Below are 60,948 nucleotides of genomic sequence, written 5' to 3'. Positions count from 1 at the left end.
CAAGCACCTTGATGACATCTACGACGATGGCAGTTGAACGCCAAAGACAATACGGTTCATCGGCGACCGACGTGGCTCGAAGAGAAAAAAAAAAATGTTAATGAGACAGACGCCTTTTTCGAGACTTGCGGACATGAGCGAGGATCGCGGCTCGGTCCGCTTGTTTTCAGGTACAGGCTGCCCGAGCTTCGTCCGCAACCCAACGCGTATAGTGCACGCCTGCCGCAAACCTTCTTATCGTCCCGGCCCGCAGCAGTAAGGCAACTTCTCAAGCAGTCGCTCGCGTTGGCGATGATTATCCACTGGCCAAGACTGCTGGCCTCTGCTGCTGCTGCCGCTGCCCCGAGCAGCACTCTCTCTCTCTCTCTTTTCGCACCGCGACCTGCCCCCGAGGTCGGTGCGATCTGTTTTCTTTGTCATTTTTCTTTTCACTCGCCCGCCGTCCGTCCTCCGCACCCAGCGTTTCTGCAAGGCCCAGCGACGCGCGATGCTTAGCCAGCGCTGGCTGGGCACTCCCGGGGCCGCGCCCAATATAAGGGCCGGGGACCCGCTGCCACGGCAGGACAGTCGGGCTCCGCTCTTCGGCAGGCCCACACACCGAGCACGGGAAGTTTGTGCGCCACCGGACTCGCCACCATGAGGGTCCTCGCTGCCCTCGGTTTGCTCGTCGCAGCTGTCGGTGAGTGCTGGCCGGGGATCGGGAGTGCGAGGCACGCGCGAAACGTCGTCCAGGACTTACCGACGGAACCGGGATTGCGTTTTGACTCGGCCCAGTGTGGATGGCAGCTTAGTCGCCGGGCCGATCCGTGCAGTACTTGGCACCCGTTGGTTCGAAGTGCCCCAACGGGTACCAAGTACTGAACGGATCTCCTTGCGAGTATTGAAGTGTAGAGGCAGTGCTGAAGGATAACGCAAATGTGATTAGCCGAGAGAAAAGAAAAAGAAAAGACCTAGGCTAGGTGCATCGAGAAGCTAGAGACTGTCAGAGAAGCGACTGAGTTTGCCGGAAGGAAGAGGTCGCGAGTAGGTCCACACTATATAGCAAATGCAGTTCCAGATTTGTAATTGGCACCGAATGCTGCAAATTCAATTGCCGTGCAAAAAACGCGATGCCTTTGTTGAGGCCCGAGTGGGATGCTCTTCTAAAATATCTGTTGAGTAAGAATTTGAGAAAAGGAAAACATGTTGGCTCAGAATACAAACTGTGCAGGAATTGAGCAGTATCGCTGTCAGAACTAAGCGCATAAGCTCGAAGTTATGGCGGGGAGTTAACCTTTTTAGGTTGCTGATTGCTTCCCAGACCGGGTTATTAAATAAACATGTCTCTTACTTAGACGATAAATATCGTGTCCAGGCACTTCATTTTCAGTTAGGCTTCTCAGGTTTCCAAAGCAGTGACTCAATCAACACTTTATCGTACCGATCAAATATTAACGAAGTGTTCCTAGCCAAATATATTTCCGCAGTGCGAATTAAAACGTGCACAAGTAGTGGAGGGCTCCCGTGGCACGACAACAGCAAAGAACCTGTCACCTCTTTAAGACGATGCGGTGAAAAATGCCAAGTCAGCTGCGGCAGGCGTCAGCGGATACTACAATGTGAAGAGGTTGGAAAGCCAGCAGCGAGTTCTAGCCACGTGATCTTCATATCTTACCGTCGAAAATGCAGCGTGTTTTTCACTGTTTTCTTTAGTTTGCGTCAGATCGGGAGCACAAAAGCTTGTCACATTTGGCACGCACATTTTTTCAGTGCAATAATGAAGTAACCTATCACCCTAACACGCGTATTCCCATAAAGTTGGTTCCATGATCGGTGTTACGTATAGACAAAACGGTGACTTATGAGCCAGGCAGCAGGCGTGGGGTAGCTGATGACATTAAGGGGTGTAGTTATGCAATTTTTGTAACCTGAAGGACAGATATCCAGTGGTCTGTTAGATTAACAAATTGGGTGCCAAGAGAAGAAAATGCAGGCGAAGTTTGCAGACATTAGGAGATTTGCATCCATGGGATGGAGTCAAATGATAAAGAGTCAGGAGTAACTGTTCGTCACTGGGAAGGAATGATCTTGGACCTTGTAGACTTAAACAGAATGATGACGATGCTGGAAGAGAAGAATTCATGGGATGCATATTTTGAGGCCTTTGCTTCTCAAAGTAACATGGCTGGGCGGATAAACGGAGGTTATTTAAAGAATTGCGTATGTTTAATGCCTAATTGAAAATGCATAACATGAGCTTAGGTACACCCGGAAATTGCGCGATAAAGGTTTAGTGCTTTCTTTTATATTTCCGGAGTTCCTCAGCTGCTCACGGTAAAGGTTAAAGGCGGTACACGTGCATAAAATTATCCAGAAGCAGAGGCTATGAAACTGATGGAGGATAGGTCTGTAGTTTGTAAGCTCTGAGAAGCACGTATACATTGTTGGTTATCTTGTAGTGAAGCATTATTGTGAATGAGCAAGAAAAAAATCTATACGAAGAGGTGTAGCCTTTCATAAGTGTGAAGTTGCGACTGCCCTCGCGTATCTTATAGGTTTGTACATTTTATACTCGCAGATATTTCAACATCGATTGTAATGTTGTACCTTGTCTCTTGTTGCAGCTGCCTTGGATGTCCCCTACTCCGTGCCGAAGCTCGGTGAGTATTTTTTCTCTTTGTCTATGATCGCAAGCGGTAAAGTTAAAACGACTCATTTCTGCAATTTACCAAACGATAAGTGTGCAAGTTAACTTCCATGAAAATTAAGAGAGGCTACGAGGAAGCGTTTCTTTTTCGCTAAGTAAGATGAGTTGCAAATGGATCGACATTAACGGAGGTAACAGTACCACAATGCAGCCAATAAAATCATGTTCACCTGTAGGAGCAAGCGGCCAATAAAAAAAGTAATTACCAGGCGCAAGTGGAGTATGGTCCACTGTTAAGGGAAACACTTTACCACTTATAATGTCACTATGACGGAAACAATTGAATATAATTGGAAATAAATTACTGATATACCCAACAAGACACGCGTTAGTTTATTCACAATAAGCCTGTGGACCTTTGTACCTTATCTCCGGGAGAATCGATGACAGAATACTCAGTGTGTGCTTTTTAGAGCGCAGCGAAGGATGAAAGCGAACGCGGAGAGCAGCGGCAGATGAAAGACGCCGATAACGAAGAGAGCGCGAGGAGGAGGGTGCAGCGGAACTTGAGGCGGAAAGCGGAGGAGGAGGATGGGGCGAAAGCATGAGAAGAAAAGCGTAGTACCGTGCAAGACGGGCTCTGCGGCGCCTCTTCCTCTTCACAATCGCTCTCTCTTTCTCTTTCTGCGGCGACGATGGCTACGAGATGGCGCCAGAGTGGCGCGCGTCGTCTGGTAGGTCCGTCGGCGGCGGCGGCTGCTGTGAATCACGCCCGCGCGAAACCCACGGGCTGCCTCTCGCGATCTCCAGATTAGCGAGGCAGTCGCGCCTCACTTGGCTCCGTTTGCAACGTGCTGCACGAGATCGATTGCTCACGCCAGCCAATAGGTCGCGAAATAAAAACGTGTATAGAGCTGCGTCCAAGTTTCGTATTAGGAAGAATCGTAATCGTCGGTGAACTTTTTTCAACAGTGGACCCTGCTGTACGAAAGCCGAACCACCGGAGTCTGTACGTGCTAACCGGTGCCGCAGACGACGTAGCACATAATTTCCAAATGTTCTCGTTCAAAGCGGTTTATTTAAGTACAGCGCGGAAAATGTCACGACTACCGCATTATCTAAACATACTCGCGGAGGAAGAGTGTTTTGCTTAGACGGGACCCCCGTTCGTCTCGTTGCAGTGTTCGAGCCCAGGCAGGAGTACCTGTACAAGTACCGCACGACCGTCGCCCTGAGTGTGCCGCAGAAGGCGACGCACGCTACTGGCGAGGAAGTCTATGCATACCTGAAGGTCAGCGTCACGGCTGCCGACCCCGTCGCCAAGACGGCCAGGCTGTTCGTGCAGGTGAGGGCGATGCGCGCGAACTCGCTCACTCGTGCGAACAAGGCGAGCTGATAAGTGAAACAAAACACCTTTCGATGAGAGTCATCTAAAACAAAGATCGTGCAGTTACTCGATACGACATCGAAGCTACGAAGCTGAACGTTTCAGCGCCCGTACTACATACGGTGTCCCTTCCCCCAGTGTAGGGTAGCAAACCGGACGAACCGGACGCTCGTCTGGTTGACCTCCCTGCCTTTCCTCTCTTTGCTCTCTCTCTCTTTCAGCTTCTCTGTACGTCGGGGTTAGCATTGGTTGATACCGAATACAGGCACAACTGTCAGGCGCAACATCCGAAAGAACACTTCTTTTGGGCCCCTAAATAAGTGCGTTTAGAGCGCACTTCTCGCACAAGCTGTAACGTAATCTGAGAAACATAATTGTTTAAATTGCGGCTATGGCCACGAGTGCGAAGGTTAATTTTTGTGACTCTTGTCAGTTCAAAGTAGAAATCGGCACGTTTTTTTGCTCTAATATTATTGCTGTTTGTGAAGCAAAATCAAGATTAAATGTATTTTCGTAAAGCGTAACTGCACAGATCAGGCCAGCATAAACGGCGCTATCTTCAAATACAGAAAACGTAAGACGTCTATCTTTAAATTTCTTGCATCTTCCGAAGTGCACATTCGTAGGGCCCTGTTGGTTATCGAACACGCTGAATGTAATTTGCCTAACTACGGCAACGTTTATAAGATGCATTTTAAGATAAGAACGCGATGCTTTCACAAAGGTAAAAGACGGCTACGAAGGGGATCTACTTGGGAAGAAGTAGCTAGGAAATATTCTACTATGCATTTCTTGAAAAATAACGCAAATTGAGAAAAGGAAAAGCTGAGCAGTGTGTGAAAACATTGAGTGCACGTGCGTAAAAAGAAACTTTCCCGGAGAACAAGAACGTGCCACGTTATCGCGGAAGTTGCAACGGAAGAAATAACGACAGTAAGAAAACGAAGGCTGCAGGAATAAAAAGAAAACTTGCTAATAATTTCAGAAATACGCTCTAATGACTCACAGACAAACGCAACGAAAGCGCTATTTGTAAAAATCTTGTCACTGACTTTTACCTGTTGCTTAATCACGATATTGTAATCACGCTTAGTCACGCTTTTGTAACCGGGAGACGAACACGTTTTTCCATCCTCATTTCACTTTCGGCCTTGAGGCGTCCGTCTTCCAAGGCCTGCGATTTGAGGCGGCGAAGAAGGCTAAGATGAGAGAACCCCACAGCTGCTACACTCAAATTGAGTCAGACCATAATTAATTGACGATTACTTTGACGTGCGAGACGCACCTTGGATATTTAAGTCTTCGGAGAGTGACCCGGTGTAAGCTTCGCGTATTTGTCAGAGCACGACGCTGGCCACAAACACCGCGTCTTCGTATGGTGCACCTAGCAGAACGGCATCCCTGACTAGCATCTCGCTTGCGTGTGCAGCTCCTGAACGTCACCACTTCGGTGTTCGACAAGGAAGTGCACGATCACACCGAGGCTGTGCCGGGCCTGTACCACACGCCCCTGGAACAGTACCTGCACCTCTTCGAGAAGCCGGTCGTCTTCACGGTCGAGCAGCTCAAGGTAAGCGACGCCTGTGCTCGATGAGTTCGCTCGATGAGTGTGCGGCAAGTAATGGAATACGAGCGGCGATAATTAATGATTTAAAGTTTGAATAACAGCGCAAGGAGAGCGGAGGGGACAGAAGCGAGAACAGAGTGCTATGCTCTGTTCTCTGTTCTGTCGCCTCTGCTGTCCTTGCGCAGTTATTCAGACTTTAAAGCATGTTTTACCAACAGGCCCAATCCTACACCCTTCTTTATAAATAATTAAGCGTTCAGGTTTTAAAACATATGCTAAAAATCAGTACGAGAGTGTGGTGCTATAACTGGCGCATGCGCAAATACTATTTTGTGGAAGTATTCGATTTTTACACCTAGGTTAACGGATACAGCATTTTCGACCTACATGGAGTTTCAATTCGTATAACAGATTTCAAAGAACGTAGGTTAAAATTTAGCTGGAGAGCCTGTACATAAAGCTCGCAATCGGCAATTGAACACAATGTGCTCCCGTAGAAAGCTTTGCAATGGGAGAGCTCAGAGTTCAGAGCTGAGCTAAATTGTGTTAAATACGATTGCTTAAGTTATATCGCATGTGCGTCTCCTGAAGGGTTGCACTTGTACCCTGCAGGAAGTCTAATGAATAACGTTAGATTAACGAGGTACGATTCAAGGAGGCATTGTGAACACGATACGTTGCTTTTTTTTTGTAAGGGGCACAGTGCCGACCGTGTAGGCAGAGAAGGCTGCCAGCGGTTGCACAGAAACCATTTTGGATTGAAGGCAAATATACAAAGCAACAATTTGAACAACTCCTGCAGGTGACCACCATTGAGGCTCCCGAGGATCTTCCCGAGCCCGTGGTGAACCTGTACCGTGGACTCGCCTCTGTGCTGACCTTCAGCGAGCCGCTCACCCACGCTGTTCCCTTCAGCAAGGTGACGCCCGTCAGTCCCGACGACGAAGTGGTCGTGTACAAGGTCTTCGAGGTGAGTCACGTGGGCATTTTGGCTGCAAAATTGCGTCATCCAGTGTAGCCCAGCGCGTGCATGGGAAGAAAGCATGTTCCTTAACGACTCGACTAAACATTTATTCACCATCACAGTGCTATATTTGATGCCACATCTGTTGGAACATTACAGTATTCAATGGAAGGCACTTCTGGATGCAGAAGTCAGATTAGACTGGTGTCAGATGAAGTTGACGCAAGCGTTGCCTCACGCACGTTAATGCCAGTGCAGTGTTGCTGGCCATGTCGTAAAAGCAGAAGTGACGCATCTGTCTATTATTTGATGCCAGCGATTCGACGTGCTGAGTAATTCAGGGTACGCTAAAAACTGCCCTTCGCAAATGAGAGTCATTGCCGAGTTTCTCTTACGAATAGCTTTTCATAGACAATCCCGAGAAAAGGGGAAGGTCAGTGTATGTCTAAATGAGAAAACCGCCAAACTATGCTCGACAGTTTCGCGAGTGTCGTTCGCGCTTTCCATTCGCAGCACGACCTTGTGGGTCACTGCGAGACGACCTACCACGTGCTGTCCGACGTGCACGACTACTCCGTGCTGAACCTGACCAAGACCAAGAACTACCACAAGTGCCTGGGTCGCACGAGCGTGTTCCACTACGCCGACTACGAGTACCAGGGATGCCCGCAGACGTGCCAGGTCCACAAGCCGGTGACTGTCTTCGAGAACGTCGAGCCCGAATTCACCAAGTACAACGACCGCTTCGGTTCCGGATGCGTCAAGGAGTACTACCAGGTGAGCTTCAGCGTTGCTACGGGAAGGAATCGCGACAGATCACGATACCGAGTAAAACGCGATGGCGAAAAGGCTTGAGCCGAATGGCTCGGCTGGCTACCTATAGCTGTCTCTTAGCACTGGAAGTTGAGTCTACGTTTGGCGCTACCAGCAGGCCCTAACGTTTACCCGATTAACCGCAGTTGCGGAAAAAAAAGCATGACTTTCCGTTAGTCAAAAGTGAAAGTTTGAACCACGAAATATTGCAGGCCAGTAGCTACTGCTCAATGCGCCAGTGTAGCGCCTAGCGTACAAGACAGGTAAACCTTCGATTGCTCCGCGGCTCGTGATGCGTGATGACGGTACAAATACAACAACAATTAGGGATATATATGAGCGGCCTTGGCGCATTGCACAATTGCTGACGCTGTCACAATCTTGTCGAGGGCCCAGGAAACGACACAGAGGTTTGCCGTATGTCGAGCTTTCGCCGAGCACCGCAGCCACGATCTGGATCGGACATACCGAAACGCGTGCTCAAAGGATCGGGAACTTAACGTGAGACTGCGAAACGACATTTGAAGCATCAAAAGCACTGGAGAGACCCCTTCGTTAAAGATTTAAAAGTTCGTTTTTTTCCGGGTAATGAAGTGCTGTATGAATTTCGCTGAATTCTGTTTTGTCCACTTCACGTAATTTCTTTATAGAGACGCTTGTTTTACGTTTTTTTCACAATAAATAAACGAGGGAAACTCGTGAAAAAAAAACACATAACAGCACGTTCAAAGTAGATTTCTTTTTAGAAGGGGCCCTTCGTGACAAAAGTATGCTGTAGTTACCAGATTTATCGAGCTCATAACACTCTCTCTCACTTTTGTGTCCTGTAGAAGAACGACCTTGGTGACTCCTTCCTGACCGTCAAGTACAACGTCAGCGTTCTGGGAGAGTACGGTCTCCTGGAGACTGTCAAGGCCGTCGACAAGAAGGTTCTCGTCACCGGAAAGCAGCAGCTGGTTGCCACCTCCGTGTGAGTGCAAGAGCATTGGCCAGCGGCATTTTTTTTACCCCAAAAATAATTCGCGCGTGTTAGTCAGTCACTCCATCCGTGAGAGATGTGCAGCTTGAACGAGCATTTCTTCTAAACCATTGACTCACTGGCCACAGTCATGCGAAGCAAAATATGGAAATTTCATGTTTTAAACAGCGTACGTGAGCAGACGAAAATTCACTCTCAAAGAATGCGAGGACACTGGCGTAATGTTTAACTGAAACAGTGCAACCTAGAAGTCACATACTAGCAATGGGAGCAAAAATAAAATCAATTCATGAAATGAAGGCAGCTGTCGAACGCGCGATGACATGAACGCCGAAATTAAACGGCATGTTGCATCGCAGGCAAACATACAAGGACTTGAAGCTTGCATCGACAGATAGCAGAGCATGTTGGCAAGGAAACGATTCGGACTTTTTTTCCAACTACGAATACAAAGGCCCAACATTGATATTGGCCGGAGTCCTCACCAATCTTGTCAAAACGCACACCATTCTCATACACAATGGGGCGTATTCACTCGACCGCATCGCCGCGCGTTCGACGTCGCCGACGAAGGCGCGCTAATGAATGTGCGCGTTCTGTCCCACTCTTTACGCGCGCGAACAGGCTGGCCCTCGAGCTCCTGTACAAGAAGTCTCTCGTCAGCGCCTTCGATGACACTACGGCACGCGCCAAGACCTACAGCAACCTGACCTACGCCTACCCCGAGCAGCACTACTTGGTCCACGGACCCGCTCTCGAGCTGGAGCACCTCAGCCTGTGGGGACCGGTCGACCGCAAGGAGGCCATGGTGGCCGCCCGCGCCCTCGTCGCCAGGCTGGCCGAGCTGGTCGCTCTCGACGACCTCGAGGTCAAGGACGACTACGCCGATCTGATCGTGCAGCTGCTGACCGTGGTCAACGCCCTGCCCCAGGAAGACCTCGAGCTCCTCCTGAAGACCGTTGTCTCGCTCGAGAAGGTCAACGAAGTCAGCGAGAAGGAATACATCGAAAGGTAAGCTGCCGGTCTGTTATTGCTAGACACTTACACGCAGCTAATGCAGTGTGTAATACGGGTGTCACAGGGCGCACTTTTGATCGCAATCGAGCCCGATCCGGATCGAATTTCTCGGTTGCGATTGGTTCCTTTGCACAAAGTGCGCGAGGGAGCCAATCGCGATCTAGAATTTCGATCCGGATCGGGCATGATCGCGACTGAAAGTGGTCGTGTGACACCGGTATAAGTGTCTAGCCAGATTTGTATGCCGGGAGGTGGTTGCATCGTTGGGATGGGAGAAACTAGCGTTGCTCGCGTCATGTTAAGCCTACTGCGAGAGTTTCCTTTTAAGCGTATTGCATATGGTGGTTTTGTTCTAAAGCGACCACGTTCTGCTCGCAGATTTGACAGAGCCACGTGATCTATTTGATTCTACTTTAATCAAAGTACGTAATTGTGCTAGAAGATGCAAAGAAATATGGCGGCTAGGGAAAAGAACAGATATGACTTTATGGGAGAGACGTACCTAATAGCCGTACCAATAAAAGATTTTCTTCGGAGGTCTGGTGTGAACAAAGGCGAGTACTCGATCATCCTTGAAATCTCGGAGCAGAATTTTTAGGTGTACGCCCTAGAAGGCTGTCCGCAAATATCGCATTCTTTCTATGCGTGCAGAGCGGCAAACAAAATTCAAGGTCCGTCGAAACTGAACATGAGGTTTACCGGTTAACACTGTGCATCCAGAAAAGCTAGAGGTGGCGCTCAGTAGATCGTAAGCTAAGCAACAGTCATGAAGAAGGAACACTTCTCCATAGTGTACAATAACGCATGCAGATCTCCGATGCACAATCCATAAGCTAGTCCCATAGGTCTCCCTATTAACTCTTTCTTTTGTCTGCAGGAAGCTCCTTCTCGACGCTCTGAGCCTTGGTGGCACCGATGCTACTGCAAAGACTGTCCTCACGCTGCTCAAGGAGGAGAAGCTGACCCTCGTGGAATCCGTCCACGTGCTGACCACCCTGCAGACCTCCCTGGCCAAGCCCTCTACCGAAGTCCTTGACGAGCTTCTCGTGAGTTAGCTTCGCTTACCAGATTGCTTTGAAGCGTTTTTGAGTTAAAAAAAAAGGTATAAGGGCTACTTTTCGGGACACTTAGAAGACGATATCGCATACTGATGAACACTATAGCAGACGCTATACGTATAACGTTGCTTATTCAGTCCAAGAAGCTTTCTTGCATGCTAAGTGTGAAAGCGAAAAAGTCCCCAAGAGTTGAGTGGTATTATCTTGTATGCTAATTTCGAAACGAAGAGCCGCCAGTTCTAGGACAAGAGAAGAAAAGATTGTACACAACCTTCTGTGTTTTCCGCGCAAAGACAGTTTCTAGAACTGAACTGGAGTTTTAAAAGCTGACCATATTCTATCCGCACACTAGCCTGTAAAGTCTGCTCAAGCGCACTTGTTAAAACACGAGACAGAAAAGCTGGGCTTAATATTATTGATATTGTACGTACCTGAACAAAACTAGATGCCATCGCATCGTGGCTATGGGACGAACGGAAAATTTCCTTCAGAGCAAAATAAGGCGTGGACCGCATAACCTGAGAAATAGTTTTACGGCGGATGAGTTATTAGCCCGGGATCGGCCGTGCGTTTTGGGCGCAATAAGAAAGTTTGATACTATCTCGCTTCGAGTATTCAGCGAAAATTTCAAGTATGCAGATAACACATTGTTCGCGCATAAAGGTTCATTATGTAAACAATAACATCTGCAATGCGAAAGATCGAGCGCGTGTCCTTTCTTTTGCACGCATCGAAGCTGCAATTGTTTTCCTGAGAGGTAATCAGAGACCTCCACTTCGCATCTCTCTCTCTCCTCCCCCTCCCCTGTGCAATGCAGAGAGCGGAATGCAAAAAAGACTTACAGGGGGAAATTTTGCTGCACTCTAAGAACTCTCAAGCCAGTGATACATTTGATGCCCTTTGCTTGTGACGACACCCCCCGCCCCGACCCCTACCCTCACAATGTGCTTCTCTGGAGCAAACACACACACACACAAATCAGCTCGTGATACACTAGGAGGCGCAGGCACAAGGTGCGAGAGGGATCCGCTGCAACATTTTGTCTCCCTCTCCGGTCTGACGTATCTTCGAGTTCACACGCATCATGGCGTACGGGTAATTTTCGCAGGACCTGTGTGTCGGCGGCAAGTTCACCGAGGAGCGCCTGCTTTTCTCGACCTCCTGCCTGGCCCTCGCCAAGGCCGTGAGGAAGCACTGCACGCACCACGACCTGCCGCTGCCGACCAACCTCAAGCAGAAGGCCATGATGAGGAACGTGATGAAGATCCGCTCCAAGCACCACGGCTCCTCGGAGGAGTTCGACGACGAGGTGACCCCCGAGTACAAGGAGCTGCCCCAGTACGACACCAGCGTGTCCTGCTCTCTGCAAGACTACGAGAAGTACGTCCAGGTAAGAACGTCGCTTCGACTTTGAGTTACGGCTGAGTCTAGGTCACGTTCGGCAGGGTATTGATTTACAGAGCTTTTCGTATCTGGGGTGAATGCACGGCATTGGCCAGTGATATGGCTAGAATACAGTTGACTAGCATTTTTGGCCGTCTGTTGCTCTTCGCAGAGGAACGGCTTTGTGAACCAGTGTGTAAAGACATCCGCAACTATCGATTAAAAAAGCGATAAGTTAGCTTTTCGCGTAAAAGGAGCTAAGGCGCCGACATCCTGTTTTGTAAATTATCCTGGCGCCCTTTCCCGCTTAGGGTAGGAAGAAACAAGCGTCTGCCTGCTTTACCTCGCGATCTTTCAGCTCACTGATATTTGGTTTAAATGGTCCTAACGCGTAAAATGTTCGACACGTAAAACAATATTAAGTTGCCAGCTACTGTGACTCCAATTCTTTCATCTCACCTTGGAGCTACACCGTCCGAACCCCTTTTTTTCGCTGTACTCTAAGAAGAAACAGTACTGAGGAAAGGGCTTCGATATGGTGTTTCGCACGGAAATTTTGATCAAACACAGCTGCACTTTGATCGGCTCTTGTTCACGTCTGCAGGACCGCCCTTTCACTTGCACATCGTCTTTGTCCTTTTGGCTAACGTCGGTTCCCAAGAGAACTAGTTCAGTCACAAAGCCCTTAATGCCAAGGGCACAAAGTAACCCTTTCAATACTTCTTTTTGCTGCGGACCACAAAAATACTTACGTGTTGTAACTCCTTTCATACAAATCTCTACCACTTGCACCATACTCCAGTGCTGCTACCCCTTATATGCAGGCTCTTTCCCTCTCGCTGTTTTTCGTCTGCTCACTCTCAGCTTTCCCAGAGAGCGCAACCGAAAATAAACGGGTTTAGTTCACAACGCGGCTGTACACGGCATAGGTACGCCGCTGGGACGCTCAACGGTCCTTGCACCGCTGCCGTGCCCGCTCACGACACACCCTTCACACTGCCCCGTCCCGTGTTTTTCAGGCCGTCGTCAGCAAGCTGGAGCAGTCCAAGGAGTTCCACGTGGTCGCCGTTCTGCTGCACACGCTCGCCAAGCTGGAGCACCCACTCGCCCTCAAGGCCGTCGTTCCGTTCGTGCTGGGTAAGCACCCGCTCTGCAAGCTGACCCTCGGCACCGAGGACGAATCCGAGGCCTGCCAGTACCTGCGTCTGGTCACTCTCCACTCGCTCAAGCACAGCACCGTCGCCCAAGCCGCCGCCGTGAGTGTTTTCCGCTCCCCTTCGTCGCGCTATAAACACTTGGAGCACGTGACGAACTGGAGCAAAGAGAGAGAGAAAAAAAGAATCAGGATCTAAAGACAGGATACACTGTAGCGGCCTTCTTCCTGTCCTTGGTTCTCGTCCCATTTTCCTCCGCGCTGTTCTCGGAAAGTACGTTCACGGCGTAACTAAAAACGGTTTCGTGCTGCTTTAGATAGCTCGCTCGTATGTCGAGACGAAAGGAAAGCAAGGTACGAACGAGTCATGGGAAATAACGGAGGAAGCAAACGTGCTTGCTGTTTCATTACCGTGCATCAGCACAAAAGACAAACACAACGGGGTCAGAAAAGGAAGAAGCAGAACAGCTATGTGGCGTTTTGTTGTAGTGGGGCTTCTTTCTTTATTTTTTTGCGTTTTGCAAGCTTCGCTCACAAGCATTACATCGATTATTCGTACGATAGCGCGTTCAGCGCATGCGAATTGGCCCAGCGGACTGAAGTGGTCTTTATAAAAGAAAGGAACAAGCCACCAGGCACAGCCGTAGCCTGCCTGTACCGCAAATACACCCCGTTGCGGCCGTCCGCAGCGAAGGGTCACTCAACAATACGGTTGTTGTACTTGCCATGCTGAGTCGCACATTTCGTGCTGTGGCTTAGGCGCGTGAGGTGAAATATCGCTTTAGATGAAAAAAAACAAAAAAAGAATTGTCAATATTAGCGCTTGCAAGGAATCTGAGTAAGTTCACCGAATAAAACGCTCTGCTCGTGCCCGAAAAGATGACAAGTACTCTAAAGGTGGCAGGACAAAATTCTCGGAATTGGAAGTCACCCTTCAGATACTCAGGTCACCAGAACACCAATAGAGTAGACAAGTGGGCTAGTCGTCACAAATTCACTGTAAATGAGCGAATGCAAAAACGGACACGGTTCGCCTGGACGACACCGCGACACCCTTTCGTTCATGCGGTGCACGTACCCGAAGTGTTAGGGCGCCTGTAGGAACGGGCGTCGCTTTTGGAAGAGGCTGTGGACATGCCTTCAACGCTCGCCGACGACGACCCCGCCTTTCCTCTTGCCGACAGGTGCAGCCCCTGCTCCAGACCGTCTACTTCGACAAGGACGAGGACTACGAGCTTCGTGCCGTGGCGCTGTCGCTGCTGCTGCTCACGACGCCCCCGGAGCCCGTGCTGGCCCGCGTGGTGCTCGAGCTGCCCCGCGAGAAGAGCCTACAGGTCGCCTCCTACACCTACCACACCCTCCTGGCCTTCTCCAACCACACCCTGCCGTGCTACCAGCCGACGTGAGTATACAGCGCGTGTACGAGCAAACTGTGCTCAGCCACTGAACGCGTCGAGAACGGGGAACTTGAGATATGAAGAAATGATGAAGGCGTTGGTTCTCAAAAAAAAAAAAAAAGAGAAACACAAATTCACCTTTCTACACTCGCCTCCCGCCGTAAGATCGCGCGACTTCGCGTTTAACGCGGATTTTCGTTATGCCCCTCTCCAGTGTGGAACAAACCAGCCTGTCCCATTCAGGCTAAGCAACGTTTAACCGTATCAAAAGGTATAGATACTAAATGATCTCGCTGACTACTTTTTCTGCATACGACTTCTAGAGGACGGCTGGTCCTATCTGATAAACGTTACCGGCAGAGCGAAGTTGCCAACCCAGACTTCTTTCGCACAAATTCTAAAGGTCCACAGTAACGGCGTGATATCAAAAGGTGCGACAGAATCCAAAGCAAAATATAAGAGGTGCTATAACAAGCTTTCCCGATGTAATTCGCAACACCCATGCTCGGGAGGGTCCCTCTGCAGCGGTTAAATCAGAAACATTTCTCAGGGTTAAGATCAATCTAAACGTAAAAAAAAGAGAGAAATACATTCGAGGTATTTCGAACCCTACGAAAGCGGCTACGTGATATCCAAAAAAGATTGTTAAAGAAGGCATGGTTTTGATATACAGTGCGCCGTTTTTCACAGAGAGTGCCGCGGTTTCGAACAGGACCCGACGTCGCGTCTGCCACGCGATTGTTTTGGGGCACGATTGGTGGGTGCGAAACAGCGTTAAGTTTGCTTTACACGCGATGTGTTGCATCTCACGCCGTGCGACACTCCTTGCAGGGTGCACCACCTCAAGAAGCTTCTTCCCGCTCTTGCCCACTACAAGTATGGAACCCAGTACTCTACGCTCCACTTCGCCACCGACTACTCCGGTAAGCTTAGTTTTTCGCTAATAAACTTAAAAAATTGGTGACTGATTTCGCGGGCTCTTGACAATGGCTTCCGAAAGTGTTAATTGAGCCTGTAAAAGTGGTACACGGTACCGTAAAATTTGTCGATAATTTCTTTGATGACAAATGTTCTGTGGAAATGTTCTGCCGGCATTTATTCAATGTTCTGCGTAGACATGTAAAAAAAAAAAAACGCAACGCCACACATATGTAACACGTTAAACCAATGGCTTTTTAAAAGTTGACTATATTGATCTGTCGAAATTACACTGGGGTGTCAGATCTCAAGCTGAAGATCGCGTGTGGCAAGGTGACAGTAGAACGCAACGATCAATTACGTAGAGTCAGTGTCTTCCGACAAATACCTGCAGCGTAATATCTTCGCTAGTGCGCGTGCTGGACTGCTTACGTGCAAATTTATAAAACCGTATTTTTTACGCGATTTGAGTAAGTACGAGCACATCTATAAAACGGGAAGATTTTTTGTGCGATTTTGAGTAACCACGGGTATCTACCACACAGGGCGGAACTATAAGTATCCCTTTTTCGAAAAATTGATTGCCCAAGTCTGCTTGCCGCGTATGCTGGGGAGTAAGGTACTTGCCCGACTTTCTGCACATTTCCTTGTTTCATAAAATTTGGCTTCATGCTGTATGCGTAGTTTAACTCCGTGTGGCCTATTTTTTATGAAATAGAAAATAAAAGCTTGGAAATGCTCATTCTCTTGGGCAGCGAAGTGCTTCGACGATCCCGCTTTTATTGCGTTCGCCCTTGAATCGAGGCGCCCGGTAACTTGTCTCGTGACGTCACTTCGCATGGTACCCCGCGCACATGGTTTGCAAGTTGCCGAATCTGAACGTGCGTCTTTTTTTAACGTTTTGCAGTCGAAACCGGCGTCGGTCTTCAAGGCTACGTTGGAGTCATCAAGAGCAACGTCTCCTTCGTGCCCCGTAGCTTCTTCTACACTCTGGACTTCACCAAGGGCCCGTACACCTCTTCTCTTCTGGACGTACGTGCGCCAGGCTTTTACATCGACGCGGAGATTTATCGCACTGCCCAGAATATAGCCCTGTTGCAAGTACTTCGCGGGAAGACACCAAGGCTAAAGTGCATTGCCCATGGCCTTTGTCGATCAGAGAGTGCCCATAGAAGACAAGGCCACAGTTGTCGATCGACAGACGTTTTCGGTTAGCAGGTTCTAAGGAAGACAAAACACACGTAGTCAATTAAGATAAAAGACAGGAACAGTAGACGACAGCTACTCAAAAACGAAGAAAAGGAAAGACTAATCGAACCAAAGGATGAAAAACTGCCGCCGAAGCTGACGACTGGGAAGTATTTTGGCGCTCGCTGTAGGCATCCGTATAATTTGAAGGCGTTCAAAGAACAGTCCCTTTAAGTACATCAAAACGCGCACCACGCGCACTCACGGTTAGCTGCATCTTTTGTCAAGTTGCCGGCACCGGTGCATTGACTCTCAACTTGGATTCCGTGGCGAATACGTCGAAATTAGTGGTTAAAATCGCGGATGTCATCAGCTCTCAGTAGCTACCTGTTGATGGACGTTCACTGCACACATCCGAGTATTTACCCATCGGTTATGACCCATTAGTCTTTAACGCGAAGAATACTCGCGTTGCGATAATCTCCGCCTTTCGTGCCTCATTCAACAGGTCATGGTTGTGAGCAAGGGTCTCCAGAACGTGCACAAGCTGCTGCTCAGCGAGGACGGTCCGCTGTCTCTGCTTTCCAGCGCCTTCAACAGGGTCCGCCGTGGCATCCGCATGAACCTTGGCGACACCTACACACCCCTGACTGTGCTTCTCGACGTCCTCGACCAGCACGTGAGTAGTGACTGGACACACTGAGCTGGCAACACAAGCTACGCGAAAAACGATTTGGCCGGATGAAGCGAGCGGTTTTGAGAATTATCGAGGCTGGAAATACGTAAATGATCACGCAGACAACTCAAAGCAAATCTCAGCATTCGACCTCACACTATCACGAATGAACGAAATGTATCGTGGGTTGACATGGTCGGCCAACTGTAGTTGCATGTCGGCAAGCCGGCGAAGATTAACAATGTGATAAGAATGGAGCGGAACAAAGAACGCGTCTCGATACAGTAGGATATCAAGCGTGGAGAAAGAAAGAAAACATAAAGGAGTGCAGTACAGCTGAAAGCCGAGCAAACTTCTCGATTCGGCTCTATAAAGACAATAACAACAAAATTAAATGACTCGTCAAGCCTTGTCATGCAGAAAGGCAACGTCGTGCTGCAATGCAGCAATTAACAACACGAAGTAATTCGTGCCCAAGAACGTATTATTGCCAACAAATGCTTCGACATACACTTCCGACTTTACTGAACTACCTTGCCTTACGAAAAATAGATCTGTCCTTATGGAGCTTGCAAATAGACTTCCAGTTAAACTAATTCTTGTTATTGTTTATTACGTGTGTGCATGTGCATATGCTGTACATTACTATTTTTTCAGTTTGTGCTGTACTTAATATAGTGCTATGTCGCGGTTTATTTTCTTTTTCCGTGGTTCTCTCATAACAATGCATTAAATAATCTATAATGCTCATGTATAATTTTACCATTTCCTTGTGCACACGCAGTGTTTTTTTCCCTAATTATTACAATTTATTGCTTCCCGTTTGTATACATACATTTGAGAAAATTGACGCCTACCCACCTGTGTACTCACACGTGAGCGCCCGCTGCTTTCTGTTGCCTTTCGTGGGTTTTTCTTTTGGGCTAGTCGGAGTTGTCCGCGCGCAACATTTTACCCAGAACCCGACCATAGAATTATTTTTGTGGGAAATAAAGCCGTTCATTCATTCATTCAAGCTGATGAAAAGGATAGTGGAAACAGGGTGGCACAAATACTAGAGAGATTGGAGAACATGCACCGCCAAACTAGAGAGAGAGAGAGAAAAAAAAAGGTAGGAAGGAAAGGCAAGGAGGTTACCTAGTACACCAAATGAAACAACTAGTATTGACCTTACCTGCTGAACGAATGCCACTTTGACCGAGAGAAATTGGTGCCAAGACGAGAGCGAAGCAGTAAGCAAGTAAGCGCAAGCTAATGGTCGAGCAGTACAAGCGCGAATGAGCTCCTCAGCAAGCTGACACTCAATGCAGACGTCATGTTCACGGATATGTCTATTATTGCGAACCTACCGTAGCACAACATTTTCTCATTGCTTGCAGCGAAACTATAGAAGTGCCTTAATGGGATGTGTAGAGGGAGGGGGGGGGGCAACTCGAATAGATCTAGAAGTGTTTCGTAAGTATCGGCTCAAGATTTACTCTCGGCGCCGTCTGCTTTTCCCGCAGTTCGACTTCGACACAAAGACCGTTGTCGAGGAGCCCAAGCTTGTGTTGGACACCAAGTTCCTGGGAACCGACCTGTTCCTGCCCCTCGACAAGTACTTCGTCAAGGAGCTTCTCACGAAGGGTAAGAAGGCTCGCGAAGTTTACTCGGAAGCAAGTTACGATCTCGACGTTTCGTCGTAAGAACTTTTGTACAGTCCCCTGCGGCTCGCCACGAGCAAGAACGAAATCTGTGACGCAATCTCGCGGAGTCGCGGAGCAATACGTAAAACCTATTTCCCTAAGATACGTAAATTTAAAGCCACCTGCAAATCACTAGCTGCCACTTCAGCCTGAAGAAGTCATGGCGGTCAGAGTAATATCCGTTATCACTAACAATGCTTTAGAACTGTCTCTCCGTAACACACACGCATACACACACAAAAGCAGCGGAAAATATAAAGCAACGTGCAATGCTAAACTGTGCGTGACATAAGCATTCTGGTGGACCAACCGTGATTGGCCGTGTGGAAAACAATTTGATTTTGAAACACTTTCCGCGAAGAATCGCTCTGTTAGAGACCAACCGAAGAACTGAGCTCGTTCGGTAACTGACCACGTGCATTGTGCAGGCGCCGAGTACGTCAAGGACAAGTGGGTGCACCCGGTCAACTTCCGCTACGTGCAACTGCGCGTGCCCTACACCTACCGCAAGGTTGTCCCCACCGTGGTGGGATACCCGGTCGCCATGACCACCCGCTACCCCACCGTGGTGTCCCTGTCCTACAAGGACTTGAAGGTCCGCTACCAGCCGAACCCGAAGAGCCTGGTGCCTTCCGTCTTCGCCGTGTCTGCTCTGGTTCAGCCCACGTGAGTAGCCTGTAAATCAGACACGGGAAAGGGTCCTCGTCCGTCGCTCCTCAGTAGAGCGCAATACGGTGCCAAGAAAAGCGCCAGGACATATATTGAGATTGACATTGAGATTGCTTTGTTTCACCATATTGGCGGATCAGACATAACAATAATATACCTAAGCGGTGACGACAGCGGGAGAAAAAGCTGCATTTTAGCAACTTGACTAACCTCGCCACCCCCTGATTACGTATACATATATGTATTCCGCAGAAAGAGTAGCAGTGGTGGGTATTCAATCAATGCTCCTTGTTAAATGAAGCCTCCCAGGAAGCCATTACTATAAAATGGCGGAAAAGGAGCTTGCTAAAAATATTTGCGCGCTTTATCCTGTTTGTCATTTACATGAAGGCCACATCTACTTTGGCAGGGGGTAGCTCTGAAATGTATAGCGGGGCTTGTATTACTTTACGGTAGCCAAAAGTGTTTGAGAAGTGAAAAAAAAGCTTCTATTTTTAGCACTTAGATTTGCCTAGAAGTGTTAGAAAAGCCACCAGAGACAGCCAAGTAACTCCTGTGGTCAAAACTGCAGGCGCCACTAAATTTTGACGAAGGAGGCTTAAGGTATTCGAAGTAGCTGTTCAAGGTAGAAAATAAATTGCTGTGAAGCAGCCACCAAGAAAATGACAAGATAACGAACTTGGGAGACGTTGGCGCCTTGTATGAGTCACGCGCCAACATTTTCTTTAGTTGGTAGAAATACTTGAGAGGCGAAGGTAAAAACAGATGTGGGCTTGTTCAAGCAATGAGATGGGTACACAAGCTAAAGTCAGAAAGGCAGACATAAGTCACTTGACCATGATCCTTCACACTGTGCTGGTGAAGGAGGATGAGACCAGAACAACTCTTATTTGCTTGGTCCGTGTCCACATAATACACTCCAAACGAGTAACGCTGTGCTTGTTTGGCGAGCAGGAAGGATAGTCGATCAAGCACTTGTTGAACTGCGCAGGTTGACGTAGTCTCTGAATAGGAAACGCTGTAAAAACTGGCCAAGGATGCCGTCTGCTCCTTGCTGCCCGCAAACATGCCAGGAAAATTGCGACAAGTACAAGCTTTAGCCCTTTCCGAGCATGTGCGCTGCGTTTTATTCGATCTAGGTCTTGTTCAATTTCCTTTCTGTGCCGCGCCAACTTTGTCTCCGCTGGCGTAATTGCCGCCCCCTGGTGTCCGCAGCGTGTACACCACCGCCGTGACGTCAACCCTGACCGTGACTCCATTCACCAAGCTGGTGGCCGCTGTCCGCGTCATCGAGAAGACCCGCCTCACGCACCCGCACGACCTCGCCCTGCAGTTCTCCAGCGTAAACCACACCCTGGCCTTCACCTTCAGGCCACGCTTCACCAAGGTGTTCACCCACGAGACCAAGACCATGACCTACACGACCCCGGCGTTCTTCTTCACCGCCCCGCAGCGATCGGTGCTCGCCACCATGACCGTGCTGGCCACCCAGTCCAAGCCGTTCGAGTACAAGAAGGTCCTGGGCCACAAGTACGTCGGTGTCGGCCTCGAGGTCACCGGCCTCACCGCCGAGCCCAAGAAGACCCCGCTGGTCCTGCTCGCCAAGCGCAAGGAGCTCGTGAAGTCCCTGCTCGAGGTCGTCCTCAACCCGTGGGCCGTCTCCAGGAAGTGGGAGGCTCGCCTCGTCCGCAACCCCCTGACACCCGTTGACGAGGTGAGGACCCGAAAAAAGCTAAGCACCACTGCGGTGTGTTGGTTCTAGTCGCTATTCTCAAGCGGCCTGTTTTGAGAATGAAACAGTTTGCTTTGCGGCAGCGTTTCTTCCGAGAATGTGGTTGCAACTCGGGCATGCTAGTTTTCCGTGTAATGAAAACCCCACTTATACGTGTAGGTGGGGGAGCTTCCTTGCGACTACGCTTTTAGTTCATCGTGAGTGGTAATGAATCCATTCGGTTCCTTTTCTTCCAGACTAAAGGAGGCATGCAGAGAATAGGGCGTAGTAGCATTAAGGTGAAAAAAAAAAAAAACCTGAAGTGATTACAAAAAACAATTACATGAGGAGTTATAATGCAGAGGTAAAAAGAAAACATGACGCTAAAATAGTTAAACATAGTTTTCTTGGACAAGAGCAGCGGTAAAAAAGCGATGTAAAAGAATATTGAAAACCTAATTGCGTAGTCGGCAGTGGGTGAGCAGAACTATGGTACGGAAAAAAAAAATTTTGTTTATCGAGAAACTGACAAGATGCCATTCTTTCCCTACAGTAGCGATGCAAAGAACTTGATGTCGATTTGCAACGCAGAATAACGTGCTTTCTTTTAATAACGATTACACAAAGCCAAAGGCTTCGTTGTCTGTTAGCGTTATACGATTGCTAATATGGTTTCCCTTCTTCTCTCGTTGCGGTATTTTTACAATGCATAATCGGGACTATTTTCCACGGTGTAAACTCTTGGATTAAAGCACTTAAGATTTATTCATTTTGTAGGCGCAATAGCGCATGGCACTAGAATACGTGGGTATCACTCGCGTCCCAAGAGCTGCCAATAAAACAAGCACTGTTTCTTTAGCAGTACAGTGCGGGACACCGACTAAAACCCTTCTTTTTCCACACGCACACCCGCAGTACAAGGTCGTCCTTCGCCTGAGCAACACGCTGAACGGCACCGACCCCGCCGACTACGTCAAGGAAGTCCAGCCGCTGTACCGCACCCAGGCGCACTACCCCACCGTTCGTCACAGCTACCCCGAAGACCTGAAGACCCCCGTCTACGAGGAGCTCTTCGAGAAGGCCACCGGATTCCTGCCGTCCGAGCTGGACCACTACGAGGTCCTGCACAAGGTCGTGGAGGCCTCGAAGGTCACCTCGTACCCCAAGGCCGACAACGTGGCGCCCCTGCTCCAGAACGTGACCAACGCCACCTACGCTTACGGACTCGAGTTCGTCGTCTCTGCCCTCGGACCCCTGGTGCCCAAGGCCGTGTACGGTCACTTCGTGTACGGAACCAGCTTCGACAAGACCCTCAAGCTGTACCAGCTGTACGCCAACAAGGTCGACAGCGAGTACGAGGTAAGGCCGCCTTCGTCGCGAAGCAATCGCTCGCTGTTTGCCCAAAATCGAAAGAATAAGAGGCCCTGCAGAAAGCGAAGGGAACAAATGGTAAATGACTAGGCAACAGGTCGATCCACCGTCGGGTCCAGGAGTTCGGTTCACGGGTCTGTTCACTAGCAAGGGTAGTCGCTTTGTGCGACCAATGCTTTCTTTAACATTGCGTTAACACTAACGACTCTGCGGGCTGGTTCCTGCGCACAGCTTTTTGATCACAAACTGCTTTGAGAATCCACACGCTAGCCTAAACTATATTGAAGTGCACTATACTGCATCGCTGCTGCATAGTGTATTTCTCGGTATGCTGCGGCCCACTGTGACCTCGTCTGCTTACTACACTGAACAGTGACCGAAGAAGGAGAGTGAGTGCACTGCAAATAATAACGACATAAATAAAGGGCCAGGGTAGCTGCTGATGCGAAGTGAGCGGAAACATAAATTCAAGTAGTAAAGTACTATACGGAGCGCAAACGAGAGTCAAAGATGTTTACACACTAACAATGCAATAAGTCCTGCGGGAAACTTTCTTTCTAAACGTTGGGTAACTTGTTTTGGGGTCCTCGTAGCAACAGTTAACAACGACTCGTGACAACAGTGTACTAAGCTGACAAACCCTAGTTTATAGGTTCTCATGGAAATTCAGCCACCATAGGGTGGTAGAAAGAGAAAGAGATGGCAAGCTTTAATGATATGCTGGAGACGTTAGCCTGGCTGTTCGCCTGACATGCTACTTCAGATGCTGGGCGATGCTTATGATATATAAAGTGATAAACACTTAACAGGCGCATACAGTCACACGCAGATATATACACTATAGAGATATTTACAAAGCTCCGTCGAGGCTCGTGACCCGCAAGGACGTCGGCAGCGCTTTTGTGACACGCAACGCGCGGATGGTGCTTTGCCGTGGGCCACGAATGCGGCGCAGTTGCAAGGTCCTGTTCCGTCACAGTTGTAATACCGCCTCCAAATACTCTCTGTCGCATAGCGGCAGCAGGCACACAGTACATGTTGCAGGTCTTCAGGGGCGCTACATTAGACAACGAATCGTGTTTATAGCAAAAAAAAAAACAAACAACAACAACAAAAACAGCGGTGAAGTGTTAGGCATTTTTATTTACCCAGAAATTGAACGAAGCAAAGTTATAACAATGTGTATTCTGCATGTACGTCTTCTTCCCGCGTAGGCTGTGGTGAACTCGGCCCTTGTGAAGTCGCCCAAGCCCAGCCCATTCAAGACTTACGCTACGAAGAAGGAGTCCCATTACCTGTACGCTACCAGCACCGCCGAGGTCTCCACTTCGCACTACGGACCCCTCAAGTACAGCGTGGAGGTACGGCAGCATGTTGAAGACCCTCCGATTTAAGGCGTTGTCTCGCTCAGTACCTACGGGGATGCTGGGGCTCAAGTGATTTCACTGGGGGAACAAGTCCTGCATGTCGTATTATGCTGGGGCCGGCTCACTCAGTGGCTTCAGGCGTCACAAAACGTGACGATTGAAAACGAACACCTAGCTTTTATTGGATCGGAACTACTAGGAGAGTGCGTGTAGTAATTTTTTGAGGCGTAATCGAGTACGAATCGAATAGTGCCAGCAGCGAATCTATGGAGTGCTTTTCGAATAGCTTTCGAGTGATGAACAGCCGTTTTCACAATTGACCTAAAACGGCGTTCACGTCCTTGTATTCGTACCTTTAGTAACATTCTGTTGTTACATCGCACGTTATGATGCGCCGACTGCAAAAAAAAAAAAAAAAAAAAAAAAATGTAACATTCGAGAAATGTTCGGGTTAAAGAAGAGTGATTGATTCGATTCGAAGGCTGAGTCGCATAGATTGGTTATTAGAAAGTTTCGAATATTGAAACACCCGTAAAGAACTACACATGTGAAATTTGACGCTCGAGCTTTTACAGCTTCAAATCGTTTATTAAATTGTGCAACTCTTCCCAAAAGCCTTGAAACGCCCCGAAAGAATGCAGGCCAAGAGAATTCACAATGATAATTCCAGTTTCTTTGTTTCTTTCTGTGACAACGACCTATCATAGGCAGTAGACATTTTTCAGAAGGTGTTGCCGTTGTCCTAAACAGATATCAGTATTTATGAGGGCGGCGTCGCCTGATATGTATTACAATACGTATAAAGCTTAAAAGCAATGACAAAACGCGAGAGACATATAAAGAATCCGACCCGATTCTAAATTTACATCGTCAGGGATTAGTACCCTCAAGTTATCTTCTAGGACAGACTGACCATAGGCTAACGTTAGAACAAGCCTAGAATTATGCCACAGTTATGGCGGTTTTAGCTCTTAAGCTTGCCTACATTTATTGACCACACGAAATAAATAGTGCCGTCAACTGTGTTTCTTATCATCTTGCAGCTCGAAGCCTCCCCAAGTGTCGAGCAACTCGAGTACTCTCCGCTTACGGTTGTTGTAAGTACATCATGCTTAAATAGACTCTTGCTTTTTTTTATTTTTTTTGAATCCATGCGCTAGGTGGTAAATAAGAGTGTGCCACGGAAATGACACGTGACTGGAACCAGGCTGCGCGATATATAGTCCCGGGCGTGTCTCGAATATCATCCCGGCGTGTGTCTTTCTCATTCTCACCACGTGACGCGGCTAGTGTATCAAGGGTGACCAAATTGTATTCCGTTTAGATCGATACCCGTGGCACACAGGTAACAATGTCAGAATGTAATATATTTATAAAAAGCGCCAAACAATCAGTTGTAGTATAAGAGAAGTGTAGACGAGTTGGTCAGCCTTGTTGTGCGGCTACGTTTGGCATGTCCACTCTTGTAAGTAATAATGACAAATTAGGTATCATAAATAATTAACATTCAGCTAACAAGAGCGTAGACTTTGGTAGAAGTGAAGCGCCAACGAAATTTGTGTTTTTTTTTTGCGATTTACGCTTTAGGGGAGGCGCGAAATGTACCCCACGCACCGCTGTAGCCCACTGGCTATGGCATTGTGCTGCTTGAGCACGAGGTCGCGGGCTTCGATTCCCAGCCGCGCGCCCGCATTTCGATGAGAGCTAAATGAAAAAGAAAGCATGACGCTCGCGTATTAACGGGACGTTAAGCCCCATCAATCAAATGAAAAGTACTCCCGTACTTCAGCCATGGCTCACAAATGGCTGGGTACAAACTGTGAAGTCATGTAGAGTAACAGTCATCTAGAGTAACTAACAGGACGACCACTGCAGTATCAGCGCAAATAAGAACTGCTTTATCGTAAATGTAATATCGGGCGAAACTAATGGTGAAAAAAAATATCTCCAGGTGTTGCGAAGGGCACGAAAACTTCCGGGACACGCGTCGTTGGCGAAAGATACGCGTTTGAGCGCTTTCGAACTGAAAACTGGAAACGCGGGGGTAACATAACTGATCGCTACAATTTTTTTTCGACACAGAATAGCGCCACAAAGAAGTTCATGACCAAGCGTCCCAGCGCGATTCAGAGCAGCCTCTGGAGGCACGAAGAGCCCCAAAAGAAATACGAGCTGCCGTACGAATCTTCCGCGATGAGGATGGAGAACATCGGCGCATACAGCGTGCCCGTGACCGAGCTGCCGTGGTACTACGCCAAGTGCCAGGAGGACGTCGAGGTCGGCAAGGAACTTGTCAGCTACGCGTGCAAGAAGGTCCACTGGCACGAGCACCGCCTGGACAAGCTCGTCCTTAAGGTCACCCTGCCAACCCAGGTGAGCACCGGTCCGTTTCACTCACCGGCCGCGTTTGCGCGAATGTTTTTTTCTTAAATGGTAGCGCGTCGACATCACAATTCTGTCGCATTGCGTTTGTGCAAGCCAGGAAGACGCGCTACGAAAAAAATATATATAAAAAAGTGGAGGACCTTTACGCGCCGCCGCCTGCCAGCGTAGATCACAAGGCAGGGGTAACTTCGGGCAAATTCGCTTCAATTGACGCTGGCGGATCGCGTAAAAGCGGTGCACTTGGAGGCGCGATGCGCTATTGGCTAGTCCGTGCAACTGCGCCCACTGCTTCATTCGCTCGCTTCTCTGGCTCCTTTTCTCTCTCACTACCCCAATCAATCAATCAATCAATCAATCAATCAATCAATCAATCAATCAATCAATCAATCAATCAATCAATCAATCAATCAATCAATCAATCAATCAATCAACATTCTCTTGCCTAATGACTTTCTGTTACAGAAGACTTTTTCCGCGCATAACCGGTATTCAGTGATTGTTTATCATAGTGCGATGTCTTGCGACGACATTTCTCTCTCATTGCGACAGCGGCTAATAGCAGGCTCAGTCTGCCAAAAAAGATTGTGCGGGAAGTAAGGTGACCTTGAGTGAGAAAAGACAGCTTCGTTTTAATTTTCCCACAGTTTAAGCGTCTCACTTAAGTAAAGCTTTAAGAAAGCATGCGTTCTTGGAAAGCCAAATTTACGTGGAGCTACAAAAACATACCGAAACAACAAACATAGACAAAACTAAAGTCTTGATATTACCAGTACAGAATCATCAGAACTGCGAGTTACACGGGAGCAAGTGTTTCAAGACCGAGATCACTATCACGGCTGCTTGAACGCTATAGCGGAACCTAACGGGACTTGGGACAATTCATGTTTGAAGAGCTTCACTTTTTGGATCGGCCCAAAGCAGGCTAGAAAAAAAAGGTGCTTTGTTGAGTCTTGACGAGCGCAACTTTGTTGTCCTATTGGGTGCCTTGACACGTGGTCGTTCTGCTCGCTTGCCATCGCAGTACCCGAGCCTGCTGCTGAACGCCACCCACAAGCTGTTCCAGACGGCCAAGGTTCTGTTGTACGACAAGTCCACGACCGAGTACGTCGAGAGCCCCGTCGTGACCGAAGGCCAGTTCCTCGTGGAAGCCGTGCTTGAGGACCTCTACACCGGAGTGACCACGGCCAACGTGACCGTGCACACCCCCCACTTCGAGAAGGTCACCTTCAAGCGCCTGCCTTGGCTCAAGCCCCTCAGGCCCACCGTCGCCTACGACTTCACCACGCAGTTGGTGTCCGTCGCCAGGAAGGGATACCCCTTCCGTGAGTGCCTCGCAAGACCATCAACAACGCCTTCGTTGCAGCGCACTGATCCTTGTCGCGCATGATCATTTGCTATAGCAACAAACATTGTAGGTGGGGGCGGGGGCATACCATCACTTGAAGCAGATTGTAGCAAAGTGCACTTGTACCTAAAATGCATCGTACCTTACAGAGTGTGCTTGCAAACAAGTCACCGGCAGTGCTTCACCGGCTAGTGCTGGGCGAAGCATTCAGATTTCAAGGAACTGTTTTAACGAACAAATGAAATGCGATTGCCGACACCTGCTAGTCATATCCGCGGATCGCTTCCACGCAGTGTCCTAAGGTGTTAAGCATATCGATTTGCACCTCTTAGCTCCCTAAGTGTGCGAACAGCTGTAACCGAAAATAGTCAAAGCGAACATTGAAATCCAACATGCCTTGTTTTCTTTTCTTTTCGTCTAGCGACTTGTGTGGTCAGCCCCTACTACCTGAAGACCTTCGACAACGTCACCCTTCCCCTGGAGACCCTGAAGAAGCAGGTTACTCACGTGCTGGTTCGCCACGCGGTCGACGACCCTGAGTTCCTCGTCCTCCTGGAACAGAAGAGCGAGAATGCTACGGTGAGGAGCCGCGAGGAAGCGAGCCAGTGATGGTGGCGCGTGAAGGGACACTAAAGACAGGCACTAAATCCGGTTATGCTGATAAAGCGTTCTTTCAGAACAATATTTGGGTTTAATTCGCGGCAATACATCGAGTATTATACAAGAGAACACGAAGGCAAACAGTTTCATACTTGAATTTCACTCCGAAACTCTAGCACGGCTACGTCATTGCGACGCCACGGATTTCAAAGCACCTTCACGTATTTGAGCCTCGGTGGGCGACTAAGTATTCTTTAACTTCGCTACGTTCCGTCTCTGTATATTTTAGGAGACGATGTATTCCATCTGGTAGTGTCCTGGCTCGCCTTTGGCTTGTGCAACTTCTCTGGCTTGCCTATCCTCTGATCATGGCAAGGGTGGCGTTAATTACGGTTTACTGATAAATTACTGGTAAATCACGTTGATTACTGGTAAATTACTGATTCAGCTCAAATAATTTTTTTCTCTTTAGTGTACTTCTAATGACTTAAGGAAATCCTCGCTAAGGGGTGATTAAGTTTCACAAGCGACAAAGTCAGGTTGCCGTAAAGACGTTGCTTATCGTTTCGGAGGGACAGTTAAAAGACAGAAAAGTCTGTATAAAGGTCAAAGCCTACGAAGACAATGTGCTAAAATTCAAAAAGCCAATTATGCTCGTTACCTTGCACATGTCCTCCGCGAATTTTATGACTAAGTCCATAGAAACCGACAAAGGGTAAACACGAACGGCGTACCACGAAAAAGCAGGGCTTCTTCTACACTTACGAAGTATCCCCGCAGAGCTCAGCACACCCGTCGGGCGGTACGACGAAGCGCTTTTTGCTAAGCACCGTGTACTTTCTCTCGAACTCCCAAGGTGCGCGCATAAGAAAATGCAGTGCTTACAGAACAGTCGAAATATGATCACGCGAGCAAACGACACAAAAGGCCGGGGATTGCGCAGCGCTGCCTCATCAATGCCCGACTGCCGCGTTCTCACGAATGGCACCGCCGATGCGCAGGCCCTGCAAGTCGTGCTCAAGAACCAGACACTGGTCAAGCTGACGCCGCCCAAGGACCAGAGCACGTACGAGGTCGAGGTCAACGGCACCCTGCTCACCGTGGACCCGCTCAAGTCGCACGTTCTGCAGTACTACCACAACTACAGCTCGCAAGTGCTGCTCTACGTCACCGTCCACCCCGAGACGGCCCCGACCCTGTGGCTGAAGGTCCGCGACTCTGACCTCCTGCTGGCTTACAACGGAAGCAGCGTGCTCGTCACGGTGAGTGCAGCGATGAAAAAAAAATTATTGGTCGATTTTACTTGGGCTTAAGTGGGCTCAAACTTAGGATCAGTCAGGCTTTACAAGAACATACGAAGCTGTTTCTCCGCTCCAGGGTCACTGCTGCAGGGCCTTTTACACAAACGCTCGGACATCACACGAACTCTTGGCCATAAACACATTCGGCACATCTACATTTGAGCCTGGCGCGTGTAAATATAGCTGTTTCGCTATTTGAATATTCGTTTATATTATTCGATGTGTCTAATTTAGGTGAGGAAAAAAGAAAGAAAGAAAGAAGACTACGCGGAGCCTATGGAGCCGCCCAGAAGTGATGAAAATTGAGTCTAGTCACTAGGATACAATCGCTCTGAGGACGAGGAGATTTTGAGTGACCGAGAACATGGGGAAACAAGGGGCTCCATCGTTGTTAATCACAACCACATTAATGACGCCAACAGACAACGAGGCTAAGGATAAATAGGGGAAAATTGACTGCGATTTTTAATGCAATGTATAAATAATAAAGAAGAAAAAAAAAGGAACACGAAAGTGAACGAAGAAACAAGCTGCCGCCGGCGGGCACCGAACCCACATCTTCCGTCCCATACGTGCGATGCTACACCTGATGAGGAAAGGTGGCGCTTATGTGCGGGCCTGTTCCTGGTTCCCTGGGAACTTTAGCCAGCAAAGCGCTCGGGCTCAGCACACACAAGCGGGACGACGACAGTCATATTGCCAATTAAACAAAAGATAAGATCAGGGTAAACGTCAACTAAACTGTAAATTCACTAAAGTTCTGCAATGTGTCTCTGTATATGTGCAAAAGTGGCCCACGTCCACTTTTTCTCCCTTGAATTACCGCGTACGCCGGATATTTCGGTGTACTTCTTTTCGCTGCTTTGTCTCACGCTTTCGGGGGGCGGGTGCCACTTGGTCTCTTCGCCACAGGTGAGGTCACCCAAGTACACGGGCACCTTCGCCGGTCTCTGCGGCGACAACAACAAGGAGTCCCAGTACGAGTACGTCACCCCCGAGAAGTGCGTCGTCACCGACGTCGAAGACTTCCTGAACGCCTACTCCCTGGAGCCCGAGACGCTGCTCAAGGGTCACGTGTTCTGCCCGTACGGCGTTACTCTCAAGGTCGGCACTACCAGGTACAACAGCACCACGTATAACAGCACCAGGTATAACAGCACCAGGTACAACAGCACCAGCTACAACCACACCACCTACAACCACACCAAGTACAACAACACCAAGAGCGTGAGGACCAGCAAGATCGGCAAGATCATCAGCAAGATCACCAAGATCCGCGGACACTGGGTGGACGAGGGTATGTGTGCGAACGCCGACGTGCATGTCGGTCTGGTTGGAGTGCGCTTGTGGGGCACCAGTACACGGCCGAGCTCGAGAATTGCGCTGGTAATGCGCATACAACTCAAAGATCAAGCCTCAGGGAGTCGCAGATGGACGAACTCTAGAAGTCTAGTGCCATTCGCTTACAACGAAATGCTCGAAGGGTCGTTTGCGTCCCTTGCAATTGATTCATTGAAAACAAGCACCTTGCAACTAGGACACTGAAAGCAAGCACTAGTCGGGCTTGACGCATCAGCGCAAAGTCGCTGCGCATAAACTCCGGGGCAGGAAATAGTTATCAGAATAATGCGGGGAGGTTGAAGAAAAGCACCTTTGTTAATGTTCCAACGAAACCATTGCGAGCAGCTGCTATGTTTCAACCAGGACTTCAGTGTTATAGAAGCATTTCATTATTGCAAGGCTATTTTCCGTCAGGCAGTTTGCGAAACTAATGACGAACTGCGTCATTTCCGTAAGGTTCATTTGTGCAATGGAGGTGTAAGTGCGCAGCTTGCTCGTGTTATGGCACTGAGAAGGTAGACCCTCGTGATGGAATCATGCGCGAGAGACAAGCCACGGCATGTGCAACAGGGAGTTCCTCTTCATTGAAAGCATGATCGGTGCCGCCGATAGCGCGGCCAATGTGCAATGCGGAGACTCGCACTCGCCAGTTAGGGAAAAGGTTTTAATACAACCCAGGAATTACAAGGTTATGCGTACGCTGTTAAAGTCGAAGGCTAACTTCCACAGATGCATCAGCCAATTAGGTTCGCTTATTTGCCTGACGTCAAGCGGTTTCGCGTGCTTAAAATGTTTTCACCGCACGAATCGGTCTGTGTGTCACTGGTCTTCGGATGAAATCTGAACGTCCATGGTAAATTTAATGGGCGACCTTGATACCATTGCTCCGCCACAGCTAATAATCTGGGTTGAAATAACCGGCTTTTACTTTCCCGTTAGCCTAGCATTTTAATAGCAAAGCGAAGTCCTTAAACGGTGAGCGGGCTCCAGCATGTTCGGCTTGGTGTTGGGCTGCTAATCGCGAGGTCGCGGTATCGAATCCCTGCCACGGTGAGCGCACTCCGATGGGGGGAAATGCGAAAACACCCGTGTGCTTAGATTTAGGTGCACGTTAAAGAACTCCCTGCAGGTGGTCTAAATTTCCGGACTCGCCCACTACGCCGTGCCTCCTAATTAGAAAGTGGTTTTGGCACGTAAAACCCCGTAATAATAATAAATAAAGCATGTTCGGCTCTCTTTCAGAGGTGAAGGCCAGGTGGGCTGCGTTTTTGTTGGAAGAACGCGTTTGTAATTCTTAGGTTGTCACCGACTGTAAACACCGCAAGGAGTCACACGTAAATAGAATATTGCAGTGACGTATGCCGTAAAGCTATACATCTGACAAACTATGTCCGCAAAGAGGCTCCAAGTGAAGTCACTTTAATGGGAACTCTCGTATTGAGTAGAAAGAAAAAAAAAATGGTAAGGGATCAACATGCAACTACGCAAGAATAAAGGCCACAGTAAAGCAATGCTATTACGAGAAGACAAGCTTTAGTGAAAGACAATACCTTAAGACATCTCCTTAAGTATTGGAAGAGTAGTACCTCGTGAGGATTTATTTCATTTGAGCCATTGCATAGTTCCAGCGCCTGGTCGCTTACCTTGCCGCTCTAATGTTGGGCGTATTTTTCGTTTTTCTTTCCCCACTTTCTTCGATGCACGCAGACGAAGTGGCCGCCCAGGTGACCACCCCGGAGTGCCTCACGGAGCGTCGCAAGATCATCTACGAGGAGGGCAAGGTCTGCATGAGTCTGGACAAGGTGACCGCCTGCAAGCGCGGATGCAAGCCCATCCAGACTAAGCCACAGGAGCTCGAGTTCGTCTGCCTGGACAAGGAGAACCCCAAGCTGAAGAAGATGCTCAAGGACATCCAGAGCAAGCGCGAGCTGCCATTGTCGCTGACCGGCATCCCGACCATCACCAAGACCGTCGACATACCGGTCGACTGCGTCACCAAGTAAAGGAAGTCGCCGGGCCCACCACGCGACCGCCCGATTTCTTGCGTTTTAGGAAATAAACGATAATTTGTTCAGTTTCTTTCTTGAAGTACTATTGCCTCATTGTTCTTCTTCAGCGCCCGGGATTAGTTTGAAATGTCACCAGAATTTAGTTTTCTTTTTTGCTTCCTCGCGCATCCGCGTTTGGAGCCGAGCGTGCATAATCTCGACCCCATAGCCGCCATCTCTTGGTGCGGCTCGCGCACGGCCTGCCGGATTGATTACGTCACAGCTGATGACGAGCGAGCACAGGCTGCAAGCATGCGATCAGAACAGGCTGAGAGCTTTCGTGGCCGTTCGTTGGCCTGTTCCAGCAACCTTCAGCAAAATATGGTTGTCACCTACGCACGCTGAAGATTGTGGTCTACAGTTAAACTGAGCAAAATATTAGTGATCCCGCGACATCGCGCACAACAACAACAACAACAACAACACTAACAACACCACCACCACCAACAACAACAAGACCACCACCACCACCACCACCACCACCAACAACAACAACAACAACAACAACTTCGTCACCGTTCTTATGATGCGCAGGTCCAGCCGCGGATCCGCGTGGCAAGAACAAGGAACAAATGAGATTGAATTCACCTCATCTAAACGTCACTATAACATACGCTATAAAGACGTGCAGATTCCTGCACGGCAAAGGGGCGCGCGCTGAACGAACAATTGAAAGCAGCCGTGCTACAACCCCATCTGTCGGTGAAAGGGCGTCAGCAGTAGAAATGCCTCCGTCTCTGAATTCCGGTGCTCACAGCATCCCAGAGTGGGCGCCAGATCGGAAGCCCGTCTACACAGACAGACAGACAGACAGACAGACAGACAGACAGACAGACAGACAGACAGACAGACAGACAGACAGACAGACAGACAGACAGACAGACAGACAGACAGACAGACAGACAGACAGACAGACAGACAGACAGACAGACAGACAGACAGACAGACAGACAGACAGACAGACAGACAGACAGACAGACAGACAGACAGACAGACAGACAGACAGACAGACAGACAGACAGACAGACAGACAGACAGACAGACAGACAGACAGACAGACAGACAGACAGACAGACAGACAGACAGACAGACAGACAGACAGACAGACAGACAGACAGACAGACAGACAGACAGACAGACAGACAGACAGACAGACAGACAGACAGACAGACAGACAGACAGACAGACAGACAGACAGACAGACAGACAGACAGACAGACAGACAGACAGACAGACAGACAGACAGACAGACAGACAGACAGACAGACAGACAGACAGACAGACAGACAGACAGACAGACAGACAGACAGACAGACAGACAGACAGACAGACAGACAGACAGACAGACAGACAGACAGACAGACAGACAGACAGACAGACAGACAGACAGACAGACAGACAGACAGACAGACAGACAGACAGACAGACAGACAGACAGACAGACAGACAGACAGACAGACAGACAGACAGACAGACAGACAGACAGACAGACAGACAGACAGACAGACAGACAGACAGACAGACAGACAGACAGACAGACAGACAGACAGACAGACAGACAGACAGACAGACAGACAGACAGACAGACAGACAGACAGACAGACAGACAGACAGACAGACAGACAGACAGACAGACAGACAGACAGACAGACAGACAGACAGACAGACAGACAGACAGACAGACAGACAGACAGACAGACAGACAGACAGACAGACAGACAGACAGACAGACAGACAGACAGACAGACAGACAGACAGACAGACAGACAGACAGACAGACAGACAGACAGACAGACAGACAGACAGACAGACAGACAGACAGACAGACAGACAGACAGACAGACAGACAGACAGACAGACAGACAGACAGACAGACAGACAGACAGACAGACAGACAGACAGACAGACAGACAGACAGACAGACAGACAGACAGACAGACAGACAGACAGACAGACAGACAGACAGACAGACAGACAGACAGACAGACAGACAGACAGACAGACAGACAGACAGACAGACAGACAGACAGACAGACAGACAGACAGACAGACAGACAGACAGACAGACAGACAGACAGACAGACAGACAGACAGACAGACAGACAGACAGACAGACAGACAGACAGACAGACAGACAGACAGACAGACAGACAGACAGACAGACAGACAGACAGACAGACAGACAGACAGACAGACAGACAGACAGACAGACAGACAGACAGACAGACAGACAGACAGACAGACAGACAGACAGACAGACAGACAGACAGACAGACAGACAGACAGACAGACAGACAGACAGACAGACAGACAGACAGACAGACAGACAGACAGACAGACAGACAGACAGACAGACAGACAGACAGACAGACAGACAGACAGACAGACAGACAGACAGACAGACAGACAGACAGACAGACAGACAGACAGACAGACAGACAGACAGACAGACAGACAGACAGACAGACAGACAGACAGACAGACAGACAGACAGACAGACAGACAGACAGACAGACAGACAGACAGACAGACAGACAGACAGACAGACAGACAGACAGACAGACAGACAGACAGACAGACAGACAGACAGACAGACAGACAGACAGACAGACAGACAGACAGACAGACAGACAGACAGACAGACAGACAGACAGACAGACAGACAGACAGACAGACAGACAGACAGACAGACAGACAGACAGACAGACAGACAGACAGACAGACAGACAGACAGACAGACAGACAGACAGACAGACAGACAGACAGACAGACAGACAGACAGACAGACAGACAGACAGACAGACAGACAGACAGACAGACAGACAGACAGACAGACAGACAGACAGACAGACAGACAGACAGACAGACAGACAGACAGACAGACAGACAGACAGACAGACAGACAGACAGACAGACAGACAGACAGACAGACAGACAGACAGACAGACAGACAGACAGACAGACAGACAGACAGACAGACAGACAGACAGACAGACAGACAGACAGACAGACAGACAGACAGCGAACTTTATTTAATCATGAGGAGCTACTGTCAGGACCTCCTAACGGGAGGCCTTTGTAGCCGCTGGCCGCACCCACGTTGAGGACAGAACGCCGTGACGCTCCGCCCTTTCCTGGACCCTCTGGATAGCCTGGGTTTGATTTTGTAGTACCGTGCTTCTGATGGGCTCCTCCCATTCGTCTTCGCTGGAGAGGAAGTCGTTAGGCAACGCGGGACACCGCCAGAGCATGTGAGCCAGAGAACAAAACGTTTCACTGCAGTCGGGACAAATAGGGTCCACATCTGAGTACATCCTGCTGAGGAATCCCCGCGACGGGAAAGATCCCGTCTGCAACATTCTGAGAGTAGCTGACTGACCTCTAATGAGCTTCGGGTGAGGCAGAGGATAAATTATCCGACAAAGTTGGTAATGTTTAGTAATTTCATTAAATGGGAGGAGTGGATCGTTCTGCTGAGTCCCTTCCTGCCCCTCCCGAGCCTCCAGACCATCGCAGCGCGTGAATTCTCGCGCACGGTTGGGGGCCAGCTCGTTGAGGTTTGGGAAGCCCTCGAGAACGTTCGTCCCCATGTGTGCGGGGAACCACGTGATAAAATGAGAACCGGGGCAAGCCCTTTTCTCTAGAATAGAGGCCGCTTCTCGTGCGAGGTTGCCCGATTCGAAAGCTCTGATTGCGTCTCTGGAGTCGGTGTAAATGTAGGAACGCTCTGGGTCACACAAGGCCAGCGCAACCGCAATTTGCTCTGCTATACTCGCGGTGGCCGCTCTGACCGAGGCCGAGGAGCGAAGCACCCCCCGTCCATCTACAACCGACAACGCGAACACTCCCCTGTTCCCGTACTGCGCCGCATCGACAAAGACCGCGGAGTCTCTGTCAACTCTAACTTTATTAAACATGGCTCGTGCACGGGCTTTACGTCTGCCCTCGTTGTGCTGTGGATGCACGTTTCGCGGGAAGGGCCTCACCAGGTAGGTCGCCCTCGTTTCTCGTGTCCCTGTTATGCACCGGTCCTCCATTATCCTAGAAGCCATGCCAACCTCGTCGAGAATTCGCCTGCCAGCTTTGGTCGACAATAGCCTAACCACCTGGGCAGTGACCTGTGCCTCTATGATCTCGTCTATGCTACTGTGCATGCCGAGTTGATCTAGCCTGTCGGAGCTCGTGGCAATAGGCAAGCTTAGCACTTTCTTGATGCTCTTACGCATGAGGGTATTTAATTTGGTATTTTCTGTTTTTGTCCATACTAGAGCTGACGCCACATAGTTAATAGGTTGTCTTCACCTTACCCCTTCTTTCGGTTGGACACCCTAGCAATTAACCCCAACATATTCTCCGTCTTGGCTGTAATGTGGGTAATTGTTCTGGTATTACAGCCCCTGGCGTCTATGAGAAGGCCAAGGATCTTAACTGAGTCGACTCTAGGAATTTTCTGCCCATTATTCGCGTATAATACCACTGGTAGCTGGTTGAGGGGTGTCAGGCCCCTAACCATTTGCCTTGCGGGTCTGTAAAGTAACAGCTCCGATTTACTCGTAGACAGCTTGAGACCCGTGTCCACGAGGTAAGCCTCCGTCTCGCCTAAGGCAGCTTGTAGAACTTGCTCCATTTCAGCTAGGGAGCCCCCTGGGCACCAGATCGTGAGGTCATCTGCGTAAAGTGCGTGACCTATGCCCTGGAGGCCGCCCAGCCTGTCTGATAGACCCTTCATGACTACATTGAAGAGCAGTGGCGATTGGGGGCTCGGTACCCCGAGCCCCCAATCTGTACACGCTCGACCGAATCTGCCCCACCTGAATAGTAGCAGTTCTATTCATGAGAAAGGACCTGACAAAGGCCTGGAATTTGACTCCCAGGACTATCCCGGCCATGGCCTGCAGAATGTATCCATGTAACACTGTGTCGAACGCCTTAGTGAGATCCAGGGCGAGAATCCCTCTCACGTCCCGGGTGCCGCTATCAAAGATTTGCTTCCTTAGCATTAGCATAACCTCCTGCGTCGATAGGCCGGGCCGAAAACCAACCATATTATGTGGGAAGAGGTCTCTGCGCTCTATGTACCCGGAAACCCTGTTCAAGATCGCGTACTCAGCTACTTTGCCTACGCACGAGGTTAGTGATATAGGCCTCATGTTGTCCAAATGAAGGGGTTTGCCTGGTTTAGGGATGAGTGTCACTGTAGCCGACCTCCATCCGTCAGGCACATGTCCTGTCTCCCATACCCTGTTGACCTCCTTAGTTAGTAGTTCCACTCCCTTATCGTCCAGGTTTCGTAATAGCCTGTTATGAACTTTATCGGGACCCGGAGCCCATCTGCTGTTTAAATTGTAGAGCACCGCCCTGATCTCCGATTCTGTGAAGGGCGCGTCCAGTTCCTCTGCCGTCGCACACTCGATTAGCGGATAATCCTCTTCCTGCGTCGGCCCTATAGGAAGGTATCTATCCGCGATCGCATTCAAAAGTGACTCTTCAGTACCTCCCTCCTGTTTGTGCCGGTGTATGACTTTACTAAGTGCTTGCCTTTGATTATGCTTTGTCTGTGCGTAACCCAGGAGGTGCTTGAGGAGGCTCCACTTCCCTCCTGAGCGCATGGACCCGTCTACTGCCGCGCAGACCTCGTCCCATTGTAGCCTGTTGAGCTCCGCGCAATATCTCTCGATCTCTCTATTAAGCGCCGCAACCTTTTTTCTCAGCCTTTGATTTAACATTTGTGTTTTCCACTTCATCAGATTTGACGATTCCGCCTCCAACAGGTGCGCTAGGTACAGATCCATTCTTAGGACCTCCGCTTCCGTTTGTACTACCTTAGTAGCCCTCTCGACGTCCTCCGTTAGCGATTCGATGGACTCGCCAAACGAGGAAAATGTGCTCGTTCGATCCTTCCCAAGTTTCCTGAACTCCTCCCAGTCCGTGACTCGAAATACCCTGGCCGGTCGGGCGTCGTTACCGCTACTATGAAGTTACCGCTACTATGAAGTGGTCACTGCCCAGGTTCTCCTGCTTATTGGCCCACGTTACGTTACCTACGTTCCTTACACATGCAAAATCAGGTGTTGTGTCTCGCGCAACTGACGTGCCCAGCCTAGTGGGGAACCCTGGGTGCGTGATTACCGAAAACGCGAGATCATCCAGGATGCTCACCAGGTTCTTTCCTTTTGCAGTCCGTCTGACGTAGCCCCATGCATTATGAGGGGCGTTAAAGACCCCGGAAACTACCAGAGGAGAGTGCTTGGCTATCGACGTCGCCTTCCTAAGCAGGGAGATAAACGTCTGTCTCTGGTCCGTAGGCGGGCTATAGACATTAAGCACAAAGACGCTCTGCCTGAGGCGCCCGTGCGGTATAACCTCCACGAAAAGGGCATCCATCTTACCCCGTCCAGACTGGATTGGATGTTCAATAAAGGCTAGATTTTTTTTATCATCGTAGCTAGTCCTCAGCCTCCCTCGTTCCTGACCGACACAGTGTTGAAGCCAGAGAGGGTAGGGTCGTCACATAGTGTCCCCTGTAATAACAAAATCTGCGGTTTTTCCACCTCATTCGCCAAAAATTGCCGTAGCGGAGCCTTGCGCCTTTGAAAACTAGCGCAGTTCCACTGCCATATTACCAGCTCTTTGTGATCGCCCACCATGATGCTACACTAACATGCATTGCTCCGCAGCCGGAGCAACCTCGGAGTGATTCGCTACCTTGCTTTGCACTCGGATCTTGGCTTTGGCCTTAATCGCCGCCTTTTTTTCTAGTACCGTCACTCTTTGGACGTCCACAGAGAGGAAATATTTTTATGTCACCAAGACTAATGACATGCTCCGATAAAAGCCCGTGTCCCATTCTATCTGCTGGGACGCGAATGATCCTACTCGCACTTCTTGAAGAATGTGCTTGTTTCAGAGAGAGGGGGTGAGTTCTTTTTTATTGCGGCTGGCCGCATCCACACATGTTTCCTATTGTCTTCGTGGCACTCATTTAAGGGGGTCAGTCGCCACGGCCAATAATGAGACACTCCGATTCTTTAGGCGATGTTTTCGGGATTATTTTAGAAGTTCTGAATTTGTGAGGCCTCCATAGGTGTGCGTCCCTGTCTTATCCCACTTCCCCAACTCCCATTGGAAAGTAGCAGGATTACAGCGTGCCATCTCAAACCAACCTTTATACCTTTGCTGAAGCAATATCGGCCTCCCACTCTCTGCATAGCATTGCATCGGATAACTCTTGGACACCCGTATTTCATGCCCTATCAGAGCAGATTCTAGCGAGGTGGCAGTCATATCATTCAAAGAAGCCAATGTCGTAGCCCCGTGGCAAGTTCGTACTTATGAGCGTTCGCTTTGCGCCTCCGCACTTGTTTTCATTCATCCGCGATAAAATAAGGAACGAATGAAAATAAGTCCTCAGGCGTCATTTTGTCATGTGTCCCTACCTTTTCCTTTTTTTCATTCAGTTACCTAGATTGCATCCGCGACCTAATACTAGGCTTTTAAGTTGTCTAGAAATAGTGTTTTCTTCAGCAGTTAGGTCTAGGCTTCGTTCTCAAACAAAGTCACCCGATGCTTTAGAAATAAATGATAAAATGTCAACAGAGGCAACAGAGGTGGGAAGGGTTTTTGATGCTCTGTCAGTCATTATTTGCCTTTTCGTCAGTTACTTTTTCAACTATGTTTTCGTTGTATAAATAAACTTAAACTCAAGTGATAACGTATAGCATGGGCGACATGGGAGAAACGCGCCGAGGAAAATACCCAAAACGCAGCAGCCAGTATCTAAGGAGAGCAGCATCTTGCTTGCTTGCTTGCTTCCTATACCATGGCGCGTACCCACTACGGGGGATTGGCAGTGAAGCCTGCCTTGGCAGAACTACCGGTGCAGCGAAGACGAATCGGTGAGGTGATAGCCCGAAGTAGCAACCACATTAAACACGTATGGGCAATATTACCCAGCCTCAAAATACTGCAATACTGCACATCCAGTGGCAAGTACCCGTCAGCCAATTTGCTGTATAGTCTACAATACAGCAGCGATCAGCCAGTACTCGCAAAGCGAGAGAAAGGGGCTAAGATTATTTGCTAACAGCCCGCTTCGTCCAGGACTCCCGAGGACTCCTTAAAACGTCGCTTATACCGCCAATGAGTGTTGACGTCCACAGTTTCTCGGACAGACCTGAGCAGTCGGGACAAGTTGAAGAGATCCAACAGTAAACAACGCCCGCGATGCACTATCGAGAACCAAATCGTGAGCGTCTTGCAAGAATAACGATGCGGCCACAAAGAAGTTCACGCACAAAGGTATGCTAAAGACAATTGATAAAGTGCTGTAAAAGAATAATGCGCAAGCATCAGCGATGCAAGGAGTTGCCCTACGTTCGAATGCATATCGACAGAACCAAACCGCGATGAACGCTACCAAATTCTCGGGCTCATGAGAATTCTTTTCGGTCAGGATTTCATACTGAGAACCGCGAAAAAAAAAAAGAAAACTCCTATACGTTATATGGTGCTCACGTCTGGGAAGAAGAAGTGAAGTGTCATTTACAAGGCTGCCGTTTGCGTATTCCAACACTTAATTTTTACTTGCACAGATGTGGTCCGACGGTATGTCCTTTGTGCTTCCTCTGCAATGAGCCGGAATCCACCGATCACTTTTTCATTATCGTGTGGGCGGTTTTCTACTCACTGAAAGCGTTGCTCAGAAATTTCGCTTCGAAATCTGGGACTGTCTTTATGCAATACTGTTATACTCTCACCTGGAGCGCAACGGTATTAGGATACAGCCACAGGAACGATTGCTGAGCCTTCTATAATTTCCTACGTGACACATAAAGACTGCTTTATTAATATTTCACTTTTTCCACGATTAATCTATTTCTCGTTCAATGAATATAAATTTAGAAAGGCCAGATTAAAAACACAAATTCACAGTTGTAGTATTATTAATATTATTCTCCAAAATTTAACCTGCCGATTTTTACGTCTATCCCTTACTTTACTATATACTCTTCTTATGTAAGCAAGGCTGATTACCTTATTATACACTGCTTTATTTCGTTTATTATCGGTTTACTTATAATATTTGATTATGCACATATTTTCCTTTCTATTACTTAGTTACTTATTAACTAATGTATATCTCAATCCTATTACCACCCAGTTCGTGGCCTATCCGACAGTGGCTTTGCGCCATTACTTGAGGCTTCTTCTCCATCATAATCATCATCATCTCCTCCTCCACCACCACCACCACCTTCATCATCATCATCATCATCATCATCATCATCATCATCATCATCATCATCTCCTCCTTCTACTTCATCATCATCATCATTATTGAAGAAAAAGAAGCGTCACCTGTCGCGTGGCACGCTCGTCCACCCATCTTCTGTGAGAAGGGTTCGAAATCGCGGAATCTCATTCTTCGCGAAGAGGCGGTCGCCCCCCCCCCTCCTTGCATAAAGCACAGTTGGTATATCGCGACGCCCACAGCCGCCAGCTTGAACCGTCGCGCGCACTTGGACCTGGGTGCGAGGCCATGGATCCGCGGTTCTACAGGGAGACCGAACCGTTCGTCGCGACGAGCGCGACGGAGGACGCTCGAGCTCGCTGGCGCAGTGAGCACCGATGGCCCGACGCAGCAGCGGGGCGGGAAGTCGTCGCTGCGCCGTTCCACGAGCAAACCCAGGTGCCTGCGTGGGACTCCGAAGCGCCCGCCGGCCACTGTCGGGCACCTCACGTTGCTCCCGCGTGGGAACCATGGCTGTCGAGCGACGGTGGCACCGAGGAAGAGGACGACACTGCGTCCTCGGGCAGCTCGGCGTCCGCCTGCCGCCACTACTCGAAGCGCCACGGTGACTCCGGTGAGTAGTAGGCTCTTAAGCAAAAGTACACCCTTTTGCCGCGCAACGATAATCGTCATCCGTCTTGTCAGCATTTTCTTTCTTTAACGCGGCGAGCCCGGTACTTTCCAGTAAGGAACGGCAGGCGCGTTATCAGCATGACGAAGCATTCCCGACAGGGAAGTATAGCGGGTGCGGTGTTTTCAAGAAAGGAAACGCAAGCAAGGCAGATGATGATCATCGTTTCGTGGCAGAGATACACCCCAAGGGGTGTAACTTGATATACACTCTTAGAAAAATTTACACCCTTTGAGGATTATCTTGTCCCACAACGATAATTGTCATCTGTCTTGCCCGCGTTTCCTTTCGTTAACGCTGCGAGCTCGGTACTTCCCAGTCACGAACGGCATGCGCGTTATCAGTGTGACGCAGCTTCTCGACAGGAAAGTAGCGAGCGCCGAGTTTTCAAGAAAGGAAACGCAAGCAATGCAGATGACGCTTATCGTTGTGGGACAAATATACACCCTAAAGGGTGCAACCGTTTTAAGAGTGTAATATGGGGAGCTATCGCGGTTTTCATGACGTCGCGTGACAGACAGGTGAAAGGGGGGGGGTGGGTGGCCCGAACATTCTTTGACCAATCGTGGAGGGCTGATAGAAGAATTGGAATATAAGAGTTTGGAATAGCATTACGTCATAGCGCCCCAACAGTGAACTTTACGACGAGTTTAATGACAGCGGATACGCCTTGCAAACTCGCCGGTTTCAATACGTAAATTGAAATATGCATCCTAAAGTAATTAAGGTAAATCGTGATTTTGTTTAATTAATTGAATATGTGCTTCCATTTCTCGTGCAAGTAATGCCCGCCTCTCCGAATAATTCACTTAAAGGACTAGAATAGCGTTACTTGCAACAGGCAACTTTTAAACCTCCTGAAAAACTTAAAAATGGTCACCCCGTACATTAAATAACAGAGTACTTGTTATCTGTAATGATCATAAGCGCAAATGGATAAACTGCAATTCGTTGTAACTCTCATTACTTTTTTGTTTAGACAGGAGGCATCTGTTTGTTTTCTTTTTGCTACACTTATTCACTTTATTATAAGTATCGCCACTGTACGTTATCACATTGCAAGTGTTCCTGCCACACAATGGAGCCTGGCCCATCGTGAAGCTGCCACGACAGCTGCCTGCGTAGGTGTACCTCCAGTACCCTACTGTTCTCGAAAAAAAAAATCAATGTGAAGTGAACGAGGAAGCTAACTGCCACGAAGTTGCCTGTGGATCGGTTTAACAATCGCTACAATCCGAACTGTGCGTATCCACGTCCAGATTCGACCCCGTCCTCCGACACGCAAACGTTCTCTGCGGAGGGCGGGGCGCAGAGTTCGGCTGCCGCGCCCTCGAACTTCCGGCTGGTGGGACTGACGGCATTGGCGGCTCTGCTCGTGTGCGCCGTGGTGGCCACAAACGCGAAGATCAACCGCATCGTCCTCGCTTCTCTGGACACGGAGTCACCCGACGAAACGCGACAGGTACGTGCCGCTGTTGGTCGCCGAGTCGTGGGGGTGGTTTACCAAAACGCCCAACACGCAGGCGGCGGGAGTGTTGTAAGCCGCGTGATTGAACCCCACATCAAATAAGGAAAAAAAAGCATTCAAATAGGTGACCTTCACCAAATTACTCACCGAACTATTTAGAAGCACACACGTGCCCCTCTATCTACCGTATTATCCAATAATCCATTATTGGTATTTGGGGAAGCACAGATATTTGTAAGGAACCTCCGTGCGCTTGTGTGGGATTTTATAGCGATTATCATTATTTGCTGTCTGTCTTTATGCCTGACTGGCTGGTCATCCCATCTATCTATCTATCTATCTATCTATCTATCTATCTATCTATCTATCTATCTATCTATCTATCTATCTATCTATCTATCTATCTATCTATCTATCTATCTATCTATCTATCTATCTATCTATCTATCTATCTATCTATCTATCTATCTATCTATCTATCTATCTATCTATCTATCTATCTATCTACATACATACATACATACATACATACATACATACATACATACATACACATACATACATACTTAGTCTTACGCCGACTCGCTAACCCAAGCTGTCTACTAGTCTGAACTAGTGTCTGCTCATGGTCGTCCGGCCGCCGGGGGCGTACGTACCATCGTCGTCGTTCCAGATTGCCATTTTAATGTCATCGTGCCGTCGTCGTCACGCCTTGTACGCCGACCACGGGGACTAAGTTGTCTAACAACTTGGGTCACGAGATGCCTGCTCCTGGTGGTGATACTGTAGTGGCCGTTGCATCATCTCATTCCAACGTTGTCAACCCTCTCTCCCCTCATGCCGTCATCTTCGCGCCATTGTCGTCATACCGTTGTCATGCATTCGTTGTCATACCGTCGTCGTGATGCCATCGTGATCATTCCATCGTCGACTATCAGACTTCGTCCTACCACTCTCGTCATCCCGCCGTCGGCAATCAGTCCTCGTTATTACATTGTCGTCATGCCGGCGTCGTTTTCACTGACGCCATTCCTTCTCCATTATTGTAGCGTAATCATAGTGTTCTCATTCAATAGCGATTACGCCACCGTTGTCATGTCATCGCTGCTATTCGGTCTTCGTCAAGCCGTTGTCGCCTTCATTGTCACACATACTTCACCCGTTCATTGTCATACAATCGTCATGGTGCTGCCTTCGTCGTTCTATCGCCGTCACTTCAATTTCGTCATCCGACTCTCGTCACGCCATCGTCGTTCTACACTTGTCATCCCATTACACTCATATCGTCGTCATGCGTCATTGCATCGTCATTGTCACGCATTTGTTGTCATAATGCCGTCGTGATGCAGTCGTGGTCGCTCCATCGCGCTATTTCAACTTCGTTATCTCACTCTCGTCTAGCTGTCATCGTCATGACATCATCACCACACGGCCATCGACATAACATTGTCTTTATGTGGTCTTCACGCCGTCGTTTTACAATCTTCATTAATTCGGAAACATTACATTGTCATACTGCCTCCATTGTTCCATCGACGTCGTTCTTTCTCCGTCAATGAAACGTAATAATGCTTTGGTCATTCAATCGGAAGTATGTCGCCATTGTCATGCCGTCGCCGTCACTTTGCCATCGTCACATAGTCGCTGTCAAGCACGCGTTGTCATACCGTCGTGGACGTGTCCTCGTTGTCATTCCAGCTTCGTCATTTGCTGGTCGGTATACACTCGTCACTATCCCATTGTCCTCGTGACGTCGTTGTCACGCTGTCGTCATCATACAATCGCCAGCTCCATGTCATCATGCCGCCATCGTCGTAATACCTTTGTCATTCCATCGACGCCATTCTTCCTTCGCCATTCTGTCATGCTCATGGGCGACCATGGTAAGCGAGTGCCATGCCAAAGTGGGCGTCGCATATAGCCGAAGGAACGGAAGCCTGGGAATGACCACCACAGATTTGTGATAAACTTTACTTAAGCAACACGGTGTGTTTTTGATTGCTAATCGCTTTACCTTCGACAGCCATCGTGAGGTAGGCTCTGCAGTAATTTTTTTCGATAGTGCATTGTACTTCCGCAACGCGCCTATGGTCGGCTACCTTCTCGGCGGCTTTCGAGGACGAGGCTACGTTTGGTTGCCGACTATTTCACGCTGAAAACGCGGTGGGTTCATAACTCATAAGACGCTATTGTTCAACCACAGGCGAAACTTGTTAACCGGAAGCTTTCGGCTACGGAGCCCGGACTTCCAGTCAGCCTGTTGCCGGATTCGGCACACGGTGACGTCGTGCGGCCGCGTGAGCCACGAGACGACGACGCAGTCCCCACTGCGATCGCTAGCAACCCGGAGCAGTCGAACACAGATGCCTACACTGCAGCTGGCGAAGGCACGGGCCCACCAGGCGTCACCCGCTCGAGAATTCCGGACGCCAGCGCCTTCGATTTGGGCGACGGTGGCGACGTGGGGCGGACGGCCGAGGAAACACCGGGGCGGTCGTACCGGAGGACGGTGAGCGAGATTTCCAGAAGTAACTCTGGCTCTGTGATTGTGGAACCACCACGGGAGTAATGTGTAGATGCTACAGGATAGATCGTTTCAGCGAACACTTTCAAAAATGTTTGGAGATTTCGTGTGGCGGATAGCACAATTCTAGTCCATGAGCTGGTCTATTAGAAAAGGCGAACATTACTTGCAAGAAAAATTGAAATGCATAATCGACTAATAAAGATTGTGTAATTATATTTTTTAACTAATTACCTTATGGCACATATTGCAATTTACAAATTCTAGCGCACGCGAATGCTAGACATATCCACTTGATAAGAATTGTGTGGATTACACCATTTAGTGCGCCATCAAACTTCAAACCGGAATTTTTTTTCAGTAAAATGTGATGCTAGTGCTTGCAAAGATGGGTAGTATGAAATGCTCGACGATTTGTGGAAACCATCCATCGTGTTTTTCGAATCCACAAAACCGTATCTACTCGTGCCATCAAACTTGTTGAGATGTTCCGGAAATTTTTTTAGTAAAATGTGATGTAGTGCTTGAAAAGATGGGTAGTGGGTGAAATGCTGGACGATTTTGGTGGAAACCACCCATCCTGTTTTTCGAATCCACAAAACCGTGTCTACTCGCCGAAAATAATAAAAGCCTTGGTCGCGGTCATCAGAATGCTCATCCTGGCTGAATGAAGAAACAGAAGACCTGGATGTGATATCGTGTTTCGGTATCCAGTTCTGGTTTGGAATGATTATGACCGCTGGTGCGACTCCACGCGTAACGCTGTAAGTGTGCCCTGATGTATTTAAACGTGACAGCGTTAAGGAGCTCGTGTCGCAGAAAAGCCGGTGTCGTCGGCGTCGGCCGTGAGCGAAAGATCTCGGGAGGCAATTCATAAATAAAAACAACTTGCAAGATGGGCTGGGTGGGAATCGAACCAGGGTCTCCGGAGTGTGAGACGGAGACGCTGCCTCTCAGCCATGAGTTCGATGTTTCAAAGCGGTACAAAAGCGCCTCTAGTGAATGCGGTGTTGCCTTAGAAACGTGCCACAGAAAGTTATACTGCGGTGTATATCGGTAATTATGAGCATGTAAATTACAGATGTCGCAGTTAAACGAGTAGCGAAGTACGTTTCCGCTACATTCCTTCTGCGCTTGGCGCACACGCAGAGCCATCTCGCGGCAAACACAGGAGACCCCCTCCTCGCAATGAACGGCGCTGTCCCGACAGGTGGCGGACCACTCGCCCGCTTCTTCCCTTCGTCTCGTCAAGAGCATGCCGAGCGAATGAGTGGGCGGTACGAATGGGGTGCGATAACGCTATCGCGTTCCACTCTTGAAGGCGAAGCTTAAGCGTCCTCCAGTTTTTCTTTCTGTTCACCGGAATAAACGCATTCTTTGTGTGGTCCCCGACTCGAACAGACCGGCTCTTGCGGCGCTTTGCGCCAGGCTGTTAGGCCCCCTGCCGTAGGTCCCGCGCCCGGCCACCCCGTCGAAGCTACCACACTGGAAACGTTTGTTTTTAAGAAAAAATTTGATCACCCTCTCCTTAAGCCTGACGGGACCATTCGAGCTCTGTCTCTGGGCCTGCGCATTCCTAGGAGCCCATGCGCTCGTACGTTCTAGCACGTACGTGCTCAGTGAAGCGAGCTGTTGGACTCATGTACCTAGAAAAAAAAAACGGCGAATTAGGTGACGCGGAACCGCACATGTACTACTAAAAACTATGTCCTCCACCCACTAGGCGGTGGTTGTTAGGTGCACCTGCTACCTGTTATCCAGGTAGGACATTAGGCAGTGTAATAGCAAGAGCTTGGTGGCGCAACCCACCGCCCCGTTCCAAAGGGGACGCTCATAACATCCATCCATTCATCCCTCCATCCATCCTGTTGGCCCGCTAAGCCTCTGTCTGGTCGCCCGACAGCGGTCGTGCCATGGCTTTCATTACTGCGCACTTCGTCTGCGCTGACCACCTTGTGTCCGTGCCGAGGAGGTGTTAAAAAAAAAAAATCAGGGACCTCCTTGGTCGGCGCCGAACATTTCGCGACGCTATACCTACGGTCGCAAGATTTCTGTCTATATACCCTGCATGGCGGGACATGGTTTCTTTTTCGTTTGTCGCGTCGCAGAACAAGCCCGACTGCCAGGCCGTTGTGTACACGTACTGTCCGGTGGCCCGTCGCGAATTCCACTACCGGGCGTCGGTGAACGCCTGCCTGGCCACCGCGCTCGACCCCGTGATGCAGCTGTGTGCTCGCGGGTCCAACAGGTTCGCCTCTCGCGCCAACTGCGAGCACAGCTGCGTCTTTGGCTACCGGCCCAAGGACGCCTGCTTCGACACGCCGCTGTTCTCCGGCTGCGACAGGTATAACCACGACGCTAGGACGCGTTAGACGATACGACTTAAAAGTCTGAGGTGTTTCCCGAAACGACCGAGTGCTACTTGCGAGGTGTTTTCGTTAAAAGAGGGTAAGCTAAGTGCACAGCGGGAGGGCCTGCTGTAACTGATTCGAAGTAACCAAACGATCGGCTACAGATGTAGCGTCGAAAGCCGCAATTCGCTCTCGTGACTTCTGAAACCGCCGTACTGACAGGCGTGTAGAAATAAACGACTTGTAGTTACCTGGCGTCGTCTTCGCAAAAAAGCTCGTACGTGAATTTATAGAGTTCCCCCACACAGTCGCCTTCCGCGGCAGCGACTAACAACTCCAGTTGCGTCACAGGCGTCGCATGTCGCAGCTTGGTAAATCGGCAAAGCACGTTTCTGACGGCACACTTTGACTGACCGGCAAGTCGCAGCAACTTATACCATCGTGCGCTCTCTAGACGGATTCGGTTCACCGAACTCGAGCCATTGGACAGCAATTCCGTGACGATCCACGCTTATGATATAGAGGGGCGGCCTCCACTTGCGCTCGACCGTATAGCACATCGTTGCCACGTCGTGCTCGGGGGTAGGAAAGACGTGAGCGAGACCTCGTGGTACTTCGTGGGCAGCCGCTGCACCAACCGGGCGCAGCAACGTATACCATCGTGCGCTAGTCTCTAGATGGATTGGGTTCACCGAGCTTGAGCCATCGGACATCAATTCCATGACCATCCACGCTTACGATATAGCGCGGCGGCCTCCATTTGCTCTCGACCGTATAGCAGATCGTTTCCACGTCTTCTTGGTCGGGCGCAGGCAAGACGTGAGCGAGACGTCGTGGTACTTCGAGGGCGGCCGCTGCCACCTGTGGAGCTTCCCCGCGGGCGCCTGTCCCTCCAACGACAGCGCCGTCTTCTCGACGGCCGCCGAGTGCGCCAGCCGGTGCGCGGGCGGTTCCCGCCCCGGGTTCCCTCCGTGCCGGGAGCCGCGACCCACGGCCTGCGGCCGCAGCCAGCTGCGGTTCCCGTTCTTCGCGCACTTCTCGTCGGCCGGGGGTCGGATGCGGTGTCTGCGCGCGTCCGCCGTCCTGGACGCCGGCCACAGGTGCCTGGCCGGCGACAACCGGTTCGCGTCGCTGGCCGACTGCGTCGAGGCCTGCGCGAAGACGACGCGCCAATAGCCACCGGTAGCCACCGGTAGCCAGCGGTAGCCAGCGCTGTTCAAGCGATGGCACGTGCTTCGCGGTCGCGCGCTCGGCGGCGTGACCCCGGCGCGAGACGATTGGACGAGAGAGCGAGAGAAAAGCTTTCTCGGGAATCGCGCGTTTCGGGTGCCCCGTCCCCAGGGAGACAAACGATATTCTTTTGTATTGTTTTTTTTTTCGTAATTTATTATCGCAGCGTTGAACGTATTGTTTTTGTACTGCCCTTTTTGGTAAAATGCGAGGAAATAAATGTTATTACGATACCATTTGTTACTATTGCTTGGTATCGCGGTGTCTTTTCTCCCTTTCCAAAGTATGGACCGCGAACATGCGTGCGGTAAAGCAGCCGTGCTTTCGATTCGCGAGACAACGGACACCCCTAATTGGCATTGTGAGCGACCAGTAGATGATGCATGGCCCGAGTTTTCGATGTGGTGCTCGTGCAGTGCGCTTTTCGTGTATTGTGAATGCCTGGAAGCGTGTCATGATTGGAGCTGCATCACGGCTTTGTATCTGTTTTATTATAAGTTTTCCCGTTCTTCATTTAGCGTTGCCGTTTTCAATTTATTGTTTTCTGTAGCGCTTTTTTAGTGTATCCTGAAAAATTCGACTGCAAGTGGGTATGAGCCAGTTCATTTTTTTTTTCTGTGTAAACGGTCGAGCGTGCAGTCGACTGAATGTGCTCCGAAGATGCTGACGTTGTACGTCAAAGCGGGTCTAGTGGCACGGTCGCCAAGCATATTTGAAGTGTAAGGGATCAAGCCACGCATTGGCACAGGCTTTAATGTAGCGATCACGTATTACGGTTTAAACGCACTTTGTTAGTGCTTGGGACTTCAATGTTCGAGCGGCTTCATACATTTCGTCTGTTTTATCGGGCCGTTCGCTTTGTCTCCATCAAAGCAATAGAGATTCCAGCAACTGTGTTCGCCGTTCACGGTGCGAACAAGCCGTCAACTGTTTTTCACTTGAACCCCCTTTTAAACGAGACCCTTCGTGCCCCTCCGTTTTGTATTTCGGCCCGCACTGACCACAGCCTTAAAATTGGGGTGCCATTATGCCGTACTAACCGGTACAGTGACTCGTTCATCCCCAGGACAAGCACGGACTGGAATCGCCTTCCCGCATCAATCGCACTCATTACCGACCCTACTAACTTCAAGACCGCCGTTCAGAATGCCTTTTGTTCATATTTTTTTTGTTAATACTTTTTGTTTGTATTTTTACTGCATTACTTCTTGTTTCGGCTCCGCTCCTTTCTGTAACGCCTTCGGGCCTTGAAAGTGCGTGAAATAAATAAATAAAAAATAAATAAACTGGTTATAACTCTTGTCATTACGCGAACACGGTCGAACGCTTGATGTGCGTCGCGAGAAATTCTGGGGAAAATTTTTGTCATACGCGAATGCAACTTGGCTACCACCACACGATGCCAAGAGACAATGAAACCATAGAAAAATTAGAGGAAGTGAGCTGTTATCTTTAATTCAAACGTAAGAATGACAAGGAACAGAGAATTACAAGTGGACGAAATGGCAACCTGCTGCACATGTTAGTCAAACCCGCATGTCCCTTATACACGCGTGCAATCCGTGTGCCCCCCCCCCCCCCCCCCTTTAATCTACCACGACCACAGTACTCGCGTCAACTTGCTTGGGCATTGAGTGAAGATTGTTTTGCAGGTAGTCCAATATGGCTTCGCGTCCGTGCTGAATCTGTCAACCCACCCTGCAACACCTTTCCGACAAGTGTAAAAAAAGTGCCGCGAACCCCGTCTGTACAAAGCCTGCAGCCAAATCAAACACATAGACTACGTTGAGCCAATCACGTTGCACTGAAATAAATTGAAAGGTGTAACACCACTTGAACTAGATGTGAAGATATAAACGAATCCAGTACGGCTTTAGTTGAAAACCGTAAGGAAGGGTGAGGTGGGAGTAGGGAGAAGACTACAAAGTTTGAAAAAATAGGGTGGATGGTTGGTAATTGCGCCTACGCATTTACAAGCGAGGTGATGGAATCGAAATAGTCTCGTGAAAAATTTAACAGTTCCGGTCGTTGATCCAAGTAGCGAGAGTGACGACCCCGGAGCTGTTACCACGCACAGCACAGACGAAGGAAGAAAACGACGTGGGAGCGGTCACGGGATAAAATTTCTGCCAGGGTAAAGACAGCCCAAGCCGTGATCTCGTCCCGGTAAGGTTTAGTCCTTTTCACGGCCGGGCTAGTCGCTCTCGAGAAGGCTCTATCGAAAAAGACACAGTATGCGACAGCCCAATGCAGCTGCCGCGCTAGCACGTCGCAACGAAGACGATTCAAGCGTATGTCGCGATAAACGAACAAAGTTGCACATATCGGAAGAAAAATGTGTGCAGATCGATTGGCAAAGCAGCCGAAATCAGTGCGCGTCGATTGAAACCTTCCAATCACACTGGGCCGAGTCTGCATGACGAGCGCACGACCATGTTTTTTTAGAGAGGAAAAACAAATTATGCAGATCAAGCACAAATATTGAAATATATGTGAGGCGAAGTTTTCGTACCGGCCCATGAAGAAGTCCCAGGCAACGAAGCCGCTCACGAGCTCGCCCGAGCACTCTACCACCGGGCAACTCTAGAGCAGCCAGTTCCAGGGATCAAAGATAGCATCATCAAGTACAGGGAAATTATAGATCATTACAAACCCGAAAGAGTCTTTCCGCCTCCGCATCGGTCTCTCTCTCTGGAGGACGCTAGCATTTGGCGGCGCCTCCAGGGAAACAATTATACATCACCCCATTGGAGCTACTTAACACAGACGAGGGACTATAACGACGCCCTCTGCAAAATTTGTAAGCAAGAAGGTACGCTAGACCATATAATATGGGAGTGTGCTGGCTCCCCAGGGGCCAAGGAAAACATCGACAGTAGAGAAGCCTGGGAGGCCTTGCTCCAGAGCGAGGCTGAAGACGACCAGCGTCGAGCAATCCGCCTGGCCGTTGAGGCCGTGAAGACTCACCGTCCTCAATGCGCGGGGACTGCTTCGTTCTCCCCCCTTACCTACGTGTAGATTAAGAGGTGGGCACCCCAGCTCGGCGGAATAATAAAGTTTTCAATCAATCAATCAATCAATCAATCAATCAATCAATCAATCAATCAATCAATCAATCAATCAATCAATCAATCAATCAATCAATCAATCAATCAATCAATCAATCAATCAATCAATCAATCAATCAATCAATCGTGAAGCGGCTGATGAAATAAATTTAAATAATAAAAATAAAATTGCCCGTTTCATTCCTCGGTCTTTGGCGTAAGTTGCGCGAGGCCATGTGCTTTCGTGCACCCGTGCGTAGCACGCGTGCACGTAAGTTTTCAACAGGCTCACTGGACAGGCTAGTAATGTCCTAAGACTTGTAGCCTGCGTCTCAAATCAAAGAGGCGGTCTCAAAGAGGACAATTTGCTCAGAGCTTATCAGGCGTTCTTCCTGAGTCATGTCATCTACATCGCGCCGTACCTTAATTGGGGTAAAGCGGAAAAGGCCAAGCTCGACTCCCTAATCAGAACCGTCCTCAAGCGCCTGCTCGGCCTTCCGCAGTCCACAAGCACTGAGAAGCTGCTGGAGCTAGGACTCCATAACACCATCGATGAGCTAATAGAAGCTCACACAGCGGCTCAGATAATGAGACTTTCATCCACTAAGCCAGGGATTAAGATTTTAGAAGAAGCGGGAATCCAACCCAGACATGAAACGGCGACCAAAGTTAGCTTGACCCGGCAAACCAGAACTCGCATCATGGTTGACCCCGTCCTGCGAAACATCCACCCAGTGCATAACGAGGGTAGAAGATTCGCGAGAGCCAAGTCCATCCTTAAAAAAGATCAATCAGCAGAAACTAGATGCCCTCTTTGTCGATGCTGCCAGATATGACAGTGGGGATAAGTTCGCTGCCTCGGTGGTATACGCGGGGGGGCCAACCTGGTCAATGCAGCCTTTGTTTATACGAAGTTTGCCCATGTGGCGGAGGAAGCGGCAATCGCTCTGGCTTTTCACAGCTCAAAAGTTCCCGCTTTCGTCTCGCGCACGGCGGTGAGATCCTTCTCGTCCGCCCTCATTTCCGAACAGGCGAACAGTATTTGATTAAGGCACTTCAAAGGTTTAGGGCGAGCAGCCCATCTACATAGCTCAGTTAACGCGCTTGGATGTAATCCTAACGAGCAGGCCCACCGGAGAGCGCGCGATTTCACGCACCGCGCTGTCGTGGGTAGCCAGGCTTGGAACGAGGTCAACATCCACAAAGATCCATTATGTAGTTTCCACGAAATTGTTTCCCATTATCGACTAGGCAGGAGGACATTTCCACCCCCTCACCCCAAACTGAACAAACCTCAGGCTACCACACTGAGACTCCTGCAAACCCGTTCATATCCAACTATTCGGTCCCTTAACAAGATAGATCCTGAACACTCACAGTCGTGCCTTGCATGTGGTCATGACTCATGCTCTTTTGACCACATGCTCTGGCAGTGCCCAGCCCTTAACGCCTCTCCACCAATCAAGAAAGAACAATGGCAGGAATCTCTCAAGAGCAGCAATCTCCACATTCAACTCCAGGCTGTCCAGAGGGTCCACGACATTGCGGCGGGACTTGATCTCCCGGTCCCATCGTGGGCGGAGCCCCCGAATTTATCTTCGGGAGCCTTCGGTTTCGGCTCCCCAACATCTCAATTCCGCAGGACTCAAATAAAGTTCTTTTCATGTCATGCCTTATAAAGTGTAGTATATTTCCTCACTACTTCTTATCTATTTTAAGCGCAACAGCCGCTTCATGGCCAGTCCCCCATTGTAGGTATGTGCCACAGTATGCAAATCACCACGGTAATCGACAAACACCCGGACACGATTCTTCGCCGATCCCACCTTGTGGGTGTGCGCCATATCGTGGAAGTCACAGTCGTCAACACGCGGCATGACGTCTAACGCCCGCTTCTTGGCCAGTCTCCTCGTTGTGGGCGTGCGCCATAACATGGAAATCATCATCATCATCACAATCAATACGATGTGATCATCTGAAAGCGCTAGTTGGCGTTGGCGTGATAGAAGTACAGGAGGTTATAAGCATTAGGTTAAAGCATCGGGGTGCTGTGCTGGGGAGCCGGAGGTTCGAATCCCGTCATCGGGCCAGCTTCTTTTTTTTCGGTCTTTTTGTGAAGCGGGTGGAGGTAGTTACTCTGCGAGAACTCGACCGGTCATCAACCGCGCGGCCAACCTAGGCAAAGTCACGGGATGGTAGGCAAGGAAAGCTTGGCTTCCATAGCGAAGAGAATGGCTTCACGGGGAGTGAGCTTGCGACGAGGCTGCTGCTTACCGGTGTGCCGGGCATTTCGGAGGCCACGTTCATGATTTGCGGCTGCATCGCCCGATGGCGGTCAGCGTTCTTAGGAGGAAAACGTGAAATAGGAATCCTGCGGCATCGCACGCCTCATGCCTAGCTCGTTTCGACGGTGGCAATACGTTGCGTCGCTATATTGATTCAACGCTAAACGCATTACAGTCGACAGCGATCCTGAGATTGGTTCCGTTAAATCTTAATTTTGCAGAGCAATATTGAGGTCTGCGTTATGGAATTTTACTTCAAACTAGTTTGCTACTATGAAGTACATAAGTATATAAAGATCTAATCTTTATCTGCATAAATACATAAAAAAATGGGCTTGAGTGCTAATACACAATGTTGTCGACAACAGGGTTTGTGATAACCCCGACCGGCATCTCCATGGATTTTATTGGTGTTCGCCTCTGAAGAATTATGATGAAGTCGTTCGCCTTACTCGCCCTTTGCAAAAGGGGCGAGTAAGGCGAACGATTATGTGCGGCGATTTTCTGGCTCCACGATAAACAAACGCGAACTGTGAGTGAGACAATAAAAGCAACGCTATTCGCGTGGTGGCCTTCGAAGTGTTGGCAGTTTCGGGCTCTCGATTAGCGCCATAGCTGCATTGTTAGGGCAGTGAATGCGAAAACTTTGACTCCCCTACCCCTTTAACGTTCTTGTTCAACCATGAGTGATGGTCAACAGGCTCCGCAATGGGCACATGTTGTTTCGAACCTGGAAGTTCCCGAAGTATCGAAGAAGGTATGCCAGGACGTGCATTATTAAACAAAGATCAGGAAAAAGAAAACGTTGCTTTTGTATTCACTACCGGCGTAAACATTTGCGAACTTCCCACAGATATCTCGAACGATTAAACACCTATATTCAGAGGTAAATGTCCGAGCGAAAATACAGGTATGATATGTAGCCCATCACTCAGGTAGGCCTAAGGCATTGCTGAATCATCCCCATCTTGGACTTCTTACGCATGCATGCAATGATTAAGAACCTTTACAGGGATAAGCGAGTGAATGAATTGCGGAGGCATTATGAGTGGCCTATAAGTTTGAAGGCGTCGTGGCAATTGTCGAGGTAGCCCCAAGTGTCGACTCTCGACCCCTTAAGGAGGCTGAGCCTAGCGCTGGCGGTTCATCGCCTGAGGGTCTGCCACAGGACTCGGCGCGCGGCACGTATTAGCTTGAAGTTCTTGTCGTCACAGCTGCAATTGTGGCTGTCGTAGTAGACGTTGTCCAGCAGAACGCAAGCATTGGGAAGGGCGCCGATCTTCTCGACCTGAGAAGGCGATGCCAAAAGAAACAGAAAAAAAAAAACAGGTATCGATCACTAAGTGATTGGCGGCCTCCCACAAATTATATTCTGGCATATTGAGGCCAGAACAAATAGGAGGAAGTTCCAGACTGCGCGTAACCGTATTGGCTGGGAAACCATCTGTAGATGAACGCCACACAAATCGTAACCATTGTCTGACGAAACGTCGCCGCCATCCTGCTCTCCCCCTCTCCGGCATTCTCTCTCGCTTTTCGATCTGATGCGCAGAGTCACAAAGAACAAGATGATTAGGAAGAGGAGAAGGCGTACCGTCGCTTTCTGCAGGCTGACCTATAGCCTCGCAAAAGCTGCTCCACCCGAATGGCACTTGTCTATTGCGGTGTACTCTGAAGCCCTTGACAGTGCGTCGGGTAACACATGGGGATTTTAGTGGAACAAGGCGAGAAACAGTTGGAAGTTTTTTCATCGCTCGAGCCAATCGACTCCGGGACGAGAAGAACACACACTGTGCGTAATGACATTTCCCTCGAGAGGCCGCGGAGTGTTAGTCTGCGCCGGTGGTTCATATTGGCTTATGTAGCTTGTTCGGAACACCCCCGCAGTTTAGTGCCGCAGCTCCTGCGCATGCGCGACTCCAGCGCATGCTGTGTTTCCATGCTGCCCTACATGATAGCTGGAGCCGATGAGCGTGCTCGCATACAGTTAAACTTGCTAGGAACATTGAGCGTTGTAGTAGAGCCCTTGCTGAACCTGGATTGGCGTGGATTTGCGCAGGAACGTGGCACCGAGAGATATAGTGAAACAGATATTCGAGTGTTACGCAGCGCTTATTTTTCTGCCGGGAGAAATCAGTGTGACGATGTTTCAAGGGAGCATGTGACCTACTGCCGGATTTCGGGCCATAAAACTTTCTAAAAAAATGCCAGAAGGAACTGTGCTGCTAGTGCCTACGGTACCTGCAATTAGGCCGGTCAGAGAAGCACGGGAATAAAGGTTAGTATATGGATTTACTTTAACCGTGACATCCCAACTTCACGCAGCTTTGTGTTTCTGCGAAGTGATTATTTTCTGCAAAGAAATACTTATCTTTACGGGCAACATTTTGCAACAATTATGCATGCAGCAGTTACGTATTGCCATGCTTCGTTAAAAAAATATTGCTTGAAATTTTAAATCGATGAATAGTAATAGATAACGACACAAGAACATCTTAAACCACAAGCACAGATATTAGACGAATTCATGTACTACCGATGATTACCTTGGTATCCGAAGCATCGGATTGCCAGAGCATCGGATTGCCAGTTTTAAAATTACTTTCCCACGTTTCAGCCACCTAGGCAAGCTGCCGCGGACCCACACACAGGATTGTGAGGCGTCAAGCAGCGTTCCACTCTAGCTTTATCACTGCTTAGGCGAGGCTGATATCCCGCGTTCCTAGCTATAATCACCTTTACGCCAGTTCTGTTGCTGCGAGCGCTTCTTTCATGAACTGGAAAATTTCGGTGCTGCTTTTCCTGCAGCGTGGGCGCAACTGCTTCCTGTGGGTAGAAATTCTCGCCAGAGAAGTGCGTAATTCAAGAGGATTTTACGCCTTCAGCGCGCACATCCTCTGTACCGTGCGCACAATATGGAGCGCACACTTCATATTTCAGTTGCACATTAGTACACCAGGTGGCACGCCATATAGCAGGTGCATAGGTAGTTGTAGAAGGTAGATAGAGAAGGCTTGAGAAAGAAAAAAGAAAGATGTCACCCCCCCCCCCCTCCCCCCCGTTTCGAAGGGGATGTCAATAAACCATCATCGTCGTCATCGTCAACAGCATCACATCGTGCCATGGGTCAAGGGATGCGACGTGTGGGCCACATAGCCTCGATGCCTATGTTTGCTCTTCGGTACACGTTACGGCAGCTGCTCGCAAGGCACGAACCTCTGCCGAAGAAACGAATCGCAGAGCTACGCACGACCATGCGACGTCGGCCTCGGCAGACCACTGTGCGGAGGGCGACCGGTACGAATCGTACAGCTGTGCGAGCGACTGCAACCAGGCAACGTCGGGCTCAGCGGACCGCTGTGCAGAGAGCAGCACAAGCCGCAGCTCTCAGTCGACGCCGGACGGACGGAGTTCAAATGGTCCTCGTGAAAACGACGCGACTTCGCCGCGAAGACCCTGTAGTGTTTGGTGCCGAAAACGGAACTCCCATGGAGCCGCTTCTCCAGCTAACACTGTGACTGTGCCGCGTGTGCCACGCAGGCCTGTGAATTTTTTTTGTGTATATATATATATATATATATATATATATATATATATACATATATATATATATATATATATATATATATATATATATATATACATATATATATATATATATATATATATATATATATATATATATATATATATATATATATATATATATATATATATATACATATATATACTTTTTACGCCATTTTATTGCTTCGTAGTTCACTTGGTTGTCTGACCCTCTCCTCTCCTTCCTGTTTCGCACGTTCGTGTATTGCTGTGCGTGCAATTATTTGACAGTCGGCTCTTCGTCCGTTTCCTTATGTTCGTGCCGTCCCACGCACTGTAACTCTATCAACTTCAACCACGACATGCCTCTGTGTCTCCTCGGAAAACGCAAAATTAAAGGGGGAGGCTAGAAAAAGGCGAGAAATACTTATTACTACGAGCAGCCTGGGGAGAACAAGCACCCAGGGAATAGCGTATTTCCAAGCTACATTACAACGACAGAAAGCTGAGCCAGTTGGTGAGAAATCATAATGCAAAGAAGTGGTAAGGCGTACAGACACGGACACAAGAGAAGAAAAGTGGACAACACGAACGCCGTTCGTGTTGTCCTAAAAACTTTTAACATGCGACAATGCGACAAAACTAAAGAGCTGAAAAAAAAAAAATCTTTAACATGCGATACCAGCTAGCCCACCAGTCTGGTTTGTTGAACTACATATCACCTTGCCACGTTTGTGTGAACTGCCGGGGAACCATTAAAAATATTTAAACGAAAAGATGCCCACTAATACAGAGTATTCGGTTTCGTGAGCTAGATCTGGCGCGGTTTAGAACGGCTGATAAAGAGTTGTTCTACAACGAGCACGATCGCTTCTAGAACTGGTGAATCCTGGGCACGCCGAGCAACCCACCTTGTTCGCGAAATCTTCGGCTTTATCGAAAACGACCAAGGCTGCGTTGTCGCTAACGCTATGCGACAGGTCCACGCTGTCCCTCCTAGCATCCGCTTGGTTGTAATCCTGAAAGAATCGAGAATACGTGGCTCTGGGAAATCCATGCCCACGTCTTTGGCGTTTGTCCACACGTTTACACTAGAATGTGTAGTTATAAACTCAGCGCTGACTACAATGAAATTTATTAAAAGAAGTTTTTTTTTGTGATACTAAACACTGGTCCTGTGGGGCAGCCGAAATGTCTCTCAACAAATTTTACCTTGGTCATCGCTGTTATTGGTCATCGTTATTAACTACGTTCTTGCTCTGCCAGACGGGTTCCCTTCCGAACCTTTATTTTATCTTGCAATCTGTTGCTGTACTGAGTTTTCTCATAAAAACGATTGCTGCTGTTTTGTTATTTTGACTCTGCAAAGAAAAAAATATCCGACTTTTAACAATGTGTAATGTGTATGATATCGGCGGCCCTCGCCGTTTATATGGAATGAAGTTACGCATTTGCGGATAATGAAACGAAAAAATGAAAAAAAAGTCGGTATTGTTTGCGCAGCTTTGAACTCAGCGAAAAGAACAATCCTTTAAATTGGAATTACCACTGTGGTAACAGACAATATTTCTGTAATCTGACAAACGCTAAAGAAGGGAGTATAGTTGCAAGCCACAGGACATACAATA

General features: G+C 49.1%; 1 protein-coding gene and 1 long non-coding RNA gene across 2 annotated transcripts in view; one reads left to right on the top strand and one right to left on the bottom strand.

Moving 5' to 3' along the window:
• Nucleotides 1-636: 636 nt before the first annotated feature.
• LOC126517607 (vitellogenin-2-like) lies at nucleotides 637-32,931 on the top strand. The gene is made up of 27 exons (XM_050167377.3): nucleotides 637-679; nucleotides 2,604-2,639; nucleotides 3,808-3,971; nucleotides 5,443-5,583; nucleotides 6,383-6,550; nucleotides 7,058-7,321; nucleotides 8,188-8,327; nucleotides 8,961-9,347; nucleotides 10,231-10,399; nucleotides 11,520-11,801; nucleotides 12,814-13,050; nucleotides 14,132-14,349; nucleotides 15,176-15,267; nucleotides 16,170-16,294; nucleotides 16,959-17,129; nucleotides 18,632-18,752; nucleotides 19,240-19,477; nucleotides 20,696-21,194; nucleotides 22,107-22,550; nucleotides 23,777-23,923; nucleotides 24,973-25,026; nucleotides 26,012-26,302; nucleotides 27,336-27,636; nucleotides 28,081-28,238; nucleotides 29,261-29,521; nucleotides 30,473-30,857; nucleotides 32,609-32,931. The coding sequence occupies exons 1-27, from the start codon at nucleotides 637-639 to the stop codon at nucleotides 32,902-32,904; spliced, it is 5,832 nt and encodes a 1,943-aa protein (XP_050023334.3). The 3' UTR covers nucleotides 32,905-32,931.
• Nucleotides 32,932-56,214: 23,283 nt separating this feature from the next.
• The window catches only part of LOC140214115 (uncharacterized), a 9,321-nt gene continuing 4,587 nt past the window's right edge, over nucleotides 56,215-60,948 (bottom strand). Inside the window, exons 2-3 of the long non-coding RNA XR_011891043.1 lie at nucleotides 60,232-60,339; nucleotides 56,215-57,062 (exon numbers count right to left, since the gene is read on the bottom strand). This is a non-coding gene — a long non-coding RNA (uncharacterized lncRNA). The remainder of the gene's footprint in view (nucleotides 57,063-60,231; nucleotides 60,340-60,948) is intronic.

This window comes from Dermacentor andersoni, chromosome 11 (genome assembly GCF_023375885.2).
Source record: "Dermacentor andersoni chromosome 11, qqDerAnde1_hic_scaffold, whole genome shotgun sequence".
NCBI classification, from domain to species: Eukaryota; Metazoa; Arthropoda; class Arachnida; order Ixodida; family Ixodidae; genus Dermacentor; species Dermacentor andersoni.
Note: the sequence above shows the minus strand (reverse complement) of the source record. Positions and strands in the feature narration are given on the sequence as shown.

Coding starts and splice junctions, on each gene's coding strand:
- LOC126517607 (XM_050167377.3), top strand. CDS start 637: ATGAGGGTCCTCGCTGCCCTCGGTTTGCTCGTCGCAGCTGTCG. Junction 13,051..14,131: donor CCGTCGCCCAAGCCGCCGCC/GTGAGTGTTTTC, acceptor TCTTGCCGACAG/GTGCAGCCCCTGCTCCAGAC. Junction 29,522..30,472: donor GAAGCAGCGTGCTCGTCACG/GTGAGTGCAGCG, acceptor TCTTCGCCACAG/GTGAGGTCACCCAAGTACAC.